The sequence below is a fragment of the Anomaloglossus baeobatrachus genome, unplaced genomic scaffold, assembly GCF_048569485.1.
Source record: "Anomaloglossus baeobatrachus isolate aAnoBae1 unplaced genomic scaffold, aAnoBae1.hap1 Scaffold_105, whole genome shotgun sequence".
In the NCBI taxonomy this organism is placed as follows: domain Eukaryota; kingdom Metazoa; phylum Chordata; class Amphibia; order Anura; family Aromobatidae; genus Anomaloglossus; species Anomaloglossus baeobatrachus.
The window spans coordinates 1-57,500 of record NW_027441875.1 but is presented as its reverse complement, the minus strand read 5'-3'; the positions used below and the strand labels follow the sequence as shown (position 1 = coordinate 57,500).

At 48.3% G+C, this 57,500-nt stretch overlaps 1 protein-coding gene across 1 annotated transcript; it reads right to left on the bottom strand.

Annotated features, from left to right (window-relative positions):
- Positions 1–4,993: 4,993 nt before the first annotated feature.
- On the bottom strand, positions 4,994–38,795 carry LOC142260440 (fibroblast growth factor 13-like). Its single transcript, XM_075331917.1, has 4 exons — positions 38,690–38,795; positions 36,378–36,481; positions 5,677–5,875; positions 4,994–5,499 (listed from the first exon to the last, which is right to left on the bottom strand). Exons 1-4 carry the CDS (start codon positions 38,757–38,759, stop codon positions 5,399–5,401), a joined length of 474 nt encoding a protein of 157 aa, XP_075188032.1. The 5' UTR covers positions 38,760–38,795; the 3' UTR covers positions 4,994–5,398.
- Positions 38,796–57,500: the final 18,705 nt, after the last annotated feature.

Below are 57,500 nucleotides of genomic sequence, written 5' to 3'. Positions count from 1 at the left end.
CAGCAGGAGCCCCCACACAGCCTCCTACACTCAGCAGGATCTCCCACACAGCCTCCTACACGCAGCAGGAGCCCCCACACAGCCTCCTACACGCAGCAGGAGCCCCCACACAGCCTCCTACACTCAGCAGGAGCCCCCACACAGCCTCCTACACTCAGCAGGATCCCCCACACAGCCTCCTACACTCAGCAGGAGCCCCCACACAGCCTCCTACACTCAGCAGGAGCCCCCACACAGCCTCCTACACTCAGCAGGAGCCCCCACACAGCCTTCTACACTCAGCAGGATCTCCCACACAGCCTCCTACACACAGCAGGAGCCCCCACACAGCCTTCTACACTCAGCAGGATCTCCCACACAGCCTCCTACACTCAGCAGGAGCCCCCACACAGCCTCCTACACTCAGCAGGAGCCCCCACACAGCCTCCTACACTCAGCAGGAGCCCCCACACAGCCTCCTACACGCAGCAGGAGCCCCCACACAGCCTCCTACACTCAGCAGGAGCCCCCACACAGCCTCCTACACGCAGCAGGATCCCCACACAGCCTCCTACACTCAGCAGGAGCCCCCACACAGCCTTCTACACTCAGCAGGATCTCCCACACAGCCTCCTACACACAGCAGGAGCCCCCACACAGCCTCCTACACACAGCAGGAGCCCCCACACAGCCTTCTACACTCAGCAGGAGCCCCCACACAGCCTCCTACACTCAGCAGGAGCCCCCACACAGCCTCCTACACTCAGCAGGAGCCCCCACACAGCCTCCTACACTCAGCAGGAGCCCCCACACAGCCTCCTACACTCAGCAGGAGCCCCCACACAGCCTCCTACACGCAGCAGGAGCCCCCACACAGCCTCCTACACACAGCAGGAGCCCCCACACAGCCTCCTACACGCAGCAGGAGCCCCCACACAGCCTCCTACACGCAGCAGGAGCCCCCACACAGCCTCCTACACGCAGCAGGAGCCCCCACACAGCCTCCTACACGCAGCAGGAGCCCCCACACAGCCTCCTACACTCAGCAGGAGCCCCCACACAGCCTCCTACACTCAGCAGGAGCCCCCACACAGCCTCCTACACTCAGCAGGAGCCCCCACACAGCCTCCTACACTCAGCAGGAGCCCCCACACAGCCTCCTACACGCAGCAGGAGCCCCCACACAGCCTCCTACACTCAGCAGGAGCCCCCACACAGCCTTCTACACTCAGCAGGATCTCCCACACAGCCTCCTACACACAGCAGGAGCCCCCACACAGCCTTCTACACTCAGCAGGATCTCCCACACAGCCTCCTACACTCAGCAGGAGCCCCCACACAGCCTCCTACACTCAGCAGGAGCCCCCACACAGCCTCCTACACGCAGCAGGAGCCCCCACACAGCCTCCTACACGCAGCAGGAGCCCCCACACAGCCTCTTACACGCAGCAGGAGCCCCCACACAACCTCTTACACGCAGCAGGAGCCCCCACACAGCCTCCTACACGCAGCAGGAGCCCCCACACAGCCTCCTACACTCAGCAGGAGCCCCCACACAACCTCCTACACGCAGCAGGAGCCCCCACACAGCCTCCTACACTCAGCAGGATCTCCCACACAGCCTCCTACACGCAGCAGGAGCCCCCACACAGCCTCCTACACTCAGCAGGAGCCCCCACACAGCCTCCTACACTCAGCAGGAGCCCCCACACAGCCTCCTACACTCAGCAGGAGCCCCCACACAGCCTCCTACACTCAGCAGGAGCCCCCACACAGCCTCCTACACGCAGCAGGAGCCCCCACACAGCCTCCTACACGCAGCAGGAGCCCCCACACAACCTCCTACACGCAGCAGGAGCCCCCACACAGCCTCCTACACTCAGCAGGAGCCCCCACACAGCCTCCTACACTCAGCAGGAGCCCCCACACAGCCTCCTACACTCAGCAGGAGCCCCCACACAGCCTCCTACACGCAGCAGGAGCCCCCACACAACCTCCTACACGCAGCAGGAGCTCCCACACAGCCTCCTATACACAGCAGGAGCCCCCACACAGCCTCCTACACTCAGCAGGAGCCCCCACACAGCCTCCTACACGCAGCAGGAGCCCCCACACAGCCTCCTACACTCAGCAGGAGCCCCCACACAACCTCCTACACACAGCAGGAGCCCCCACACAGCCTCCTACACGCAGCAGGAGCCCCCACACAGCCTCCTACACGCAGCAGGAGCCCCCACACAGCCTCTTACACGCAGTAGGAACCCCCACACAGCCATCTACATGCAGCAGGAGCTCCCACACAGCCACCGCAGCGCGCACAGACAGATATCCAGACCGCAGGAGACAGGAAATTTACAACTTCTTACCTCTCTGCGGCGCCCCCCCCTGAAGCATGGACATCGGCGCCCTGTGCGACCGCACAAGTCGCACATGCCTAAAGCCGGCCATGTCTGCTAATATTCCTGCTAATATGTTGCTAGGGATATACTTGGGGCGGCTAGTGTCCCAGTGTGTGGCTACTGAAACCCCAAGTTCTGATCCTCCAGAGAGTATTGACATGGCCACTGCTGATGTTGTGGTCTCTGTGTTACCTGTGCCTGCTGTGATGGAGGAGGGAGTGAACGCTGAGACTGTCACGTGCACAAACACCACTGACACACACACACAGGACTCACAGCTGTGACAGGAGGAAGTCAGAAAAAGGTATGAACATGCCTTTACACGTAATCAGCCAGTGTGCTGGGGCTTTTTGTCCTCTATGGGAATAAGCAGAGGGCAGGGTGCTGTAAGGAGATAACCAGTACTTGAGGTGGGGTCAGGACCCCTAAGTGAGACCTCACGGCAGGGTTCTGCCACCACTGCAGGGGGGGGAAGCAGGGAGTTCAGATTGGGGCTGTCCAAGGAGTGGGGTGGCCCTCAGGTAAGATCTCTTTGCAGGGTTCCTCCACAACCGGGGTGTCAGGAGACCAGGTTAGTCTGCCTGAATCGTCAACTTGGTCAGAAATGGAGGCAAAGCAGCCACGACCAATGGTAACAGTGGCCGTGGCCGCTGTCAACCGCAGTGTTAGTGATGGAGCCCAAGGAGCCTCACGGAGGTCCGACAGCTTCCTCCCCTCCAACCAAGTGGTAGCAGAGTTAGATGGAGGCCAGGAAACAGGTCCCCGGGAACTGACAGAAGATGTAGCAGTCATTTCATTTCATTTCGTAGTCAGTCCCATTCTGGCCTCGTCTAGTCAGGGGTTTCAGGCAATGTTAGAAGCTGACGACAGCTTGAAATTCATAAAAAGCATATAGCAGAGCCTCCCTCGGACTAAGACCATGAGTGAGTGCTCTGGGACCAAGGATAGCTGTACCAGGTCACAGTCCAGCAGGGTTCACCAGAGGTATGACCCTGGGTCCGCCAGTTGTACCCACCGATTGATGGGGATGGGAAAGTGGTACCCATAACATGTCAGAAATGTTAGAAAGTGGTACCCATAGCCTGTACGGATAGGAAAGTTGGACCCACTGTCTGTCAGGGGGATGGGACAGCGGTACCCACCACCTGTCAGAACAGCGAGGAAGCATTTTCCATAGCCTGCCAAGATGAGGCACAGGTGTTGCTCACAGCTTGTTAGGGTGGTGAGAAAGCGGTATTCCCAACCTGTCAGGATGACAGGAAAGTGTTGTCCCCAGCCAGTCAGGCTTATGGGAAGGTGTCGTTATTCCCCAGGGAGACAGCCTACATGGCCGCTGTCACCCGCAGGCTGAGCACCGAGAATGCAGGTAACGCACTGCCTTTTGTGCCCTCATTCTCCAGAGGGATAATAAAAACAGGTGCTGACCCAGAACAGGTCCCAGAAGGTGTGGCCTTAACTCTGCTTCTGGCTACCTCAGACAGCCTAGCCCCCAAGTAGAAATTATAATATTGGGTTGTGCGTAGCTCCCACAAATATGGCAGGCATACTTCCGACCTCCGGACAGCGAGACGCACGTAACACATATTCTGCCATAATTGTGGGGCATGGATATCCATAATTAATAACTAGCTGTTGGAAGGCAATAGACACATCATGTTTCCTAGCTATGGATAGATAAAATCATAATAGGAAACATGAAGGTAATCTCTTCCATGTGGGACGCTCAGAGGTGGAGATATGAGGAAAGCTGCCATTTCATAATTCTCTGGAACCTGAAGGCACATTTAATGTCCAGCCCTGTCATAGGTCACCAGGTAGGCAGTATGTGGGAGGTACATGAGTTATTAAAAACCAAAGCAGACATTTTGGTGATGGTTCTTCTCAGAGAGGTCACGTCCAGTAAACGTGTGGGGAGTACCAAGAAAACCAGTGGCTCCCCTGCGCCGATCCAGCACCAGCTCTAATCATAATGAAAAAGTTAACTGATTCATATGTACATCTGCTTGCACCTATATCTTACTTGTATCTGCATTTCTGAGCATTAACTCTGTACAGTTCTTGTGAATATTTTGTCTTATCTAGTGTGTCTTTAAGGTGATTAAATATATAATTTAATCATGAGTTGCTCTTTTATCTCGATCTACGAATCCCATGTCCGTGGGCTCAGTTAGTATTACACGCTACCTGTGCTGGTTTCTGGCCCGATATAGTCCTGCTAATGGACCAGGCTTATATTTAATGAGGAACTTTTGGCAGACTACTGGGCTGGCAGGGCCATGTTTTAGTGAAAAGGGTCTGTCGGCCGGTCGGGGTTGGGAGAGAGTGGGGTGTTGTGGCGGAGGTTGCACAGGGAGGGAGACAGAGCGGGCTGTGCGTGGGCAGGAGGAGTCAGTGTAACACTGCGCCAAGCGGACCTTATGTACCCCTTGGGGGCGTGTAACGTCGCATGTTGGCGGAAGTGACAAGGCCATATCACGTGGCTGCCATGAGAGATGTCAGGGTGGGTCTGCGAGGTGCGGTTTCATGACAGATTGAGCAGCAGGGGTGGGGTGTCTGTCTGGCCCCCTGGCTGTTCCTCACAGTCTGTATTGCACATCCGATATTACACACAGTGATCTGTATATAGAGTTTATTTGCATATATATACGGTTAGTAGACTGATGGCTCTTCCTTTACAGTGAGGGTTCATGGTTTGGGCTCTTCGTATATAAGGGGAGCAGTGCATAACCAGAGCCATGGACACGAGTGGTTACATTCGTTGTACCATATGCCGATGATGGAAGATGTTTATCTGGCTTCCTGAGATGCAGACCACATGTCTCTCACTTTAAGTGGTCCTAATGGTCGCATTGTATTATTGCCTTCTCGGATGCAGCTTGGTGGGTCCAGAAAGTCTTAATAAAGATTGTTCTTTAGTGGAAGATGCTGCCTCTCGCAGTCCGAGTCATTCCCCCACCTTTCTCCAAGATAGACTGCGCAATAATTCTAGACTATCATCTTCCTTCAGCTTACAGTGTCTTTCATCGGGCCCCTCGAAGCCGAGCACTTGGTTTTGGGGTCAGTCTTCTCTTGGGAGACACTGTGAGGACATCATGGAGAGACGGTTCTTTGTAGAGAGCAACTGTAGGACATAAGATTGGAGTCATCAGTTATAGCACCTGCAGAATGTAGACCCCACGTCAGAGCTATATCCCCCCACCCAAGGACCTCCTCCTGGTCATTGCTATATCCCACAACCCTCAGGACCCCACAGCAGTCATCGCTGACCCTCGTGTAGATGTCCCTGGTCACTTCTTACCGTCAGTCAGCTTTGGAAGGAAGTGACCAGCCGGTCTGTGTTTTTTCACTCGGTTGCCCTCCATGGCCCGTCCGTCTTTGTTGAGACCAAGGTACCACCCTCGTCCGGAGCCGCGCTGACGGTAGAGCGTTGAGGAGTAAGTGACAAAATAACTGTCAAAAACGCTTTCCTTAAAGCGACACTCTGCTGTGAAGTAAACCTGAAGGAGAATGAGGGGGCACATAATTAATTCAAGAGAGATCCAGGACAGTGCCACATTGCCATAATATGTGCAGCGTGCAGATGGCAGGATGCAGGGGGCAAGTAGCGTAGAGGGGGCAGGATGCAGGGGTAGGAACGCTGGGGGGCAGGAGGTAGGTACAGAGTACAGGGGGCAGGACGCAGGGGGAAGAACGCAGGGGGGCAAGAAAGAGGAGGCAGGTACAGAGTGCAGGGGGAAGAACGCAGGGGGCAGGACGCAGGCAGCAGGTACAGTACAGACCAAATGTTTGGACACACCTCCTCATTCAAAGAGTTTTTTTTATTTTCATGACTCTGAAAATTGTAGATTCACATTGAAGACATCAAAACTATGAATGAAAACATGTGGAATGAAATACTTAAAAAGAGTGAAACAATCGAAAATATGTCTTATATTCTAGGTTCTTCACAGTAGCCACCTTTTGCTGTGATTACTGCTTTGCATGCTCTTGGGATTCTCTTGATGAGCTTCAAGTAGTCACCGGAAATGGTTTTCCAACAGACTTGAAGGAGTTCCCAGAGATGCTTAGCACTTGTTGGCCCTTTTGCCTTCACTCTGCGGTCCAGCTCACCCCAAACCATCTCGATTGGGTTCAGGTCTGATGACTGTGGAGGCCAGGTCATCTGGCGTAGCATCCCATCACTCTCCTTCTTAGTCAAATAGCCCTTACACAGCCTGGAGGTGTGTGTTTGGGGTCATTGTTGTCATGCTCCCAATGTCCCAGCACCACTCCTTACCCACTGATCCGGTCGCACCATCCCAGCACCACTCCGTACCCACTGATCCAGTCCACGTGCCCACCGGTCACGGCTGCCGCTCCCGCTCATGCTCCCCTGCGTCCTTCTCCCTTGTGTCTGACTCTGAGTGGTCTGACTCTGAGTTGTCTGGCTCTGATTCTGAGACTCATGCTTCTGTATAGGACCGGGCCGCGCCCACTCTCCTGGTCTTATAGCCCCAGCACACCTGAAGCAGGATATGACATAGGGCTGTGCTGGGTATATAAGACTGGCCTTGCCATGTGGGCGGGGCCTGATCAACGTGTCTAGAAGCTTAGTCTCGAAAGCTAGGTGCTCAGGTCCCCTTGTGCCGTGTTCTGTTACCAGTACTACTGCTTGCCATTACTACCCGGAACCTGTACCAGTATTCAATATTGTCCTAAGGAACTCCGTGACCCCGGTGACTTTGTTCTACCGTCCCCTGTGGGACGCTGTCCCCGTCCCGGCCACGCTAGTGCTCCAGCTACCGTGTATCCAGGCCTCCGGTGGGGTGCACGGTCCAGTGGATCCACCTCCTGGACCTTACAATTGTCCTGTTGAAAAATAAATGATGGTCCAACTAAACGCAAACCAGATGGAATAGCACGCCGCTGCAAGATGCTGTGGTAGCCATGCTGGTTCAGTATGCCTTCAATTTTGAATAAATCCCCAACAGTGTCACCAGCAAAGCCCCCCCCACACCATCACACCTCCTCCTCCATGCTTCACGGTGGGAACCAGGCATGCAGAGTTCATCCATTCACCTTTTCTACAAAGACACGGTGGTTGGATCTAAAGATCTCAAATTTGGACTCATCAGACCAAGCACAGATTTCCACTGGTCTAATGTCCATTTCTTGTGTCTCTTCTGCTTGTTGCCTGTCCTTAGCAGGGGTTTCCTAGCAGCTATTTTACCATGAAGGCTGCTGCACAAAGGCTTCTCTTAATAGTTGTTCTAGAGATGAGAAGGTGTGTCCAAACTTTTGGTGTGTACTGTACATAGTACAGGGAATAGGACGCAGGTGAGCAAGACGGAGGAGGCAGGTACAGATACAGGGGGCAGGACGCAGGGGGAAGAACGCAGTGGGCAGGACGCAGATGTACAGGGCGTGGTGGAGCGGGACAGAGGGAGCAGGACAGGGCATGGGGGACTTCAAGGGGCAGGTATCGAGCACATGGGGCGGGACGCAGGAACAAAGTACAGGGGGTAGATACAGAGCACATGGGTCGGAATGCAGGGGGAAGGACGGAGGGGTAGGTACCGAGCACATAGGGCAGGACACAGGTGGCAAGTACAGAACATGGAGCAGGAAGCAGGATGGAAAGGGCAGGTACCGACCACATGGGGCAAGACGCAGATGTACAAGGTGTGGTGGGGCACGCAGGGCTCTCGGGGCAGGAATCGAGCACATGGGACATGGGAACAAAGTACAAGGGGTAAGTACAAAGCACATGGGGCGGGACGCAGTGGGGCAGGACGAAGGGGTAGGTATTGAGCACATAGGACAGGATGCAGGAAAAAAGTACAGGGGGCAAGATGGAAAGACAAACAAAGGGGGCAGGACGCAGGGGGATGGTACAGAGCACAGGAGGCAAGATGCAGGGGCAGGTTCAAAGTACAGGGGGTAGGTATAGAGCGCAGGGGACAAGACATGTGGCAGGTACAGAGTACAGCGCCCAGAATGCAGAGGGCAGGTACAGAGCACAGGGGGCAGGTACAGAGCGCAGGTACAGAGCCCAGGGGACAGGTACAGGGTGCAGGTACAGGGCGCAGGTACAGTGTACAGAGGGCAGGGGGCAAGTACAGAGGGCAGGGGGCAGGTACAGAGTGGAGGGCAAAATAAAGGGAGCAGGTACAGGGCGCAGGTACAGGGAGCAGGGAGCAGGTACAGGGCGCAGAGGGCAGGTAGAGAGTACAGGGGGCAGGTACAGAGTACAGGGGGCAGGATACAGAGGCCAGGGGGCAGGTACAGAGTAAGGGGTAGGATACAGGGGGTAGGTACAGAGCACAGGGGGCAGGTACAGGGCACGGGGGGCAGTTGCAGAGCACGGGGAGGCAGGTGCAGAACACAGGGGGGCAGGTGCAGAACACGGGGGGGCAGGTGCACAGCGCAGGGGGGCAGGTGCACAGCGCAGGGGGGCAGTTGCAGAGCGCAGGGGGACAGTTGCAAAGTAAAAGGCAGGATACAGGGGGTAGGTACAGAGCAGAGGGGCAGGTACACAGCACAGGGACAGGTACAGAGCACAGGGGCAGTTGCAGAGCACGGGGGAAGCAGTTGCATGGAACGGGGGCAGATACAGAGTAAAGGGCAGGATACAGGGGGAAGCTACAGAGCCCAGGAGGCAGGTACAGAGTAAAGGGGGCAAGTACAGGGCACAGGTACAGAGCATGGGGGACAGTTGTAGAGCACAGTACAGAGCCCAGGGGGCAGATACAGAGCATGAGGGATAGTTGTAGAGCACGGGGGGCAAGTACAGAGCACGAGGGGCAGTTGCAGGGCACGGGGGGGTCAGTTGCAGCGCGCAGGGGGGCAGGTACAGAGTAAAAGGCAGGATACAGGGGACAGGGGTAGGTACAGAGCAGAGGGGTAGGTACACAGCACAGGGACAGGTACAGAGAATGGGGGGCATTTGCAGAGCACTGGGGCAGTTGAGAGCACGGGGGACAGTTACAGAGCACGGCGGGGGGCAGTTGCAGGGAACGGGGGAAGGTACAGGGGGCAGATACAGAGTAAAGGGCAGGATACAGGGGGAAGCTACAGAGCCCAGGAGGCAGGTACAGAGTAAAGGGGGCAGGTACAGGGCACAGGTACAGAGCATGGGGGACATTTGTAGAGCACGGAGGGCAAGTACAGAGCACGGGGGCCAGTTGCAGAACACGGGGGGCAAAACAGTGTGGAGGGCGTGGATAATATGTCCATCTAGAAAAGCCCCGGCTTCATTGTGTGGTTTGTACAGGAGAGTCTTTATTGTCCATAGCAACCAATCACAGCTCTGCTTTCATTTTACCTCAGCAGTGTCAGAAATTATCAAGCACAGAATTTCTTTCCTGGCAGCAAGTGGATCTCAGTGATGGACGGTAATGATGTGTGATACACGGTGTATGTGATAGAGGAGGGCGGTAATGATGTGTGATACATGGTGTATGTGATAGAGGAGGGCGGTAATGATGTGTGATACACGGTGTATGTGATAGTGGAGGGCGGTAATGATGTGTGATACACGGTGTATGTGATAGAGGAGGGCGGTAATGATGTGTGATACACGGTGTATGTGATAGAGGAGGGCGGTAATGATGTGTGATACATGGTGTATGTGATAGAGGAGGGCGGTAATGATGTGTGATACACGGTGTATGTGATAGTGGAGGGCGGTAATGATGTGTGATACACGGTGTATGTGATAGAGGAGGGCGGTAATGATGTGTGATACATGGTGTATGTGATAGAGGAGGGCGGTAATGATGTGTGATACACGGTGTATGTGATAGTGGAGGGCGGTAATGATGTGTGATACACAGTGTATGTGATAGTGGAGGGCGGTAATGATGTGTGATACACGGTGTATGTGATAGTGGAGGGCGGTAATGATGTGTGATACATGGTGTATGTGATAGAGGGGGGCGGTAGTGATGTGTGATACACGGTGTATGTGATAGAGGAGGGTGGTAATGATGTGTAATACACGGTGTATGTGATAGTGGAGGGCGGTAATGATGTGTAATACACGGTGTATGTGATAGTGGAGGGCGGTAATGATGTGTGATACACGGTGTATGTGATAGAGGAGGGCGGTAATGATGTGTGATACACAGTGTATGTGATAGTGGAGGGCGGTAGTGATGTGTGATACACGGTGTATGTGATAGTGGAGGGCGGTAATGATGTGTGATACATGGTGTATGTGATAGAGGAGGGCGGTAATGATGTGTGATACATGGTGTATGTGATAGAGGAGGGCGGTAATGATGTGTGATACACGGTGTATGTGATAGAGGAGGGCGGTAATGATGTGTGATACACGGTGTATGTGATAGAGGAGGGCGGTAATGATGTGTGATACATGGTGTATGTGATAGAGGAGGGCGGTAATGATGTGTGATACACGGTGTATGTGATAGTGGAGGGCGGTAATGATGTGTGATACATGGTGTATGTGATAGAGGAGGGCGGTAATGATGTGTGATACACGGTGTATGTGATAGTGGAGGGCGGTAATGATGTGTGATACACTGTGTATGTGATAGTGGAGGGCGGTAATGATGTGTGATACACGGTGTATGTGATAGAGGATGGTGGTAATGATGTGTGATACACGGTGTATGTGATAGAGGAGGGCGGTAATGATGTGTGATACATGGTGTATGTGATAGAGGAGGGCGGTAATGATGTGTGATACACGGTGTATGTGATAGAGGAAAGCGGTAATGATGTGTGATACATGGTGTATGTGATAGAGGAGGGCGGTAATGATGTGTGATACACGGTGTATGTGATAGTGGAGGGTGATAATGATGTGTGATACACGGTGTATGTGATAGAGGGGGACGGTAATGATGTGTGATACACTGTGTATGTGATAGTGGAGGGCGGTAATGATGTGTGATACACGGTGTATGTGATAGAGGATGGTGGTAATGATGTGTGATACACTGTGTATGTGATAGTGGAGGGCGGTAATGATGTGTGATACACGGTGTATGTGATAGAGGAAAGCGGTAATGATGTGTGATACATGGTGTATGTGATAGTGGAGGGCGGTAATGATGTGTGATACACGGTGTATGTGATAGTGGAGGGCGGTAGTGATGTGTGATACACGGTGTATGTGATAGTGGAGGGCGGTAATGATGTGTGATACACGGTGTATGTGATAGTGGAGGGCGGTAGTGATGTGTGATACACGGTGTATGTGATAGTGGAAAGCGGTAATGATGTGTGATACATGGTGTATGTGATAGTGGAGGGCGGTAATGATGTGTGATACACTGTGTATGTGATAGTGGAGGGCGGTAGTGATGTGTGATACACGGTGTATGTGATAGTGGAGGGCGGTAGTGATGTGTGATACATGGTGTATGTGATAGTGGAAAGCGGTAATGATGTGTGATACATGGTGTATGTGATAGTGGAGGGCGGTAGTGATGTGTGATACACGGTGTATGTGATAGTGGAAAGCGGTAATGATGTGTGATACACGGTGTATGTGATAGTGGAGGGTGGTAATGATGTGTGATACACTGTGTATGTGATAGTGGAGGGCGGTAGTGATGTGTGATACACGGTGTATGTGATAGTGGAGGGCGGTAATGATGTGTGATACACGGTGTATGTGATAGTGGAGGGCGGTAGTGATGTGTGATACACGGTGTATGTGATAGTGGAGGGCGGTAATGATGTGTGATACACGGTGTATGTGATAGTGGAGGGCGGTAGTGATGTGTGATACACGGTGTATGTGATAGTGGAGGGCGGTAATGATGTGTGATACATGGTGTATGTGATAGAGGAAAGCGGTAATGATGTGTGATACATGGTGTATGTGATAGAGGAGGGTGGTAATGATGTGTGATACATGGTGTATGTGATAGAGGAGGGCGGTAATGATGTGTGATACACGGTGTATGTGATAGTGGAGGGCGGTAATGATGTGTGATACACGGTGTATGTGATAGAGGAGGGCGGTAGTGATGTGTGATACATGGTGTATGTGATAGAGGAGGGCGGTAATGATGTGTGATACACGGTGTATGTGATAGTGGAGGGCGGTAATGATGTGTGATACACGGTGTATGTGATAGAGGAAAGCGGTAATGATGTGTGATACATGGTGTATGTGATAGAGGAAAGCGGTAATGATGTGTGATACACGGTGTATGTGATAGTGGAGGGCGGTAATGATGTGTGATACACGGTGTATGTGATAGAGGAAAGCGGTAATGATGTGTGATACATGGTGTATGTGATAGAGGAAAGCGGTAATGATGTGTGATACATGGTGTATGTGATAGAGGAGGGCGGTAATGATGTGTGATACATGGTGTATGTGATAGAGGAGGGCGGTAATGATGTGTGATACACGGTGTATGTGATAGAGGGGGGCGGTAATGATGTGTGATACATGGTGTATGTGATAGTGGAGGGCGGTAATGATGTGTGATACACGATGTATGTGATAGAGGAAAGCGGTAATGATGTGTGATACACGATGTATGTGATAGAGGAAAGCGGTAATGATGTGTGATACACGGTGTATGTGATAGAGGAAAGCGGTAATGATGTGTGATACATGGTGTATGTGATAGAGGAAAGCGGTAATGATGTGTGATACATGGTGTATGTGATAGAGGAAAGCGGTAATGATGTGTGATACACGGTGTATGTGATAGTGGAGGGCGGTAATGATGTGTGATACATGGTGTATGTGATAGAGGAAAGCGGTAATGATGTGTGATACATGGTGTATGTGATAGAGGAAAGCGGTAATGATGTGTGATACACAGTGTATGTGATAGTGGAGGGCGGTAATGATGTGTGATACACGGTGTATGTGATAGTGGAGGGCGGTAGTGATGTGTGATACATGGTGTATGTGATAGAGGAAAGCGGTAATGATGTGTGATACATGGTGTATGTGATAGAGGAGGGCGGTAATGATGTGTGATACACGGTGTATGTGATAGTGGAGGGTGGTAATGATGTGTGATACACGTGTATGTGATAGTGGAGGGCGGTAATGATGTGTGATACACGGTGTATGTGATAAAGGAGGGCGGAAATGATGTGTGATACACGGTGTATGTGATAGAGGAGGGCGGTAATGATGTGTGATACACGGTGTATGTGATAGAGGATGGTGGTAATGATGTGTGATACACGGTGTATGTGATAGCGGAGGGCGGTGGTGATGTGTGATACACAGTGTATGTGATAGTGGAGGGCGGTAGTGATGTGTGATACATGGTGTATGTGATAGTGGATGGTGGTAATGATGTGTGATACACGGTGTATGTGATAGAGGGGGGCGGTAGTGATGTGTGATACACGGTGTATGTGATAGAGGGGGGCGGTAGTGATGTGTGATACACGGTGTATGTGATAGAGGGGGGCGGTAGTGATGTGTGATACACGGTGTATGTGATAGTGGAGGGCGGTAATGATGTGTGATACACGGTGTATGTGATAGAGGGGGGCGGTGGTGATGTGTGATACACGGTGTATGTGATAGTGGAGGGCGGTAATGATGTGTGATACACGGTGTATGTGATAGTGGAGGGCGGTAATGATGTGTGATACACGGTGTATGTGATAGAGGGGGGCGGTAGTGATGTGTGATACACGTGTATGTGATAGTGGAGGGTGGTAATGATGTGTGCTACACGGTGTATGTGATAGAGGGGGGCGGTAGTGATGTGTGATACACGGTGTATGTGATAGAGGGGGGCGGTAGTGATGTGTGATACACGTGTATGTGATAGCGGAGGGTGGTAGTGATGTGTGATACACGGTGTATGTGATAGTGGAGGGCGGTAGTGATGTGTGATACACGGTGTATGTGATAGTGGAGGGCGGTAATGATGTGTGATACACGGTGTATGTGATAGTGGAGGGCGGTAATGATGTGTGATACACGGTGTATGTGATAGAGGGGGGCGGTAGTGATGTGTGATACACGTGTATGTGATAGTGGAGAGCGGTAATGATGTGTGATACACGGTGTATGCGATAGAGGAGGGCGGTAATGATGTGTGATACACGGTGTATGTGATAGAGGGGGGGCGGTAATGATGTGTGATACACGGTGTATGTGATAGAGGGGGGCGGTAATGATGTGTGATACACGGTGTATGTGATAGTGGAGGGCGGTAATGATGTGTGATACACGGTGTATGTGATAGTGGAGGGCGGTAGTGATGTGTGATACACGGTGTATGTGATAGAGAGGGGAGGTAATGATGTGTGATACACGGTGTATGTAATAGTGGAGGGCGGTAATGATGTGTGATACACGGTGTATGTGATAGTGGAGGGCGGTAATGATGTGTGATACACGGTGTATGTGATAGTGGAGGGCGGTAATGATGTGTGATACACGGTGTATGTGATAGAGGGGGGCGGTAATGATGTGTGATACACGGTGTATGTGATAGTGGAGGGCGGTAGTGATGTGTGATACACGGTGTATGTGATAGTGGAGGGCGGTAGTGATGTGTGATACACGGTGTATGTGATAGAGAGGGCACTGTACACACATCTAGTCCATCTAGAAAAGCCCCGGCTTCATTGTGTGGTTTGTACAGGAGAGTCTTTATTGTCCATAGCAACCAATCACAGCTCTGCTTTCATTTTACCTCAGCAGTGTCAGAAATTATCAAGCACAGAATTTCTTTCCTGGCAGCAAGTGGATCTCAGTGATGGACGGTAATGATGTGTGATACACGGTGTATGTGATAGAGGAAAGCGGTAATGATGTGTGATACATGGTGTATGTGATAGAGGAGGGCGGTAATGATGTGTGATACACGGTGTATGTGATAGTGGAGGGTGATAATGATGTGTGATACACGGTGTATGTGATAGTGGAGGGCGGTAGTGATGTGTGATACACGGTGTATGTGATAGTGGAGGGCGGTAGTGATGTGTGATACACGGTGTATGTGATAGAGGGGGGCGGCAGTGATGTGTGATACACGGTGTATGTGATAGAGGGGGGCGGTAGTGATGTGTGATACACGTGTATGTGATAGCGGAGGGTGGTAGTGATGTGTGATACACGGTGTATGTGATAGTGGAGGGCGGTAGTGATGTGTGATACACGGTGTATGTGATAGTGGAGGGCGGTAATGATGTGTGATACACGGTGTATGTGATAGTGGAGGGCGGTAGTGATGTGTGATACACGTGTATGTGATAGTGGAGGGCGGTAGTGATGTGTGATACATGGTGTATGTGATAGTGGAGGGCGGTAGTGATGTGTGATACATGGTGTATGTGATAGAGAGGGCGGTAATGATGTGTGATACACGGTGTATGTGATAGTGGAGGGCGGTAGTGATGTGTGATACACGGTGTATGTGATAGAGGGGGGAGGTAATGATGTGTGATACACGGTGTATGTGATAGTGGAGGGCGGTAGTGATGTGTGATACACGGTGTATGTGATAGTGGAGGGCGGTAGTGATGTGTGATACACGTGTATGTGATAGTGGAGGGCGGTAATGATGTGTGATACACGGTGTATGTGATAGAGAGGGCGGTAATGATGTGTGATACACGGTGTATGTGATAGAGAGGGCGGTAATGATGTGTGATACACGGTGTATGTGATAGTGGAGGGCGGTAGTGATGTGTGATACACGGTGTATGTGATAGAGGGGGGAGGTAATGATGTGTGATACACGGTGTATGTGATAGTGGAGGGCGGTAGTGATGTGTGATACACGGTGTATGTGATAGTGGAGGGCGGTAGTGATGTGTGATACACGTGTATGTGATAGTGGAGGGCGGTAATGATGTGTGATACACGGTGTATGTGATAGAGGGGGGCGGTAATGATGTGTGATACACGGTGTATGTGATAGAGGGGGCACTGTACACACATCTAGTCCATCTAGAAAAGCCCCGGCTTCATTGTGTGGTTTGTACAGGAGAGTCTTTATTGTCCATAGCAACCAATCACAGCTCTGCTTTCATTTTACCTCAACAGTGTCAGAAATTATCAAGCACAGAATTTCTTTCCTGGCAGCAAGTGGATCTCAGTGATGGACGGTAAGACTACTTTCACACATCCGGTTTTTGCTCTGCGGCACAATACGGCGTTCTGCAGAAAAACCGCAACCGTTTTTTTTACGCCGGTTGCGGTTTTTTTTTGCATAGACTTACATTAGTGCCGTATTGTGCCGCATGGGCTTGCGTTCGGTCCGGTTTTTGCCGCATGCGGCAGATTTAGCCGATGCCGCGGCCGGATCGAACGTTCCCTGCAACGTTTTTTGCTCCGGCAAAAAACACCGCATCGCGCCGCATCCGGCCGCTGCGGCACATTTTTCAATGCATACCTATGGAGGCCGGATGCGGCGCGATGCGGAAAAAAACACGTCCGGTCGCCGCATGCGGTTTTTTCCACTGCGCATGCTCAGTAGCATGCCGCAACCGGAAAAAAACGGACGGGCCGCATGTAAAAACGTATGCAAAGGATGTGGTGTTTTCGCTGCATCCGTTGCATAGTTTTCACAGCCGGATTGAGCCGCACTGCTCAAACCGGATGTGTGAAAGTAGCCTAATGATGTGTGATACATGGTGTATGTGATAGTGGAGGGCGGTAGTGATGTGTGATACACGGTGTATGTGATAGTGGAGGGCGGTAATGATGTGTGATACACAGTGTATGTGATAGAGGGGGGGCGGTAATGATGTGTGATACACGGTGTATGTGATAGTGGAGGGCGGTAGTGATGTGTGATACACGGTGTATGTGATAGTGGAGGGCGGTAATGATGTGTGATACACAGTGTATGTGATAGAGGAGGGCGGTAATGATGTGTGATACACGGTGTATGTGATAGTGGAGGGCACTAATGATGTGTGATACACGGTGTATGTGATAGAGGGGGGCGGTAGTGATGTGTGATACACGATGTATGTGATAGTGGAGGGCGGTAGTGATGTGTGATACACGGTGTATGTGATAGAGGGGGGCGGTAATGATGTGTGATACACGGTGTATGTGATAGAGGGGGGTGGTAATGATGTGTGATACACGGTGTATGTGATAGTGGAGAGCGGTAGTGATGTGTGATACACAGTGTATGTGATAGAGGATGGTGGTAATGATGTGTGATACACGGTGTATGTGATAGTGGAGGGCGGTAGTGATGTGTGATACACGGTGTATGTGATAGAGGGGGGCAGTAATGATGTGTGATACACGGTGTATGTGATAGAGGGGGGCGGTAGTGATGTGTGATACACGGTGTATGTGATAGAGGGGGGCGGTAGTGATGTGTGATACACGGTGTATGTGATAGAGGGTGGTAATGATGTGTGATACACGGTGTATGTGATAGAGGAGGGCGGTAGTGATGTGTGATACACGGTGAATGTGATAGAGGGGGGCGGTAGTGATGTGTGATACACGGTGTATGTGATAGAGGATGGTGGTAATGATGTGTGATACACTGTGTATGTGATAGTGGAGGGCGGTAGTGATGTGTGATACACGGTGTATGTGATAGAGGGGGGCGGTAATGATGTGTGATACACGGTGTATGTGATAGAGGGGGGCGGTAGTGATGTGTGATACACGGTGTATGTGATAGAGGAGGGCGGTAATGATGTGTGATACACGGTGTATGTGATAGAGGAGGGCGGTAGTGATGTGTGATACACGGTGTATGTGATAGAGGGGGGCGGTAGTGATGTGTGATACACGGTGTATGTGATAGTGGAGGGCGGTAATGATGTGTGATACACGGTGTATGTGATAGTGGAGGGCGGTAATGATGTGTGATACATGGTGTATGTGATAGTGGAGGGCGGTAATGATGTGTGATACACGGTGTATGTGATAGAGGAGGGCGGTAGTGATGTGTGATACACGGTGTATGTGATAGAGGGGTGCGGTAGTGATGTGTGATACACGGTGTATGTGATAGAGGAGGGCGGTAATGATGTGTGATACACGGTGTATGTGATAGTGGAGGGCAGTAGTGATGTGTGATACACAGTGTATGTGATAGTGGAGGGCGGTAGTGATGTGTGATACACGGTGTATGTGATAGTGGAGGGCGGTAGTGATGTGTGTGATACACGTTGTATGTGATAGTGGAGGGCGGTAATGATGTGTGATACACGGTGTATGTGATAGTGGAGGGCGGTAATGATGTGTGATACACGGTGTATGTGATAGTGGAGGGCGGTAATGATGTGTGATACACGGTGTATGTGATAGTGGAGGGTGGTAATGATGTGTGATACACGGTGTATGTGATAGTGGAGGGCGGTAATGATGTGTGATACATGGTGTATGTGATAGTGGAGGGCGGTAATGATGTGTGATACACGGTGTATGTGATAGTAGAGGGCGGTAATGATGTGTGATACACGGTGTATGTGATAGCGGAGGGCGGTAATGATGTGTGATACACGGTGTATGTGATAGAGGAGGGCGGTAGTGATGTGTGATACACGGTGTATGCGATAGAGGAGGGCGGTAATGATGTGTGATACACGGTGTATGCGATAGAGGAGGGCGGTAATGATGTGTGATACACGGTGTATGCGATAGTGGAGGGCGGTAGTGATGTGTGATACACGGTGTATGTGATAGTGGAGGGCGGTAGTGATGTGTGATACACGGTGTATGTGATAGCGGAGGGCGGTAATGTGTGATACACGGTGTATGTGATAGAGGGGGGCGGTAGTGATGTGTGATACACGGTGTATGTGATAGCGGAGGGCGGTAATGATGTGTGATACACGGTGTATGTGATAGAGGAGGGCGGTAATGATGTGTGATACACGGTGTATGTGATAGTGGAGGGCAGTAGTGATGTGTGATACACGGTGTATGTGATAGAGGAGGGCGGTAATGATGTGTGATACACAGTGTATGTGATAGTGGAGGGCGGTAGTGATGTGTGATACACGGTGTATGCGATAGAGGAGGGCGGTAATGATGTGTGATACACGGTGTATGTGATAGTGGAGGGCGGTAGTGATGTGTGATACACGGTGTATGCGATAGAGGAGGGTGGTAATGATGTGTGATACACAGTGTATGTGATAGTGGAGGGCGGTAATGATGTGTGATACACGGTGTATGTGATAGTGGAGGGCGGTGGTGATGTGTGATACACGGTGTATGTGATAGAGAGGGCGGTAATGATGTGTGATACACGGTGTATGTGATAGTGGAGAGCGGTAGTGATGTGTGATACACGGTGTATGTGATAGAGGAGGGCGGTAATGATGTGTGATACACAGTGTATGTGATAGTGGAGGGCGGTAGTGATGTGTGATACACGGTGTATGCGATAGAGGAGGGCGGTAATGATGTGTGATACACGGTGTATGTGATAGTGGAGGGCGGTAGTGATGTGTGATACACGGTGTATGCGATAGAGGAGGGTGGTAATGATGTGTGATACACAGTGTATGTGATAGTGGAGGGCGGTAATGATGTGTGATACACGGTGTATGTGATAGTGGAGGGTGGTGGTGATGTGTGATACACGGTGTATGTGATAGAGAGGGCGGTAATGATGTGTGATACACGGTGTATGTGATAGAGGAAAGCGGTAGTGATGTGTGATACACGGTGTATGTGATAGAGAGGGCACTGTACACACATCTAGTCCATCTAGAAAAGCCCCGGCTTCATTGTGTGGTTTGTACAGGAGAGTCTTTATTGTTGTTACGGGGGGCTGTCTGATAATAACCGAAAGGAGTATCAGACAGTCAGGGTCCACCGTGCAAAGACTTTGCTGCAGACTATGGCAGAGTGCAATACCTCTGTTAACTCACAGAAGGATATAATAAGTAAGTAAAGCAATTCCTCCCTTACTTGGAGGGTGTGTGGAATGATCTCTGTTAATAATCACAGAGACAAAGGCAATGTGTGCGAAATGGCACCTACCTAGGTCCGCTCTTCTAGTGGTGCAAAAGAGACGAACAGCAGCGTAAGCCGCACAAAGCTCCTACCTGCGTTCGCTCCACTAGTGTGCGAGGACACGAACCACTAGATATGGCACCTGCCTAGGTCCGCTCTTCTAGTGGTGCAAAAGAGACGAACAGCAGCGTAAGCCGCACAAAGCTCCTACCTCTGTTCGCTCCCCTAGTGTGCGAGGATACGAACAACTGCCAGACGCAGTATAAGGAACGTTACCCTAGCGGCAACGTCCACCTACGAGTAGAATCACAAGGCCCAGCCAGACCATGTGCCTCAGGCACCTGCCTATGTCCGCTCCCCTAAGAGGTAAGGATACGGACAGCAGCCGAAGCTGTAAGGTATAAGAACGCTACCCTGCCGGTAGCGCTCACCTAGCATAGACAGAGGAATGCCTAGAGGAACGCGCACAGAGCGTCTACTCATATGCATGAACCAAGAGGACTGAGCACCATGCGGCGTGTGTCAGGGTCTTATATAGACTCTGTGCCTCATCCAAGATGGAGGACACCAGAGCCAATCCGCTGCCAGAACGACAGGAGTGACGTCATGCTGGCCTATCACCGAGCAAGACGTCACAAGCACATGACCAGCGACCAAACGGCATAGAGGGTGTCAGAGACATGTGACCTCGTGTCAGCGATGATGTCACCCGCACATGTGCAATGGCTCCAAGATTGGACTTAGTCTCCGGCGCTCGCACATGTGCAGTAGCAAGAAATCTGGACTTAGTCTCCAGCGCTCGCACATGTGCAGTAGCAAGAAATCTGGACATAGTCTCCAGTGCTCGCAGCAACCGTAACAGTACCTCCCCCTCAAGGGCCCCCCTCCCAGCGACGCAGGTAATCGGCAACTAAGTCGGGAGCATGGACAGCCTCCTCAGGCTCCCAAGAGCGATGTTCCGGGCCATAGCCCTCCCAATCTATCAAGAAGAACCTGCGCCCTCTAACCATCTTAGAACCAACTATGGCTCGTACCTCATAGCTAGAGCGAGAGGAATCAGAGGCAGGAGAGTGCACTTCACGAGCGTGAGGTAAAATAGCCGGCTTTAGCAGTGAGACATGGAATTTGTCATGAATCCTAAGATGGACAGGTAACTTCAATTGATAGACTACAGGATTTACCTGTCGAAGAACCTCATAAGGACCCAGGAAGCGAGGAGCAAATTTGACAGAGCTCACTCTAAGTCTCACGTGTTTTGCAGAGAGCCACACAAAGTCCCCTGGAGAAAAGACAGGAGCCGGGCGACGAAACCGATCGGACACCGTCTTCATACGGTCCTTAGCTGCTTGGATCGACTCTTGAGTCCGATCCCAAACCTCTCTGGCATTAGTTGCCCAGTCGGCCACAAGAGGAGGAGGTGCAGCAGCGGGAAACGGTACCGGTACCCTAGGGTGTTGCCCATTATTGAGTACGAACGGTGTCTGCCCAGTGGCCTCAGCCAGCGAATTGTTAAGGGCAAATTCTGCCCAGGGTAGGAGGGAGGACCAGTTATCGTGGTTCTCAGCAACAAAGTGTCGAAGGTATATAATCATAGATTGATTGGTACGTTCAACCAAACCATTAGTCTCCGGATGGTATGCCGAAGAGAGATTCAACTCAATTTGCAGAAGGCTACAAAGATCTCGCCAGAAACGGGAAGTAAATTGCGGGCCTCTATCACAAATGATACGATCTGGCATCCCGTGAAGCCTAAAGACATGCTTGAGGAATAGTTTGGCTAGTACCCTGGAAGATGGGATTCTCGATAACGGTACGAGATGAACCATCCGGGAGAAATGGTCCGTAATGACCCACACAAATCTATGTCCCTGTGAACATGGAAGATCACCCACAAAGTCCATGCCTACCACCTCCCATGGTCTATCTGGCACTGGTAAAGGATGCAAGAGCCCAGCCGGTCTCTGCCGTAATGGACGGTTGCGAGCACACGAGTAGCAGGAACCGACATATCTCTTGACGTGGCTGGCTAAGTGTGGCCACCAATACCACCTCTCCAGTAACTCTCGTGTCCGCCTAATACCAAAATGCCCACCCACCTTTGAGGTGTGGGCCCATGACAGTATATCATTCTGTCGATCAGGCGGAACAAAGGTCTTGCCCGGTGGGATTTGGTCTAACGTCACAGGGGAGAGCGTATGAAAAACCCTGGAGGGAAGGATAAGACGAGGTTCGTCAATCTCTTCCTGGGTAGAAAGCATAGAGCGAGACAGGGCGTCTGCCTTGTTATTCTTACTCCCAGACAGATAGTTGATGGAGAAGTGAAAGCGGGAGAAAAACAAGGACCAGCGGGCTTGGCGAGGATTCAGACGCTGAGCGGTTTGTAAGTACGTCAGATTCTTATGGTCTGTATAGACCTGGAAAGGATGTTTCGCTCCTTCCAGCAAGTGACGCCACTCCTCAAAGGCTAATCTCAAGGCGAGCAGTTCCCTATCCCCAATGGTATAGTTTCTCTCTGCCGGTGAAAAGGTTTTAGCAAAGAAGAAACACGGCCTTTTTCTACCTGCACTGTTCTTTTGATACAAGACCGCACCAGCACCCACTGAAGAGGCATCAACCTCTAAGAGGAAGGGCTTATTCTCATCGGGTCTTTGAAGAACGGAAGCAGTTGAAAAGTGTCTTTTTACTGCCTCAAAAGCCTGAGATGTCTCAGTAGACCAGGCTTTGGGATTAGCACCTTTCCTAGTCAAGGCCACCAAAGGGGCCACCAAAGTAGAAAAATGGGGTATGAACTGCCTGTAATAATTTATGAATCCTAAGAAGCGTTGCACCGCCTTCAAGGAATGAGGTTCGGACCATTGCAGGACAGCAGAGAGCTTCGCAGGATCCATAGCCAGACCCTCTTGTGAGATAATGTAACCCAAAAAAGGCAATGAGGACTGCTCGAATACACATTTCTCGAGTTTAGCAAACAATGAGTGCTCCCTTAAACGGGAAAGGACACGAACGACATCCTGACGATGAGTCTCCAGATCAGGAGAAAAAATCAGGATGTCGTCCAGATACACCACTACTGAGGATAACAGTAAATCCCTGAACACATCGTTTACGAAGTCCTGAAATACTGCGGGTGCATTACATAACCCAAAAGGCATGACGAGGTATTCATAGTGACCGTCTCGGGTGTTAAAAGCGGTCTTCCATTCGTCACCCTTTCGAATTCGTACCAAGTTATACGCACCCCGCAGATCCAACTTCGTAAAAACTTGAGCTCCTCTCAGTCTGTCAAAGAGCTCCGAAATTAAAGGTAATGGGTATTTGTTCTTTATTGTGATTGCGTTGAGACCCCTGTAATCTATGCAGGGACGCAAATCACCCTCTTTCTTCCGAACAAAGAAAAACCCTGCTCCCGCGGGAGAGACAGACTTACGAATGAACCCCTTCTCTAAACTCTCTCTTATATAGGTCGACATGGCCTCCGACTCAGGTATCGACAGGGGGTAAACCCTGCCTTTAGGTGGAACCGAACCTGGGATAAGGTCTATGGCACAGTCATACGGCCTATGGGGTGGAAGAACCTCAGCACCCTGTTTGGAGAACACGTCAGCGAAATCCAAATAGGGTGTAGGTATGGGAGAGAGATCAGTTGATGCAACCGCAACGACCTTAGGTGGTAAGGGAAGACATCGGGACTGACATTTCGAACCCCAACTAATAATGCTGTCAGACTCCCAGTCAATGTGAGGAGCATGAGTCCGAAGCCATGGAAGACCCAGAAGGATGTCGTCTATACCCTCAGGCAAAACAAGAAAAGAAATCTCCTCTATGTGACCCTGAGACAGGGAAAGGCGCAAGGGAACTGTCCTCAATGTAATGGAGTCAGACAACATAGTTCCATTAACAACACGGACAGGAATAGGCGCCTCTAACATGATAGAGGGAATATTGTGTCCCTTTACAAATCCTGAGGACACAAAAATCCCGTCAGCTCCGGAATCCACAAAAGCCATAATAGGCCATGTATTCTCAGATAACGAGAGCTGACCTGGGATACAACACTTAGAGGGTGCAGAAGACGTCTCTAGTAACCCCCCTCTAATGGTTACTAGGCCAGGGAGTTTCCCTGACGACTAGGACACTTGTTGGCATAGTGCCCAGCCTGACGACATACGTAACATATAGGAGGACCAGACTTGCGTAGTCTGGAGAACGTATGACCTAACTCCATAGGAGTGGGAGATGTTTCAGATGCTGAGGAAGATGGTAGTGGGCCCTCAACAACTGGAATAGCCCGATGCTTAGGGCGTGAGGAAGAGACCTCGAGTCTACGTTCCTTATGGCGTACATCGATCCTCGTTGCTACTGTGATCAAGTCCTCCAGAGAAGAAGGGACCTCACGAGTAGCAAGGGCATCCTTGACATAGCCTGCCAACCCTCTCCAGAAGATAGGAATCAACACCTTCTCTGGCCAATCTAGTTCTGCCACCAGAGTTCGAAAAGCAATGGCATAAGAACTAGTGGATAACGAACCCTGAGATAGATCTAACAGTCTCAGGGCCGCATCATGGGTAACCTGCGGACCCATGAATACCGCCTTAAGAGCATCAAGAAAGTCTTGATGTCTCAGAGTAACCACATCAGAGCGCTCCCATAGGGGAGTCGCCCATTCTAAGGCTTTGTCCTGAAGTAAGGAGATGATAAAGCCTACTCTGGACCTCTCCGTAGAGAAGCGAGAAGAGTTGACCTCTAGGTGTATCTGACACTGACTAATGAAACCACGACATGATCTGGCATCGCCAGAATATCTGTTTGGCAGAGCAAGTCGAGGATCATGTGCAGATGTCACCATGGTCTGAGGTTTATCCTCTATACTCTTGAGCCGTGACTCAAGTACTTGTATGTAACGGTGTAACTGCTGATATTCTGCCATAACTGCCAGACCCTTGGCTCAGTCCTAATGTTACGGGGGGCTGTCTGATAATAACCGAAAGGAGTATCAGACAGTCAGGGTCCACCGTGCAAAGACTTTGCTGCAGACTATGGCAGAGTGCAATACCTCTGTTAACTCACAGAAGGATATAATAAGTAAGTAAAGCAATTCCTCCCTTACTTGGAGGGTGTGTGGAATGATCTCTGTTAATAATCACAGAGACAAAGGCAATGTGTGCGAAATGGCACCTACCTAGGTCCGCTCTTCTAGTGGTGCAAAAGAGACGAACAGCAGCGTAAGCCGCACAAAGCTCCTACCTGCGTTCGCTCCACTAGTGTGCGAGGACACGAACCACTAGATATGGTACCTGCCTAGGTCCGCTCTTCTAGTGGTGCAAAAGAGACGAACAGCAGCGTAAGCCGCACAAAGCTCCTACCTCTGTTCGCTCCCCTAGTGTGCGAGGATACGAACAACTGCCAGACGCAGTATAAGGAACGTTACCCTAGCGGCAACGTCCACCTACGAGTAGAATCACAAGGCCCAGCCAGACCATGTGCCTCAGGCACCTGCCTATGTCCGCTCCCCTAAGAGGTAAGGATACGGACAACAGCCGAAGCTGTAAGGTATAAGAACGCTACCCTGCCGGTAGCGCTCACCTAGCATAGACAGAGGAATGCCTAGAGGAACGCGCACAGAGCGTCTACTCATATGCATGAACCAAGAGGACTGAGCACCATGCGGCGTGTGTCAGGGTCTTATATAGACTCTGTGCCTCATCCAAGATGGAGGACACCAGAGCCAATCCGCTGCCAGAACGACAGGAGTGACGTCATGCTGGCCTATCACCGAGCAAGACGTCACAAGCACATGACCAGCGACCAATCGGCATAGAAGGTGTCAGAGACATGTGACCTCGTGTCAGCGATGATGTCACCCGCACATGTGCAATGGCTCCAAGATTGGACTTAGTCTCCGGCGCTCGCACATGTGCAGTAGCAAGAAATCTGGACTTAGTCTCCAGCGCTCGCACATGTGCAGTAACAAGAAATCTGGACATAGTCTCCAGTGCTCGCAGCAACCGTAACAATTGTCCATAGCAACCAATCACAGCTCTGCTTTCATTTTACCTCAGCAGTGTCAGAAATTATCAAGCACAGAATTTCTTTCCTGGCAGCAAGTGGATCTCAGTGATGGACGGTAATGATGTGTGATACACGGTGTATGTGATAGAGGAGGGCGGTAATGATGTGTGATACATGGTGTATGTGATAGTGGAGGGCGGTAATGATGTGTGATACACGGTGTATGTGATAGTGGAGGGCGGTAATGATGTGTGATACACGGTGTATGTGATAGTGGAGGGCGGTAATGATGTGTGATACACGGTGTATGTGATAGAGGAGGGCGGTAATGATGTGTGATACATGGTGTATGTGATAGTGGAGGGCGGTAATGATGTGTGATACACGGTGTATGTGATAGAGGAGGGCGGTAATGATGTGTGATACACGGTGTATGTGATAGCGGAGGGCGGTAATGATGTGTGATACACGGGGTATGTGATGTGTGATACACGGTGTATGTGATAGAGGAGGGCGGTAATGATGTGTGATACACGGTGTATGTGATAGTGGAGGGCGGTAATGATGTGTGATACACGGTGTATGTGATAGTGGAGGGCGGTAATGATGTGTGATACACGGTGTATGTGATAGTGGAGGGCGGTAATGATGTGTGATACATGGTGTATGTGATAGTGGAGGGCGGTAATGATGTGTGATACATGGTGTATGTGATAGTGGAGGGCGGTTATGATGTGTGATACACGGTGTATGTGATAGAGGAGGGCGGTAATGATGTGTGATACACGGTGTATGTGATAGAGGAGGGCGGTAATGATGTGTGATACACGGTGTATGTGATAGAGGGGGGGCGGTAATGATGTGTGATACACGGTGTATGTGATAGAGGGGGGCGGTAGTGATGTGTGATACACGGTGTATGTGATAGAGGGGGGGCGGTAGTGATGTGTGATACACGGTGTATGTGATAGAGGAGGGCGGTAGTGATGTGTGATACACGGTGTATGTGATAGAGGGGGGCGGTAATGATGTGTGATACACGGTGTATGTGATAGAGGGGGGTGGTAATGATGTGTGGTACACGGTGTATGTGATAGTGGAGAGCGGTAATGATGTGTGATACACGGTGTATGTGATAGAGGGGGGTGGTAATGATGTGTGATACATGGTGTATGTGATAGTGGAGGGCGGTAATGATGTGTGATACACGGTGTATGTGATAGTGGAGAGCGGTAATGATGTGTGATACACGGTGTATGTGATAGAGGAGGGCGGTAATGATGTGTGATACATGGTGTATGTGATAGAGGAGGGCGGTAATGATGTGTGATACACGGTGTATGTGATAGAGGGGGGGCGGTAATGATGTGTGATACACGGTGTATGTGATAGAGGAGGGCGGTAGTGATGTGTGATACACGGTGTATGTGATAGAGGGGGGCGGTAATGATGTGTGATACACGGTGTATGTGATAGAGGAGGGCGGTAATGATGTGTGATACACGGTGTATGTGATAGAGGGGGGGCGGTAGTGATGTGTGATACACGATGTATGTGATAGTGGAGGGCGGTAATGATGTGTGATACACTGTGTATGTGATAGAGGGGGGAGGTAATGATGTGTGATACACGGTGTATGTGATAGCGGAGGGTGGTAGTGATGTGTGATACACGGTGTATGCGATAGAGGAGGGCGGTAATGATGTGTGATACACGGTGTATGTGATAGTGGAGAGCGGTAGTGATGTGTGATACACGGTGTATGCGATAGAGGAGGGCGGTAATGATGTGTGATACACGGTGTATGTGATAGTGGAGGGTGATAATGATGTGTGATACACGGTGTATGTGATAGAGGGGGACGGTAATGATGTGTGATACACGGTGTATGTGATAGAGGATGGTGGTAATGATGTGTGATACACTGTGTATGTGATAGTGGAGGGCGGTAGTGATGTGTGATACACGGTGTATGTGATAGAGGAGGGCGGTAATGATGTGTGATACACGGTGTATGTGATAGTGGAGGGCGGTAATGATGTGTGATACACGGTGTATGTGATAGTGGAGGGCGGTAATGATGTGTGATACACGGTGTATGTGATAGTGGAGGGCGGTAATGATGTGTGATACACGGTGTATGTGATAGAGGGGGACGGTAATGATGTGTGATACACGGTGTATGTGATAGAGGGGGGCGGTAATGATGTGTGATACATGGTGTATGTGATAGTGGAGGGCGGTAATGATGTGTGATACACGGTGTATGTGATAGTGGAGGGCGGTAATGATGTGTGATACACGGTGTATGTGATAGAGGGGGACGGTAATGATGTGTGATACACGGTGTATGTGATAGAGGGGGGCGGTAATGATGTGTGATACACGGTGTATGTGATAGTGGAGGGCGGTAATGATGTGTGATACACGGTGTATGTGATAGTGGAGGGCGGTAGTGATGTGTGATACACGTGTATGTGATAGAGGAGGGCGGTAATGATGTGTGATACACGGTGTATGTGATAGCGGAGGGCGGTAGTGATGTGTGATACACGTGTATGTGATAGAGGAGGGCGGTAATGATGTGTGATACACGGTGTATGTGATAGAGGATGGTGGTAATGATGTGTGATACACGGTGTATGTGATAGAGGGGGGCGGTAGTGATGTGTGATACACGGTGTATGTGATAGAGGGGGGCGGTAGTGATGTGTGATACACGGTGTATGTGATAGTGGAGGGCGGTAATGATGTGTGATACACGGTGTATGTGATAGTGGAGGGCGGTAGTGATGTGTGATACACGGTGTATGTGATAGTGGAGGGCGGTAGTGATGTGTGATACACGGTGTATGTGATAGAGGAGGGCGGTAGTGATGTGTGATACACGGTGTATGTGATAGAGAGGGCGGTAATGATGTGTGATACACGGTGTATGTGATAGAGGGGGGCGGTAGTGATGTGTGATACACGGTGTATGTGATAGAGGGGGGCGGTAGTGATGTGTGATACACGGTGTATGTGATAGAGAGGGCGGTAATGATGTGTAATACACGGTGTATGTGATAGAGGGGGGGCGGTAGTGATGTGTGATACACGGTGTATGCGATAGAGGAGGGCGGTAGTGATGTGTGATACACGGTGTATGTGATAGTGGACGGCGGTAATGATGTGTGATACACGGTGTATGTGATAGTGGAGGGCGGTAGTGATGTGTGATACACGGTGTATGTGATAGTGGAGGGCGGTAGTGATGTGTGATACACGGTGTATGTGATAGCGGAGGGCGGTAATGATGTGTGATACACGGTGTATGTGATAGTGGAGAGCGGTAATGATGTGTGATACACGGTGTATGTGATAGCGGAGGGCGGTAATGATGTGTGATACACGGTGTATGTGATAGCGGAGGGCGGTAATGATGTGTGATACACGGTGTATGTGATAGCGGAGGGCGGTAATGATGTGTGATACACGGTGTATTTGATAGTGGAGGGCGGTAATGATGTGTAATACACGGTGTATGTGATAGTGGAGGGTGGTAATGATGTGTAATACACGGTGTATGTGATAGTGGAGGGTGGTAATGATGTGTAATACACGGTGTATGTGATAGAGGGGGGCGGTAGTGATGTGTGATACACGGTGTATGCGATAGAGGAGGGCGGTAGTGATGTGTGATACACGTGTATGTGATAGTGGAGGGCGGTAGTGATGTGTAATACACGGTGTATGTGATAGAGGAGGGCGGTAATGATGTGTAATACACGGTGTATGTGATAGTGGAGGGTGGTAATGATGTGTGATACACGGTGTATGTGATAGTGGAGGGTGGTAATGATGTGTGATACACGGTGTATGTGATAGTGGAGGGCGGTAATGATGTGTGATACACGGTGTATGTGATAGTGGAGGGCGGTAATGATGTTTGATACACGGTGTATGTGATAGTGGAGGGTGGTAATGATGTGTAATACACGGTGTATGTGATAGTGGAGGGCGGTAATGATGTTTGATACACGGTGTATGTGATAGTGGAGGGTGGTAATGATGTGTAATACACGGTGTATGTGATAGAGGAGGGCGGTAATGATGTGTAATACACGGTGTATGTGATAGTGGAGGGCGGTAATGATGTGTGATACACGGTGTATGTGATAGTGGAGGGCGGTAATGATGTTTGATACACGGTGTATGTGATAGTGGAGGGTGGTAATGATGTGTAATACACGGTGTATGTGATAGTGGAGGGCGGTAATGATGTGTGATACACGGTGTATGCGATAGAGGAGGGCGGTAGTGATGTGTGATACACGGTGTATGCGATAGATGGGGCACTGTACACACAGTATCCTTTACCTCCCCGCTGCAGTAAATATATTCATTATAATATAATCAGTCTCACCCGATTCCAATAGACAGCAAAATATTGAAGGCAGCAATGCACACTGGGATTCATACAAACGTTGAATAGTTTTTTAACGTTTGTATGAATCCCAGTGTGCATGCGTTATGGGTGTACTGGGTGTACCAACATGGCGGTTTTGGTTGTTACTGCGCATGCGCGAGTGGGGGAGACGACCAGGAAGCCAGGAGATGCATGCGCGAGTGGGGGAGATGACCAGGAAGCCAGGAGATGCATGCGCAAGTGGGGGAGACGACCAGGAAGCCAGGAGATGCATGCGCGAGTGGGGGAGACGACCAGGAAGCCAGGAGATGCATGCGCAAGTGGGGGAGACGACCAGGAAGCCAGGAGATGCATGCGCGAGTGGGGGAGACGACCAGGAAGCCAGGAGATGCATGCGCAAGTGGGGGAGACGACCAGGAAGCCAGGAGATGCATGCGCAAGTGGGGGAGACAACCAGGAAGCCAGGAGATGCATGCACGTGTAGTTCGTAATCACACTGTGATATGCAGACGCTGGGATTCATAACATGAAAAGGTAAATCGGGCGTCCATAGGACATGCAGGTGTGTGTTGTTTCTATACTGTTACATTGCTTATGTATAAGGTGATTCACCTATCTATATATATAATTGCCTTATTCTGTCTGTCTGTCTGTCTGTCTGTCTTGCTCCAAAATTGTGTCCTTACGGTGACACAAAGCTGATTGGCCGCTGGGCTCGCCATGGCCCCGCCCCCCCGCACGGATTGGCCGCTCGCCCAGGCGGCGCCCCCACACGGATTGGCCGGCCGCTCGCCCAGGCTCCGCCCCCCCACAGATTGGCCTCTCGCCCCGGCACCCTGCAGGCATTGGCAACTCGGCCACGCCCCGCCCCCCTCATGCAATGCACGCTAGCTCTGGCCCCGCCCCCCCCACGCATTCCCCGAACTGACACGGTCACGGAGCCACGACTACCAGGTGAGTACTGTACCCCTGGGAGCCCACATCAGCGTACGCCGCCAAACCAGCCGACACATACCCTCGCATTGCTGGGGCTGGCCGGCGTATGCTGGTGTGGGCTCCCGTGCGAGCGGGGGACGAGATACGCTGGTAACCATCGTAGCATAGTTACCAGCGCATCAAGGTCCTGCAGCGGCGTAACATACACACACGGACACACATAACAGCACACACACACACACATACACATCAGATCACACTCACTCTCACACACACCTCACACACACATCACATCGCATCCACACACTCACAAGATCCTGGGATATCGCTTGCTTCTCGGCGGCGATACTGTGAGCTTCCAGGACCTGCCGGAGGATCACATGGCCAGAAGCATGTGGTATCTCCGGATGTTGTGAGTATGAGCGCGTATGTGCAATATCGTCAATGTGTGTGTGTGTGAGTGTATGCGATCGGGTGTGTGTGAGTGTATGCGATCGGGTGTGTGAGTGTATGCGATCGGGTGTGTGTGAGTGTATGCGATCGGGTGTGTGTGAGTGTATGCGATCGGGTGTGTGTGTGTGTGAGTGTATGCGATCGGATCTGTGAGTGTCGGCAGAGGAGCACGGCGTGCTGGAGGAGGCTGGGAGGAGAGAGGCTGATCCTGGGGAAGGATGGGATGGGGAGGCTGAGAGAAGAGAGGCTGATGCTGGGGGAGGCTGAGGCTGGGGTAGGCTGGGAGGAGAGAGGCTGATGCTGGGGACCGAAAAGGCTGATGCTGGGAGGAGAGAGGCTGATGCTGGGGGAGGCTGAGGCTGGGGTAGGCTGGGAGGAGAGAGGCTGATGCTGGGAGGAGAGAGGCTGATGCTGGGGGAGGCTGAGGCTGGGGTAGGCTGGGAGGAGAGAGGCTGATGCTGGGAAGAGAGAGGCTGATGCTGGGAGGAGAGAGGCTGATGCTGGGGGAGGCTGAGGCTGGGAGGAGAGAGACTGATGCTGGGGACAGAGAGGCTGATGCTGGGGACAGAGAGGCTGATGCTGGGGACAGAGAGGCTGATGCTGGGAGGAGAGAGGCTGATGCTGGGATGAGAGAGGCTGATGCTGGGGACAGAGAGGCTGATGCTGGGGACAGAGAGGCTGATGCTGGGGACAGAGAGGCTGATGCTGGGGACAGAGAGGCTGATGCTGGGATGAGAGAGGCTGATGCTGGGAGGAGAGAGGCTAATGCTGCAGGCAGAGAGGCTGATGCTACGGGTAGAGGCTGATGCTGGTGCAGCATGGGGGATGGATCACGATGGGGGGTGCGCAGCATGGGGGATGGAGCACGTTTGGGAGTGTGCAGCATGGCGGATGGAGCACATTTGGGAGTGCGCAGCATGGCGGATGGAGCACGTTTGGGAGTGCGCAGCATGGCGGATGGAGCACGTTTGGGAGTGCGCAGCATGGCGGATGGAGCACGTTTGGGAGTGCACAGCATGGCGGATGGACCACGTTTGGGAGTGCGCAGCATGGCGGATGGAGCACGTTTGGGAGTGCGCAGCATGGCGGATGGAGCACGTTTGAGAGTGCGCAGCATGGCGGATGGAGCACGTTTGGGAGTGCGCAGCATGGCGGATGGAGCACGTTTGGGAGTGCGCAGCATGGCGGATGGAGCACGTTTGGGAGTGCGCAGCATGGGGGATGCAGCACGATGGGGAGTGCGGAGCATGGTGGATGGAGCACGTTTGGGAGTGCGCAGCATGGCGGATGGAGCACGTTTGGGAGTGTGCAGCATGGCGGATGGACCACGTTTGGGAGTGCGCAGCATGGCGGATGGACCACGTTTGGGAGTGCGCAGCATGGCGGATGGAGCACGTTTGGGAGTGTGCAGCATGGAGCACGTTTGGGAGTGCGCAGCATGGGGGATGCAGCACGATGGGGAGTGCGCAGCATGGCGGATGGAGCACGTTTGGGAGTGCGCAGCATGGCGGATGGAGCATGTTTGGGAGTGCGCAGCATGGCGGATGGACCACGTTTGGGAGTGCGCAGCATGGCGGATGGACCACGTTTGGGAGTGCGCAGCATGGCGGATGGAGCACGTTTGGGAGTGCGCAGCATGGCGGATGGAGCACGTTTGGGAGTGCGCAGCATGGCGGATGGAGCACGTTTGGGAGTGCGCAGCATGGCGGATGGAGCACGTTTGGGAGTGCGCAGCATGGCGGATGGAGCACGTTTGGGAGTGCGCAGCATGGCGGATGGAGCACGTTTGGGAGTGCGCAGCATGGCGGATGGAGCACGTTTGGGAGTGCGCAGCATGGCAGATGGAGCACGTTTGGGAGTGCGCAGCATGGGAGATGGAGCACCATGGGGGGTGCGCAGCATAGGGGATGGAGCACGATGGGGAGTGCACTGCATGGGGGATGGAGCACGATGGGGAGTGCGGAGTATGACGGATGGAGCACGTTTGGGAGTGCGCAGCATGGCGGATGGAGCACGTTTGGGAGTGCGCAGCATGGCGGATGGAGCACGTTTGGGAGTGCGCAGCATGGGAGATGGAGCACGATGGGGGGTGTGCAGCATAGGGGATGGAGCACGATGGGGAGTGCGCTGCATGGGGGATGGAGCACGATGGGGAGTGCGCTGCATGGGGGATGGAGCACGTGTGCGCACTGCACAACACACCACACACACACACTGGGAACCACAAACAACTGCCCTACACAGACACCCACACACACAGACAACGCTGCACACACACAACACACAAACACCGCAGCACACACAAATATACGCACATACCGCACAACACACACATTGCACAAAACATACCTCCCCCCAAAACACACCACACACACACAAACCGCGCAACACACACACAACGCTACAGACACACAGCGCTCCACAAACAACGCAACACACGCAACACACATACAACACCGCTCTCACCCCCCGTCACACCCAGACAACACCCAGAACATGTACAGCCCCTACACAAACACTTGGTAACTACACACAACAACATCTATATATATATATATATATATATAACAAAAATCATACATGAACTACACAATACGTAAATTCTAGAAAACCCGATGCGTAGAATCCGGCCACCTTCTAGTTTTCTATAATACTCTATGTCTGATTATGCATTGATGTTATGTGGACATTATGTGTGTCCTATCTATGCTTGTATTCATGTTATTTGGTTATTTCATAAATGAAATGTATAATTAGTGAGGATATTTAAACCCTCACTTGAATGCATTGCATTGTACTGCTTGAAAAAAGTCCCTTGTGACTGAAACGTTGCGGTATTATATGGGCCAATAAATAGGCGTTTTCATTCACGTTGAAGCTGAGCGCTGCCTTCAATTTTTTGATATAGAGATCTATCTATATATATCTATATATATATATATATATATATATATATATATATATATATATTATATATATACATACATATATGTGTGTGTGTGTTGGTGATGGTTGGTGATGAGGTGAAGTAAAGGGACACATAGCATTAATATATAAACACATACAAACATACATGTACATGCATTAGGAGGGAATCTGTGTGAACTCGATCCCACAGAGACTCGGAACAACATGTCCGCTGTAGAACTGTAGAAGTCACTTCACCTGAAGCCTCCGAGGTTCAGCAGTGCAAGGGGTAAAGGAGGGGGACAAATGGAGGCGTGGGGCATATTGTGGCTAGTGGATGTAATGGTAGGCGGCCATTGGGATCTATGGCAATTTTGTTGTGTCCGCACCCGTTCCATATAGTCGGCGGTGGAACCTTACAGAACAATGCGTCCTGGTACGTAAAACAATAATGATCCACAAATCTGTGTTCGTGCGCAGCTCCGGTTACATGGATTGTGAGTGCCATCGTCTGCACTGCTGTGCCCATGGATATCATCTGCTGACAAGAAGCCACTAACAGACTCCCCTGTAAAGGGTAAGTTTGACATTAGCAGCCACTTTTACCTATTTCATGCGAATTCCAGCAGTCCTATGTAACAGTACAGATAATTAAGGGAGGTCCACTAACAGTAGGCTACGGTTACATGCTGCTCCTCTGTGCTGGGTAATGTGCCTCATTAAACAGGGGGAACAACAACCACCAAAGTAATTCACGGCTGTAATGAGACATGGAGAACCTAAAGGCATCAATAACAAAACCCAAGAAAAACAAAAGCATGGATTAGGAAACCTCACCCAGGGGCACGAAATGTCTTCTGGTGTATTCTCTACCTAGAGGGAGAACTTCTCCTGAAGTTGTGACCTACCACCTAGAGACATCACATAAGTCTATAAAGTAGTGCACACAGATACCCATTATGGACCAGACATCTACAAGAAGCCTTCACAAATGAGCGGAGCCCAAGACAAGACATTCAGCTAGAGAGTCCAACACAAGACATTTCACAGAAATCTTCACCAAGACGCAGAGCTTAAGGTAGGACATTCAACAAAACATCCACCAAGATGCGGAGCCCAAAACAAGACTTTAACAGCTAAATTCAAGAAGAACGCATCCTTGGTTTACATTATAGCCAGCACCAAGAGGACAACTGCTCCTCTTATTCCTACTACATGGAAACAACTCCTACAAAGTTAGCGTTTCCTAAGGCCCTGGAGAATACACGTCTTATCATACTACAGAGGAGTAGTCTTCACATGGATCCACCATGTAGATGAGATGTTTTTTTCCTGGTGGCAATGAATGACCAACCACTCCATGAAGGAATGAATGAAAACTACTCACCGAGTTGTAGAGATGTCCTTCTGAATTCATGGCCACATACTGACCACAGGCAGAGCTCTGTATGGCAACAACTCGGAGACCAACAGGGATTACATTGAAAAGGGCTTAAAATGGGGAAAACAAAGAAAGTTAGTATAAATATAAAATGTACTAAGACTCTAAAGACTGTGGTCAGGAGTCAGCTTCTCAGACACCAGAGAGTTATGGAGAGTCTCCAATTTCTGAAAGATGCAGCTACAGACCAAAGACTTCCACAAGGAACTATTCTGAGGAGAAGGCTGCTCCACATCAGACGCTATTAACTCTACCAACTTTTCACCATTGTCTTCTTCATTTAGGACCTTCAGTCATTTCCACTAAGCCTAGACCAGATTCACATTACTCACTGTCACCAAGTAAACAGCTCCTGCTCAAGTCTTCAAATAAGGTCTAGAAGTGGCCCATGTAGAATCCCTCCTCACCATCATTCCTACAGTCTGGCCACTTCTCCCTACCTTCTGGTATGAGGGGCTGTCCATCATACATTTCTAGGGTGGTTTTCGTAGGGCAGTGTAAAGTGTAGAGGTAAAGAAGGGGAAGGTTGTGATCAGATAACTGTTTAGATAATGATGGAGCCAAATCATTAGGTTCAGATTTTGACCCAGAAATTGGTATAATTGAAGAAGTAGAGTCTTGGCTTCGGGCAAGAAGCTTCCGATATGGGACACCGTAACATGTTTATCTTTTCACCTGTAGGATGCTGGATGCTGTCAGTTCCTTGCTCCTCTGTTCTCCATTCTACAATACCAAGTCTGCTTGCACTCGTTCTCCACCCCGTACCATTCCCCCTGTTCCCATGCTGTCCACCATGTCATGATGTATGTAGTTTTCTCCATCCCATATTTTTGTATAAGATGCCATGTGATGTATTTTACCTTCTCACTGTATTTGCTGTAATACTATGTCTTGGGATGTAAGTGACCATACCTTCCCCCCAGAATGGATCACATTGCACTCAGGCTTCAGCAGTAGCTATTGTCATTGATTTGGTGGGGGTTGCATATATATATTGTTCTTCTCAGCATGGGACTTCTCCAATCTACAACTTGGTAAACAGAACAGAGCCAACAGTCTAAAGTCCATTCATGCATCAAATGGCCAGGGGGAGGTGTGCCCACCTAAGGGGCTGATCCCACGAGAGAAGAACATGTTAGTTCAGTTAGTTGGATCTCGGCTGGAGAAGGACTAGGATCTATAGCTGAGGCTGGATCCTGGGGTCTGTGTGTGTGGACTGTTACAGACTGGAGATCCGCGGCCACGTGGGATTGTGCTTTGTTGAGTGAAGGGTGAGGACCTGTGCTAAAGCCAGCTCCTTATCGCCCGTACATGGACAATTGGACTTTGAGGACTTTTGCATTCTCCTTGGCGCCCCCGGACCTATTTCCTTTGTGTGGACTCTAAAGAACCATTTTAATATTGCATGTTTTATGCTCCCTGCCTCATTAAATCTTCTTGGATCGTTCCTTGGCCTGGCGTCCCTTACTGCTCTGTCGCATACCCCGTCACACACCATATAGGACCTTCTGCTCCTGTGCTTCCCTCTTCTCTAACCTCTAGTCCATATCGTGCTCTTGTCCATCCTGGAGAACTTATTCTGTTCCTGACCACGACCTGTTCTGCACATTGTAATAATTGATCTGTTGCCTTTCACCAGAAGTTTCCAACCTTTCTAACCATGAGAGCCACATTCAGCTCTGAGAGATGGTCACAAGCCACATGCAGCTACCACCCCCTCACATTAGTGACACCCAGAGACCCCATTACCAATATAATGACAGCCTAAGATTTTCAACAGAAGATCACACCGAGGCGGTATACCAAGATCCAGGGGTTCCTATCCCCATTAAGATCTGTTCTTCTGTGTGGGGCTACTCACAAAAGTCACCATCTTGAGACCTGGTCTTCAGAGCTGTTTGCTAGACCTTGTGCTTATGCACAAAGCTAGAAGACAGCCGCAAGCCATATATCACAGTCCCGCGAGCCACATGCGCTTCCCGAGCCACAGGCTGGAGACCCCTGTCTTTCATCAGCCATTGACTGTTCTTGTGCTCTCCCCTGCTTGTACTTACTCTGTTAATGTGGTCCCTATTCTCCAGCTTGGAGTACCTTGTATGTGTCTGTGCTCCCTACTCTCCACCCAGGAGTACACTGTATGTGTCTGATCTTGAGCTCCATCCTTCTATTTTACTCCATGAAGTACCTAGCCCATTCCTATGCTGCCTAGTATTCTGGTGTACCGCACCTGTGTGTCCACCTGTATAAACTTTACTTACTATATGGGCAAAGTTCTTCCTTGGTTCCTGATACCGTCCCATCGGGAAGAAACTGAAGGTAGAAGCCCATCCTGCTGAGCAGGCGCGTGACAATACCCTTCAGCTGTGGCTCTGCGGAGAAAAGAGGTACAGCTGAGAACAACCGGAATCCATCACTCCATCCCCCAACCTCCATCATAACACTGTGCACGGCTGTCCTCTCATTGCCCCTGACCTCTTTTCTTCCCTGCACCGGGAGACAGAATCCATTACAAGAAAATCAGAGCGGGGGTAGTGTATAGTGTATACAGGAATAGTATATACAGGGCAGGATGGAGGTGTAGTGTAGAGCTGTATACACAGTACAGGAATAGTATATACAGTACAGGATGGAGGTGTAGTGTAGAGCTGTATATACAGTACAGGAATAGTATATACAGGGCAGGATGGAGGTGTAGTGTAGAGCTGTATATACAGTACATGAATAGTATATACAGGACAGGATGGAGGTGTAGTGTAGAGCTGTGTATACAGTACAGGAATAGTATATACAGGACAGGATGGAGGTGTAGTGTAGAGCTGTGTATACAGTACAGGAATAGTATATACAGGGCAGGATGGAGGTGTAGTGTAGAGCTGTGTATACAGTACAGGAATAGTATATACAGGGCAGGATGGAGGTGCAGTGTAGAGCTGTATATACAGTACAGGAATAGTATATACAGGGCAGGATGGAGGTGTAGTGTAGAGCTGTATACAGTACAGGAATAGTATATACAGGGCAGGATGGAGGTGCAGTGTAGAGCTGTGTATACAGTACAGGAATAGTATATACAGGGCAGGATGGAGGTGTAGTGTAGAGCTGTATACAGTACAGGAATAGTATATACAGGGCAGGATGGAGGTGTAGTGTAGAGCTGTGTATACAGTACAGGAATAGTATATACAGGACAGGATGGAGGTGTAGTGTAGAGCTGTGTATACAGTACAGGAATAGTATATACAGGGCAGGATGGAGGTGTAGTGTAGAGCTGTGTATACAGTACAGGAATAGTATATACAGGGCAGGATGGAGGTGTAGTGTAGAGCTGTGTATACAGTACAGGAATAGTATATACAGGGCAGGATGGAGGTGTAGTGTAGAGCTGTGTATACAGTACAGGAATAGTATATACAGGGCAGGATGGAGGTGTAGTGTAGAGCTGTATACAGTACAGGAATAGTATATACAGGGCAGGATGGAGGTGTAGTGTAGAGCTGTGTATACAGTACAGGAATAGTATATACAGGGCAGGATGGAGGTGTAGTGTAGAGCTGTGTATACAGTACAGGAATAGTATATAAAGGACAGGATGGAGGTGTAGTGTAGAGCTGTATATACAGTACAGGAATAGTATATACAGGGCAGGATGGAGGTGTAGTGTAGAGCTGTGTATACAGTACAGGAATAGTATATACAGGACAGGATGGAGGTGTAGTGTAGAGCTGTATATACAGTACAGGAATAGTATATACAGGGCAGGATGGAGGTGTAGTGTAGAGCTGTATACACAGTACAGGAATAGTATATACAGGGCAGGATGGAGGTGCAGTGTAGAGCTGTATACAGTACAGGAATAGTATATACAGGGCAGGATGGAGGTGTAGTGTAGAGCTGTGTATACAGTACAGGAATAGTATATACAGGACAGGATGGAGGTGTAGTGTAGAGCTGTGTATACAGTACAGGAATAGTATATACAGGGCAGGATGGAGGTGTAGTGTAGAGCTGTATATACAGTACAGGAATAGTATATACAGGGCAGGATGGAGGTGTAGTGTAGAGCTGTGTATACAGTACAGGAATAGTATATACAGGGCAGGATGGAGGTGTAGTGTAGAGCTGTGTATACAGTACAGGAATAGTATATACAGGACAGGATGGAGGTGTAGTGTAGAGCTGTATATACAGTACAGGAATAGTATATACAGGGCAGGATGGAGGTGTAGTGTAGAGCTGTATATACAGTACAGGAATAGTATATACAGGGCAGGATGGAGGTGTAGTGTAGAGCTGTATACACAGTACAGGAATAGTATATACAGGGCAGGATGGAGGTGCAGTGTAGAGCTGTATACAGTACAGGAATAGTATATACAGGGCAGGATGGAGGTGTAGTGTAGAGCTGTGTATACAGTACAGGAATAGTATATACAGGACAGGATGGAGGTGTAGTGTAGAGCTGTGTATACAGTACAGGAATAGTATATACAGGACAGGATGGAGGTGTAGTGTAGAGCTGTATATACAGTACAGGAATAGTATATACAGGGCAGGATGGAGGTGTAGTGTAGAGCTGTATATACAGTACAGGAATAGTATATACAGGGCAGGATGGAGGTGTAGTGTAGAGCTGTGTATACAGTACAGGAATAGTATATACAGGGCAGGATGGAGGTGTAGTGTAGAGCTGTGTATACAGTACAGGAATAGTATATACAGGGCAGGATGGAGGTGTAGTGTAGAGCTGTGTATACAGTACAGGAATAGTATATACAGGGCAGGATGGAGGTGTAGTGTAGAGCTGTATATACAGTACAGGAATAGTATATACAGGGCAGGATGGAGGTGCAGTGTAGAGCTGTACACAGTACAGGAATAGTATATACAGGGCAGGATGGAGGTGTAGTGTAGAGCTGTATATACAGTACAGGAATAGTATATACAGGGCAGGATGGAGGTGTAGTGTAGAGCTGTATATACAGTACAGGAATAGTATATACAGGGCAGGATGGAGGTGTAGTGTAGAGCTGTATACACAGTACAGGAATAGTATATACAGGACAGGATGGAGGTGTAGTGTAGAGCTGTATATACAGTACAGGAATAGTATATACAGGGCAGGATGGAGGTGTAGTGTAGAGCTGTGTATACAGTACAGGAATAGTATATACAGGACAGGATGGAGGTGCAGTGTAGAGCTGTATATACAGTACAGGAATAGTATATACAGGACAGGATGGAGGTGTAGTGTAGAGCTGTATACAGTACAGGAATAGTATATACAGGGCAGGATGGAGGTGTAGTGTAGAGCTGTGTATACAGTACAGGAATAGTATATACAGGGCAGGATGGAGGTGTAGTGTAGAGCTGTATATACAGTACAGGAATAGTATATACAGGGCAGGATGGAGGTGTAGTGTAGAGCTGTATATACAGTACAGGAATAGTATATACAGGGCAGGATGGAGGTGTAGTGTAGAGCTGTGTATACAGTACAGGAATAGTATATACAGGGCAGGATGGAGGTGCAGTGTAGAGCTGTGTATACAGTACAGGAATAGTATATACAGGGCAGGATGGAGGTGTAGTGTAGAGCTGTATACAGTACAGGAATAGTATATGCAGGGCAGGATGGAGGTGTAGTGTAGAGCTGTGTGTACAGTACAGGAATAGTATATACAGGGCAGGATGGAGGTGTAGTGTAGAGCTGTGTATACAGTACAGGAATAGTATATACAGGACAGGATGGAGGTGTAGTGTAGAGCTGTATATACAGTACAGGAATAGTATATACAGGGCAGGATGGAGGTGTAGTGTAGAGCTGTGTACAGTACAGGAATAGTATATACAGGGCAGGATGGAGGTGTAGTGTAGAGCTGTGTATACAGTACAGGAATAGTATATACAGGGCAGGATGGAGGTGTAGTGTAGAGCTGTGTATACAGTACAGGAATAGTATATACAGGGCAGGATGGAGGTGTAGTGTAGAGCTGTGTATACAGTACAGGAATAGTATATACAGGGCAGGATGGAGGTGTAGTGTAGAGCTGTGTATACAGTACAGGAATAGTATATACAGGGCAGGATGGAGGTGTAGTGTAGAGCTGTGTATACAGTACAGGAATAGTATATACAGGGCAGGATGGAGGTGTAGTGTAGAGCTGTATACAGTACAGGAATAGTATATACAGGGCAGGATGGAGGTGTAGTGTAGAGCTGTGTATACAGTACAGGAATAGTATATACAGGGCAGGATGGAGGTGTAGTGTAGAGCTGTGTATACAGTACAGGAATAGTATATACAGGACAGGATGGAGGTGTAGTGTAGAGCTGTGTGTACAGTACAGGAATAGTATATACAGGGCAGGATGGAGGTGTAGTGTAGAGCTGTATATACAGTACAGGAATAGTATATACAGGGCAGGATGGAGGTGTAGTGTAGAGCTGTATATACAGTACAGGAATAGTATATACAGGGCAGGATGGAGGTGTAGTGTAGAGCTGTATATACAGTACAGGAATAGTATATACAGGGCAGGATGGAGGTGTAGTGTAGAGCTGTATATACAGTACAGGAATAGTATATACAGGGCAGGATGGAGGTGTAGTGTAGAGCTGTATATACAGTACAGGAATAGTATATACAGGGCAGGATGGAGGTGTAGTGTAGAGCTGTGTATACAGTACAGGAATAGTATATACAGGACAGGATGGAGGTGTAGTGTAGAGCTGTGTATACAGTACAGGAATAGTATATACAGGGCAGGATGGAGGTGTAGAGTAGAGCTGTGTATACAGTACAGGAATAGTATATACAGGGCAGGATGGAGGTGTAGTGTAGAGCTGTGTATACAGTACAGGAATAGTATATACAGCGCAGGATGGAGGTGTAGTGTAGAGCTGTGTATACAGTACAGGAATAGTATATACAGGGCAGGATGGAGGTGTAGTGTAGAGCTGTATATACAGTACAGGAATAGTATATACAGGGCAGGATGGAGGTGTAGTGTAGAGCTGTATATACAGTACAGGAATAGTATATACAGGACAGGATGGAGGTGTAGTGTAGAGCTGTGTATACAGTACAGGAATAGTATATACAGGGCAGGATGGAGGTGTAGTGTAGAGCTGTATACAGTACAGGAATAGTATATACAGGGCAGGATGGAGGTGTAGTGTAGAGCTGTGTATACAGTACAGGAATAGTATATACAGGGCAGGATGGAGGTGTAGTGTAGAGCTGTGTATACAGTACAGGAATAGTATATACAGGGCAGGATGGAGGTGTAGTGTAGAGCTGTATATACAGTACAGGAATAGTATATACAGGGCAGGATGGAGGTGTAGTGTAGAGCTGTGTATACAGTACAGGAATAGTATATACAGGACAGGATGGAGGTGTAGTGTAGAGCTGTATACAGTACAGGAATAGTATATACAGGGCAGGATGGAGGTGTAGTGTAGAGCTGTATATACAGTACAGGAATAGTATATACAGGGCAGGATGGAGGTGTAGTGTAGAGCTGTGTATACAGTACAGGAATAGTATATACAGCGCAGGATGGAGGTGTAGTGTAGAGCTGTGTATACAGTACAGGAATAGTATATACAGGACAGGATGGAGGTGTAGTGTAGAGCTGTGTGTACAGTACAGGAATAGTATATACAGGGCAGGATGGAGGTGTAGTGTAGAGCTGTATATACAGTACAGGAATAGTATATACAGGGCAGGATGGAGGTGTAGTGTAGAGCTGTATATACAGTACAGGAATAGTATATACAGGGCAGGATGGAGGTGTAGTGTAGAGCTGTATATACAGTACAGGAATAGTATATACAGGGCAGGATGGAGGTGTAGTGTAGAGCTGTATATACAGTACAGGAATAGTATATACAGGGCAGGATGGAGGTGTAGTGTAGAGCTGTATATACAGTACAGGAATAGTATATACAGGGCAGGATGGAGGTGTAGTGTAGAGCTGTGTATACAGTACAGGAATAGTATATACAGGACAGGATGGAGGTGTAGTGTAGAGCTGTATACAGTACAGGAATAGTATATACAGGGCAGGATGGAGGTGTAGTGTAGAGCTGTATACAGTACAGGAATAGTATATACAGGGCAGGATGGAGGTGTAGTGTAGAGCTGTGTATACAGTACAGGAATAGTATATACAGGGCAGGATGGAGGTGTAGTGTAGAGTTGTGTATACAGTACAGGAATAGTATATACAGGGCAGGATGGAGGTGTAGTGTAGAGCTGTGTATACAGTACAGGAATAGTATATACAGGGCAGGATGGAGGTGTAGTGTAGAGCTGTGTATACAGTACAGGAATAGTATATACAGGGCAGGATGGAGGTGTAGTGTAGAGCTGTGTATACAGTACAGGAATAGTATATACAGGGCAGGATGGAGGTGTAGTGTAGAGCTGTGTATACAGTACAGGAATAGTATATAGAGGACAGGATGGAGGTGTAGTGTAGAGCTGTGTATACAGTACAGGAATAGTATATACAGGGCAGGATGGAGGTGTAGTGTAGAGCTGTGTATACAGTACAGGAATAGTATATACAGGGCAGGATGGAGGTGTAGTGTAGAGCTGTGTATACAGTACAGGAATAGTATATACAGGGCAGGATGGAGGTGTAGTGTAGAGCTGTATACACAGTACAGGAATAGTATATACAGGGCAGGATGGAGGTGTAGTGTATAGCTGTATACAGGAATAGTATCTACAGGGCAGGATGGAGGTGTAGTGTAGAGCTGTATATACAGTACAGGAATAGTATATACAGGGCAGGATGGAGGTGTAGTGTAGAGCTGTATATACAGTACAGGAATAGTATATACAGGGCAGGATGGAGGTGTAGTGTAGAGCTGTATACACAGTACAGGAATAGTATATACAGGGCAGGATGGAGGTGTAGTGTAGAGCTGTATACAGTACAGGAATAGTATATACAGGGCAGGATGGAGGTGTAGTGTAGAGCTGTGTATACAGTACAGGAATAGTATATACAGGACAGGATGGAGGTGTAGTGTAGAGCTGTGTATACAGTACAGGAATAGTATATACAGGACAGGATGGAGGTGTAGTGTAGAGCTGTATATACAGTACAGGAATAGTATATACAGGGCAGGATGGAGGTGTAGTGTAGAGCTGTATATACAGTACAGGAATAGTATATACAGGGCAGGATGGAGGTGTAGTGTAGAGCTGTGTATACAGTACAGGAATAGTATATACAGGACAGGATGGAGGTGTAGTGTAGAGCTGTATATACAGTACAGGAATAGTATATACAGGGACAGGATGGAGGTGTAGTGTAGAGCTGTGTATACAGTACAGGAATAGTATATACAGGGCAGGATGGAGGTGTAGTGTAGAGCTGTATACAGTACAGGAATAGTATATACAGGGCAGGATGGAGGTGTAGTGTAGAGCTGTGTATACAGTACAGGAATAGTATATACAGGCAGGATGGAGGTGTAGTGTAGAGCTGTATATACAGTACAGGAATAGTATATACAGGGCAGGATGGAGGTGTAGTGTAGAGCTGTATATACAGTACAGGAATAGTATATACAGGGCAGGATGGAGGTGTAGTGTAGAGCTGTATACAGTACAGGAATAGTATATACAGGGCAGGATGGAGGTGTAGTGTAGAGCTGTGTATACAGTACAGGAATAGTATATACAGGGCAGGATGGAGGTGTAGTGTAGAGCTGTGTATACAGTACAGGAATAGTATATACAGGACAGGATGGAGGTGTAGTGTAGAGCTGTATATACAGTACAGGAATAGTATATACAGGGCAGGATGGAGGTGTAGTGTAGAGCTGTGTACAGTACAGGAATAGTATATACAGGGCAGGATGGAGGTGTAGTGTAGAGCTGTGTATACAGTACAGGAATAGTATATACAGGGCAGGATGGAGGTGTAGTGTAGAGCTGTATACAGTACAGGAATAGTATATACAGGGCAGGATGGAGGTGTAGTGTAGAGCTGTGTATACAGTACAGGAATAGTATATACAGGGCAGGATGGAGGTGTAGTGTAGAGCTGTGTATACAGTACAGGAATAGTATATACAGGGCAGGATGGAGGTGTAGTGTAGAGCTGTATATACAGTACAGGAATAGTATATACAGGGCAGGATGGAGGTGTAGTGTAGAGCTGTGTATACAGTACAGGAATAGTATATACAGGACAGGATGGAGGTGTAGTGTAGAGCTGTGTATACAGTACAGGAATAGTATATACAGGGCAGGATGGAGGTGTAGTGTAGAGCTGTGTATACAGTACAGGAATAGTATATACAGGCAGGATGGAGGTGTAGTGTAGAGCTGTGTATACAGTACAGGAATAGTATATACAGGACAGGATGGAGGTGTAGTGTAGAGCTGTGTGTACAGTACAGGAATAGTATATACAGGACAGGATGGAGGTGTAGTGTAGAGCTGTGTATACAGTACAGGAATAGTATATACAGGACAGGATGGAGGTGTAGTGTAGAGCTGTGTATACAGTACAGGAATAGTATATACAGGGCAGGATGGAGGTGTAGTGTAGAGCTGTGTATACAGTACAGGAATAGTATATACAGGGACAGGATGGAGGTGTAGTGTAGAGCTGTGTATACAGTACAGGAATAGTATATACAGGGCAGGATGGAGGTGTAGTGTAGAGCTGTGTATACAGTACAGGAATAGTATATACAGGGCAGGATGGAGGTGTAGTGTAGAGCTGTGTATACAGTACAGGAATAGTATATACAGGGCAGGATGGAGGTGTAGTGTAGAGCTGTGTATACAGTACAGGAATAGTATATACAGGGCAGGATGGAGGTGTAGTGTAGAGCTGTGTATACAGTACAGGAATAGTATATACAGGGCAGGATGGAGGTGTAGTGTAGAGCTGTGTATACAGTACAGGAATAGTATATACAGGGCAGGATGGAGGTGTAGTGTAGAGCTGTGTATACAGTACAGGAATAGTATATACAGGGCAGGATGGAGGTGTAGTGTAGAGCTGTGTATACAGTACAGGAATAGTATATACAGGACAGGATGGAGGTGTAGTGTAGAGCTGTGTATACAGTACAGGAATAGTATATACAGGGCAGGATGGAGGTGTTAGTGTAGAGCTGTGTATACAGTACAGGAATAGTATATACAGGACAGGATGGAGGTGTAGTGTAGAGCTGTGTATACAGTACAGGAATAGTATATACAGGGCAGGATGGAGGTGTAGTGTAGAGCTGTGTATACAGTACAGGAATAGTATATACAGGGCAGGATGGAGGTGTAGTGTAGAGCTGTGTATACAGTACAGGAATAGTATATACAGGGCAGGATGGAGGTGTAGTGTAGAGCTGTTATACAGTACAGGAATAGTATATACAGGGCAGGATGGAGGTGTAGTGTAGAGCTGTATACAGTACAGGAATAGTATATACAGGGCAGGATGGAGGTGTAGTGTAGAGCTGTGTATACAGTACAGGAATAGTATATACAGGGCAGGATGGAGGTGTAGTGTAGAGCTGTGTATACAGTACAGGAATAGTATATACAGGGCAGGATGGAGGTGTAGTGTAGAGCTGTGTATACAGTACAGGAATAGTATATACAGGACAGGATGGAGGTGTAGTGTAGAGCTGTATATACAGTACAGGAATAGTATATACAGGGCAGGATGGAGGTGTAGTGTAGAGCTGTATATACAGTACAGGAATAGTATATACAGGGCAGGATGGAGGTGTAGTGTAGAGCTGTATATACAGTACAGGAATAGTATATACAGGGCAGGATGGAGGTGTAGTGTAGAGCTGTGTATACAGTACAGGAATAGTATATACAGGGCAGGATGGAGGTGTAGTGTAGAGCTGTATATACAGTACAGGAATAGTATATACAGGGCAGGATGGAGGTGTAGTGTAGAGCTGTGTATACAGTACAGGAATAGTATATACAGGGCAGGATGGAGGTGTAGTGTAGAGCTGTATATACAGTACAGGAATAGTATATACAGGGCAGGATGGAGGTGTAGTGTAGAGCTGTGTATACAGTACAGGAATAGTATATACAGGGCAGGATGGAGGTGTAGTGTAGAGCTGTATATACAGTACAGGAATAGTATATACAGGGCAGGATGGAGGTGTAGTGTAGAGCTGTGTATACAGTACAGGAATAGTATATACAGGGCAGGATGGAGGTGTAGTGTAGAGCTGTATATACAGTACAGGAATAGTATATACAGGGCAGGATGGAGGTGTAGTGTAGAGCTGTATATACAGTACAGGAATAGTATATACAGGGCAGGATAGGAGGTGTAGTGTAGAGCTGTGTATACAGTACAGGAATAGTATATACAGGGCAGGATGGAGGTGTAGTGTAGAGCTGTATATACAGTACAGGAATAGTATATACAGGGCAGGATGGAGGTGTAGTGTAGAGCTGTGTATACAGTACAGGAATAGTATATACAGGGCAGGATGGAGGTGTAGTGTAGAGCTGTATATACAGTACAGGAATAGTATATACAGGGCAGGATGGAGGTGTAGTGTAGAGCTGTGTATACAGTACAGGAATAGTATATACAGGACAGGATGGAGGTGTAGTGTAGAGCTGTATACAGTACAGGAATAGTATATACAGGGCAGGATGGAGGTGTAGTGTAGAGCTGTATACAGTACAGGAATAGTATATACAGGGCAGGATGGAGGTGTAGTGTAGAGCTGTATACAGTACAGGAATAGTATATACAGGACAGGATGGAGGTGTAGTGTAGAGCTGTATACAGTACAGGAATAGTATATACAGGACAGGATGGAGGTGTAGTGTAGAGCTGTGTATACAGTACAGGAATAGTATATACAGGGCAGGATGGAGGTGTAGTGTAGAGCTGTATACACAGTACAGGAATAGTATATACAGGACAGGATGGAGGTGTAGTGTAGAGCTGTGTATACAGTACAGGAATAGTATATACAGGGCAGGATGGAGGTGTAGTGTAGAGCTGTATACAGTACAGGAATAGTATATACAGGGCAGGATGGAGGTGTAGTGTAGAGCTGTGTATACAGTACAGGAATAGTATATACAGGGCAGGATGGAGGTGTAGTGTAGAGCTGTGTATACAGTACAGGAATAGTATATACAGGGCAGGATGGAGGTGTAGTGTAGAGCTGTATACAGTACAGGAATAGTATATACAGGACAGGATGGAGGTGTAGTGTAGAGCTGTGTATACAGTACAGGAATAGTATATACAGGACAGGATGGAGGTGTAGTGTAGAGCTGTATACAGTACAGGAATAGTATATACAGGGCAGGATGGAGGTGTAGTGTAGAGCTGTATACAGTACAGGAATAGTATATACAGGGCAGGATGGAGGTGTAGTGTAGAGCTGTGTATACAGTACAGGAATAGTATATACAGGACAGGATGGAGGTGTAGTGTAGAGCTGTATATACAGTACAGGAATAGTATATACAGGGCAGGATGGAGGTGTAGTGTAGAGCTGTGTATACAGTACAGGAATAGTATATACAGGGCAGGATGGAGGTGTAGTGTAGAGCTGTATACAGTACAGGAATAGTATATACAGGACAGGATGGAGGTGTAGTGTAGAGCTGTGTATACAGTACAGGAATAGTATATACAGGACAGGATGGAGGTGTAGTGTAGAGCTGTGTATACAGTACAGGAATAGTATATACAGGGCAGGATGGAGGTGTAGTGTAGAGCTGTGTATACAGTACAGGAATAGTATATAGAGGACAGGATGGAGGTGTAGTGTAGAGCTGTGTATACAGTACAGGAATAGTATATACAGGGCAGGATGGAGGTGTAGTTTAGAGCTGTGTATACAGTACAGGAATAGTATATACAGGGCAGGATGGAGGTGTAGTGTAGAGCTGTGTATACAGTACAGGAATAGTATATACAGGGCAGGATGGAGGTGTAGTGTAGAGCTGTGTATACAGTACAGGAATAGTATATACAGGGCAGGATGGAGGTGTAGTGTAGAGCTGTGTATACAGTACAGGAATAGTATATACAGGGCAGGATGGAGGTGTAGTGTAGAGCTGTGTATACAGTACAGGAATAGTATATACAGGCAGGATGGAGGTGTAGTGTAGAGCTGTGTATACAGTACAGGAATAGTATATACAGGGCAGGATGGAGGTGTAGTGTAGAGCTGTGTATACAGTACAGGAATAGTATATACAGGACAGGATGGAGGTGTAGTGTAGAGCTGTGTATACAGTACAGGAATAGTATATACAGGGCAGGATGGAGGTGTAGTGTAGAGCTGTGTATACAGTACAGGAATAGTATATAGAGGACAGGATGGAGGTGTAGTGTAGAGCTGTGTATACAGTACAGGAATAGTATATACAGGGCAGGATGGAGGTGTAGTTTAGAGCTGTGTATACAGTACAGGAATAGTATATACAGGGCAGGATGGAGGTGTAGTGTAGAGCTGTGTATACAGTACAGGAATAGTATATACAGGGCAGGATGGAGGTGTAGTGTAGAGCTGTATACAGTACAGGAATAGTATATACAGGGCAGGATGGAGGTGTAGTGTAGAGCTGTATACAGTACAGGAATAGTATATACAGGGCAGGATGGAGGTGTAGTGTAGAGCTGTGTATACAGTACAGGAATAGTATATACAGGACAGGATGGAGGTGTAGTGTAGAGCTGTGTATACAGTACAGGAATAGTATATACAGGGCAGGATGGAGGTGTAGTGTAGAGCTGTGTATACAGTACAGGAATAGTATATACAGGGCAGGATGGAGGTGTAGTGTAGAGCTGTATATACAGTACAGGAATAGTATATACAGGGCAGGATGGAGGTGTAGTGTAGAGCTGTATATACAGTACAGGAATAGTATATACAGGGCAGGATGGAGGTGTAGTGTAGAGCTGTGTATACAGTACAGGAATAGTATATACAGGGCAGGATGGAGGTGTAGTGTAGAGCTGTATATACAGTACAGGAATAGTATATACAGGGCAGGATGGAGGTGTAGTGTAGAGCTGTGTATACAGTACAGGAATAGTATATACAGGGCAGGATGGAGGTGTAGTGTAGAGCTGTATATACAGTACAGGAATAGTATATACAGGACAGGATGGAGGTGTAGTGTAGAGCTGTATATACAGTACAGGAATAGTATATACAGGACAGGATGGAGGTGTAGTGTAGAGCTGTATATACAGTACAGGAATAGTATATACAGGGCAGGATGGAGGTGTAGTGTAGAGCTGTATATACAGTACAGGAATAGTATATACAGGGCAGGATGGAGGTGTAGTGTAGAGCTGTATATACAGTACAGGAATAGTATATACAGGGCAGGATGGAGGTGTAGTGTAGAGCTGTGTATACAGTACAGGAATAGTATATACAGGGCAGGATGGAGGTGTAGTGTAGAGCTGTATATACAGTACAGGAATAGTATATACAGGGCAGGATGGAGGTGTAGTGTAGAGCTGTGTATACAGTACAGGAATAGTATATACAGGGCAGGATGGAGGTGTAGTGTAGAGCTGTATATACAGTACAGGAATAGTATATACAGGGCAGGATAGAGGTGTAGTGTAGAGCTGTGTATACAGTACAGGAATAGTATATACAGGGCAGGATGGAGGTGTAGTGTAGAGCTGTATATACAGTACAGGAATAGTATATACAGGGCAGGATGGAGGTGTAGTGTAGAGCTGTGTATACAGTACAGGAATAGTATATACAGGGCAGGATGGAGGTGTAGTGTAGAGCTGTATATACAGTACAGGAATAGTATATACAGGGCAGGATGGAGGTGTAGTGTAGAGCTGTATATACAGTACAGGAATAGTATATACAGGGCAGGATAGAGGTGTAGTGTAGAGCTGTGTATACAGTACAGGAATAGTATATACAGGGCAGGATGGAGGTGTAGTGTAGAGCTGTATATACAGTACAGGAATAGTATATACAGGGCAGGATGGAGGTGTAGTGTAGAGCTGTGTATACAGTACAGGAATAGTATATACAGGACAGGATGGAGGTGTAGTGTAGAGCTGTATACAGTACAGGAATAGTATATACAGGGCAGGATGGAGGTGTAGTGTAGAGCTGTATACAGTACAGGAATAGTATATACAGGACAGGATGGAGGTGTAGTGTAGAGCTGTGTATACAGTACAGGAATAGTATATACAGGACAGGATGGAGGTGTAGTGTAGAGCTGTATACAGTACAGGAATAGTATATACAGGGCAGGATGGAGGTGTAGTGTAGAGCTGTATACAGTACAGGAATAGTATATACAGGGCAGGATGGAGGTGTAGTGTAGAGCTGTGTATACAGTACAGGAATAGTATATACAGGACAGGATGGAGGTGTAGTGTAGAGCTGTATATACAGTACAGGAATAGTATATACAGGGCAGGATGGAGGTGTAGTGTAGAGCTGTGTATACAGTACAGGAATAGTATATACAGGGCAGGATGGAGGTGTAGTGTAGAGCTGTATACAGTACAGGAATAGTATATACAGGACAGGATGGAGGTGTAGTGTAGAGCTGTGTATACAGTACAGGAATAGTATATACAGGACAGGATGGAGGTGTAGTGTAGAGCTGTATATACAGTACAGGAATAGTATATACAGGGCAGGATGGAGGTGTAGTGTAGAGCTGTGTATACAGTACAGGAATAGTATATACAGGACAGGATGGAGGTGTAGTGTAGAGCTGTGTATACAGTACAGGAATAGTATATACAGGGCAGGATGGAGGTGTAGTGTAGAGCTGTGTATACAGTACAGGAATAGTATATACAGGACAGGATGGAGGTGTAGTGTAGAGCTGTATATACAGTACAGGAATAGTATATACAGGGCAGGATGGAGGTGTAGTGTAGAGCTGTATATACAGTACAGGAATAGTATATACAGGGCAGGATGGAGGTGTAGTGTAGAGCTGTGTATACAGTACAGGAATAGTATATACAGGGCAGGATGGAGGTGTAGTGTAGAGCTGTATATACAGTACAGGAATAGTATATACAGGGCAGGATGGAGGTGTAGTGTAGAGCTGTATATACAGTACAGGAATAGTATATACAGGGCAGGATGGAGGTGTAGTGTAGAGCTGTATATACAGTACAGGAATAGTATATACAGGGCAGGATGGAGGTGTAGTGTAGAGCTGTGTATACAGTACAGGAATAGTATATACAGGGCAGGATGGAGGTGTAGTGTAGAGCTGTGTATACAGTACAGGAATAGTATACTCAGGGCAGGATGGAGGTGTAGTGTAGAGCTGTGTATACAGTACAGGAATAGTATATACAGGGCAGGATGGAGGTGTAGTGTAGAGCTGTGTATACAGTACAGGAATAGTATATACAGGACAGGATGGAGGTGTAGTGTAGAGCTGTGTATACAGTACAGGAATAGTATATACAGGGCAGGATGGAGGTGTAGTGTAGAGCTGTGTATACAGTACAGGAATAGTATATACAGGGCAGGATGGAGGTGTAGTGTAGAGCTGGTATACAGTACAGGAATAGTATATACAGGGCAGGATGGAGGTGTAGTGTAGAGCTGTGTATACAGTACAGGAATAGTATATACAGGGCAGGATGGAGGTGTAGTGTAGAGCTGTATATACAGTACAGGAATAGTATATACAGGGCAGGATGGAGGTGTAGTGTAGAGCTGTGTATACAGTACAGGAATAGTATATACAGGGCAGGATGGAGGTGTAGTGTAGAGCTGTATACAGTACAGGAATAGTATATACAGGGCAGGATGGAGGTGTAGTGTAGAGCTGTATATACACAGTACAGGAATAGTATATACAGGACAGGATGGAGGTGTAGTGTAGAGCTGTATACAGTACAGGAATAGTATATACAGGGCAGGATGGAGGTGTAGTGTAGAGCTGTGTATACAGTACAGGAATAGTATATACAGGGCAGGATGGAGGTGTAGTGTAGAGCTGTATACAGTACAGGAATAGTATATACAGGACAGGATGGAGGTGTAGTGTAGAGCTGTGTATACAGTACAGGAATAGTATATACAGGGCAGGATGGAGGTGTAGTGTAGAGCTGTGTATACAGTACAGGAATAGTATATACAGGGCAGGATGGAGGTGTAGTGTAGAGCTGTATATACAGTACAGGAATAGTATATACAGGACAGGATGGAGGTGTAGTGTAGAGCTGTATATACAGTACAGGAATAGTATATACAGGGCAGGATGGAGGTGTAGTGTAGAGCTGTATATACAGTACAGGAATAGTATATACAGGACAGGATGGAGGTGTAGTGTAGAGCTGTATACAGTACAGGAATAGTATATACAGGGACAGGATGGAGGTGTAGTGTAGAGCTGTATATACAGTACAGGAATAGTATATACAGGACAGGATGGAGGTGTAGTGTAGAGCTGTATATACAGTACAGGAATAGTATATACAGGGCAGGATGGAGGTGTAGTGTAGAGCTGTGTATACAGTACAGGAATAGTATATACAGGACAGGATGGAGGTGTAGTGTAGAGCTGTGTATACAGTACAGGAATAGTATATACAGGGCAGGATGGAGGTGTAGTGTAGAGCTGTGTATACAGTACAGGAATAGTATATACAGGGCAGGATGGAGGTGTAGTGTAGAGCTGTATACAGTACAGGAATAGTATATACAGGGCAGGATGGAGGTGTAGTGTAGAGCTGTATACAGTACAGGAATAGTATATACAGGGCAGGATGGAGGTGTAGTGTAGAGCTGTATATACCAGTACAGGAATAGTATATACAGGACAGGATGGAGGTGTAGTGTAGAGCTGTATACAGTACAGGAATAGTATATACAGGGCAGGATGGAGGTGTAGTGTAGAGCTGTATACAGTACAGGAATAGTATATACAGGGCAGGATGGAGGTGTAGTGTAGAGCTGTATATACAGTACAGGAATAGTATATACAGGACAGGATGGAGGTGTAGTGTAGAGCTGTATACAGTACAGGAATAGTATATACAGGCAGGATGGAGGTGTAGTGTAGAGCTGTGTATACAGTACAGGAATAGTATATACAGGGCAGGATGGAGGTGTAGTGTAGAGCTGTGTATACAGTACAGGAATAGTATATACAGGGCAGGATGGAGGTGTAGTGTAGAGCTGTATACAGTACAGGAATAGTATATACAGGACAGGATGGAGGTGTAGTGTAGAGCTGTGTATACAGTACAGGAATAGTATATACAGGGCAGGATGGAGGTGTAGTGTAGAGCTGTGTATACAGTACAGGAATAGTATATACAGGGCAGGATGGAGGTGTAGTGTAGAGCTGTATATACAGTACAGGAATAGTATATACAGGACAGGATGGAGGTGTAGTGTAGAGCTGTATATACAGTACAGGAATAGTATATACAGGGCAGGATGGAGGTGTAGTGTAGAGCTGTATATACAGTACAGGAATAGTATATACAGGACAGGATGGAGGTGTAGTGTAGAGCTGTATACAGTACAGGAATAGTATATACAGGACAGGATGGAGGTGTAGTGTAGAGCTGTATATACAGTACAGGAATAGTATATACAGGGACAGGATGGAGGTGTAGTGTAGAGCTGTATATACAGTACAGGAATAGTATATACAGGGCAGGATGGAGGTGTAGTGTAGAGCTGTGTATACAGTACAGGAATAGTATATACAGGGCAGGATGGAGGTGTAGTGTAGAGCTGTGTATACAGTACAGGAATAGTATATACAGGGCAGGATGGAGGTGTAGTGTAGAGCTGTGTATACAGTACAGGAATAGTATATACAGGGCAGGATGGAGGTGTAGTGTAGAGCTGTATACAGTACAGGAATAGTATATACAGGGCAGGATGGAGGTGTAGTGTAGAGCTGTGTATACAGTACAGGAATAGTATATACAGGGCAGGATGGAGGTGTAGTGTAGAGCTGTGTATACAGTACAGGAATAGTATATACAGGGCAGGATGGAGGTGTAGTGTAGAGCTGTATATACAGTACAGGAATAGTATATACAGGGCAGGATGGAGGTGTAGTGTAGAGCTGTGTATACAGTACAGGAATAGTATATACAGGGCAGGATGGAGGTGTAGTGTAGAGCTGTGTATACAGTACAGGAATAGTATATACAGGGCAGGATGGAGGTGTAGTGTAGAGCTGTATACAGTACAGGAATAGTATATACAGGGCAGGATGGAGGTGTAGTGTAGAGCTGTATATACAGTACAGGAATAGTATATACAGGGCAGGATGGAGGTGTAGTGTAGAGCTGTGTACAGTACAGGAATAGTATATACAGGACAGGATGGAGGTGTAGTGTAGAGCTGTATATACAGTACAGGAATAGTATATACAGGGCAGGATGGAGGTGTAGTGTAGAGCTGTGTATACAGTACAGGAATAGTATATACAGGGCAGGATGGAGGTGTAGTGTAGAGCTGTGTACAGTACAGGAATAGTATATACAGGGACAGGATGGAGGTGTAGTGTAGAGCTGTATATACAGTACAGGAATAGTATATACAGGGCAGGATGGAGGTGTAGTGTAGAGCTGTGTATACAGTACAGGAATAGTATATACAGGGCAGGATGGAGGTGTAGTGTAGAGCTGTGTATACAGTACAGGAATAGTATATACAGGGCAGGATGGAGGTGTAGTGTAGAGCTGTGTATACAGTACAGGAATAGTATATACAGGGCAGGATGGAGGTGTAGTGTAGAGCTGTGTACAGTACAGGAATAGTATATACAGGGCAGGATGGAGGTGTAGTGTAGAGCTGTAGATACAGTACAGGAATAGTATATACAGGGCAGGATGGAGGTGTAGTGTAGAGCTGTATACAGTACAGGAATAGTATATACAGGGCAGGATGGAGGTGTAGTGTAGAGCTGTGTACAGTACAGGAATAGTATATACAGGGCAGGATGGAGGTGTAGTGTAGAGCTGTATACAGTACAGGAATAGTATATACAGGCAGGATGGAGGTGTAGTGTAGAGCTGTATACAGTAC

Coding starts and splice junctions, on each gene's coding strand:
- LOC142260440 (XM_075331917.1), bottom strand. CDS start 38,759: ATGGGCTTCTACCTTCAGTTTCTTCCCGATGGGACGGTATCAGGAACC. Junction 5,876..36,377: donor AAGGACATCTCTACAACTCG/GTGAGTAGTTTT, acceptor ATTCTCCTTCAG/GTTTACTTCACAGCAGAGTG. Junction 5,500..5,676: donor CCTTCCAAAGCTGACTGACG/GTAAGAAGTGAC, acceptor TATGTCCTACAG/TTGCTCTCTACAAAGAACCG.